Source organism: Gymnogyps californianus, chromosome 12 (genome assembly GCF_018139145.2).
Source record: "Gymnogyps californianus isolate 813 chromosome 12, ASM1813914v2, whole genome shotgun sequence".
NCBI classification, from domain to species: Eukaryota; Metazoa; Chordata; class Aves; order Accipitriformes; family Cathartidae; genus Gymnogyps; species Gymnogyps californianus.
This window is the reverse complement of record NC_059482.1, coordinates 23,708,499-23,778,172: the sequence shown is the minus strand read 5'-3', so window position 1 is coordinate 23,778,172 and position 69,674 is coordinate 23,708,499. Positions and strand designations below refer to the sequence as shown.

Below are 69,674 nucleotides of genomic sequence, written 5' to 3'. Positions count from 1 at the left end.
AAAGCACAGAGATCTCTGTCTTTATAATTATCAACAGCATTTACGGGACTGCGTTAATAAAGTGTAAAGCTCTTCCGGTCAGCCCTGCAGCAGTTGGGCAGTTGGACTAGATGACCGTTGTAGGTCTCTTCCAGCTGAACTATTCTGTTCTAATTCATGCAGCCTTTTGCTGGCTGCCAACAGCAGGAGACTCTCAGGGACACAGGAGGCTGAGCATCGTGCAGTCGTGTGCCCTGGCCAGGCAAAGGCCAGCAGCACGCAGAAACTTGCTGTGGGATGTGTCAGGGAAGGGCCAAGGGCAGGCCAAGGGAGGGAACGAGGTGGGCCAGGGAGGAAGAAGCTGGAGGGACTTTTGTTTCTGAAAAAGTACAATTTCTGGGGCAAGAACGGAGCTCTCAAGCTCTCTGCGTGGGTTTGGTCTGCTTTTCTCCTCATTCTAAGAAAGAAAACAGCACCTCCTCCGAGCCGGCAGCATTGCCACGGGGAGCTCCTGTTCTGTGCCGTTGGCGGGGGGGAGCACAGGTGACAAGCTGAGGCTGGACACCTCGTGGGAAGGCAGCTGCAATGAGGGGCAGCTCAGTCAGCATCGAGGGGCTTCGCTGTCTGCTTCTAGCTGCCCCTGAAATAACTTGGCTGTGGCTGGAAGCAAGGAAGTGCCTGCAAGGCAGCATGGTGGAGCAATCCTCCAAACCCTCTGCAGGAACTCAACACGCTGAGGTGCCTCTCTAAAGTGCCTGTGGGCTAATGCAGGCAGCATGGGGAGTAAACGTGAGGAATGAGAGATCTGCGCGCACTTGCAGGGCTACGATAGCGTTGGGATCACGGAGGCATTGTGGGATGGCTCCCATGACTGGAGTCTTGCAATGGAGGGACACGGGCTCTTTAGGAAGGACAGGAAGGACAGATGAGGAAGGGGAGTTGCCCTTCATGTGAGAGAGCAGCTGGAGTGCGTGGAGCTCTGCCTGGGGACGGAAGAGGAGTCGACAGAGAGCTTCTTAGAGAGAGGACAGGCAAAGGTGACACGTACAGTGGGTGCCTGCTAAAGGCCACCTGACCAGGAAGAACAAGTGGATCAGGCCTTCTACAGGCAGACAGGAGCAGCCTCATGATCGCAGGCCCTGGTCCTCCTGGGGAACTTCAGCCCCCCTCAGACCTGCTGAAGGGACAACACAGCTGGACATAAGCAATCCAGGCAGTTCCTGCAGTGCAGTGATGAGAACTTGCTCCTCCAAGTGACAGAGGGGCCAACGAGGAAAAGGGCTCTGCTGGACCTCATCCTCACCAGTCAGGAGGGGCTCACTGGGAATGTGAAGATCGAAGGCAGCCTTGGCTGCAGCCACCATGAGATGGTGGAGTTGAGGAATGTGAGGGCAGGGAGGAGGGTGACAAGCAAGCTCACGACCCAGGACTTCCGGAGAGCAGACTCTGGCCTCGTTAAAGGTCTGCTTGGAAGAGTCCCCTGGGATAAGGCCCTGGCGGGAAGGGGGGGCCCAAGAAAGCTGCTTCATATTCAAGGATCACATCTTCCAAGCTCAAGAGAGGTCCATCCCAGCGAACAGCAGGTTAGGCCAAAATGCCAGGAGGCCTGCGTGGATGAAGAAGGAGCTCCTGGCCAAACTCAAACAAAAAAGGAAGCACAGGAGGGCGGAAGCAAGGACGGGTAACCTGGGAGGAATACAGACACATTGTCTGAGCATCTAGGGAGGAAGTTAGGAGAGCTAAAGCCCAAATGGAACTGAATCTGGCCAGGGATGTCAAAGACAACAAGAAGGCCTTCTCTAAGTACACAGGAGACAAAAGGCAGACTAGGGAAAATGTGGGCCCATTGCTCAATGAGATGGGGGGCTGGTTACCCAGGACATGGAAAAAGCTGATGTACTGAATGCCTTCTTTGCCTCAGTCTTTAATAGCAAGACCGGACTTCAGGTATCCCAGGTCCCAGAGAACAGGCTGGGGAAGTCTGGAGGAAGGAAGACATACCCTTGATGGAGAAGGATCAGCTCAGGGAATACTTAAGCAAACTGGACATACATAAGTCCATGGGCCCTGGTGGGACATACCCACGAGTGCTGAGGGAACTGGCTGATGTCGTTGAGAGGCCACTCTCGATAATCTTTGATTAATCATGGCGACTGCGAGAAGTGTCCAAAGACAGGAAAGGTCACCCCCATCTTCAGGAAAGGCAAGAAGGAGGACCCAGGGAACTACAGGCCAGGCAGCCTCACCTTGATCTCTGGGAAGGTGAGGAAGCAGCTGATCCTGGAAACCATTTCCAGGCACATGAGGGATGAGAAAATCAAGAGTAGTCAGCACGGCTTCACCAAGGCAAAGTCATGCTTGACCATCCTGATAAACTTCTACGATGAAATGACTGAGGGAAGAGCAGCGGATATTGTCTATCTGGACTTCAGTAGGGCCTTTGACACTGTGTCCCATAAGATCCTCCTCCTAGACAAGCTGGTGTACAGGCTGGATAAGCAGACAGTGAGGTGGTTTGAAAACTGGCTAAAAGGCTGGGCCCAGAGGGTGGTGATCAGTGGTATGAAGTCCAGTTGGAGGCCAGTAACCAGTGGTGTACCCCTCAGGTCAATACTGGGTCCAGTCCTGTTTAACATCTTCATTAATGATCTGGGTGTCCTCCCTTGGCGCTGGGGGCTTGGATTAGTCTCCTGGGGCTGAGAGGGACCGGAGACAGATCCTGCATCCTCCTTGCAGACCCTGGATGCCATGGACAGCATGCTGCAGGTCTTGGTGCTGAGCTCTCCCAACTCCTGCCCACTGGAACTGCAGAATATCCTCAAGATCTGGCACTGGCAAAGCGTGGGGTTGGCAGGGGCTGTTCCTCACCCTGGAGGGAAAGGACTATCCATGCCTGAGTAGATGGCTCCCACCCCAGTGCCACACACAGAGAGCACTCTGCAAGCAGGGTGTCCACCTCCCCTGGGGGAGCCGGGGGCTGCCCACCACGCTCTTCTGGAGCCCAGTGTCCCCTGGCTGTAGTCAAAGTCCCTTCGCCTCCACAGGCTCCTCCCGTCTCATGGAAAAGCCTTGCCCGTGGCACTTCTGGGCCATCTCTGCCCCCAGAGCTTTCCTCCCACCAAAGCAGTGGGAGGAATTTGACCCTTCTCCTTAGGCACCACAGCAGTGGCAGCTGGCACTGCCGTCTCACGGCCTCCCAGTCCCCCATGCTTTCTTCCCCAGACCCGACCAGGGGAGAGACCCACTGGGACCTGCCCATCTTGCACAGGGAGCCCATCCCAGAAGCTCTGTTCTCCTGGCTTCCCAGGGGGCCATATCCCCACCCCCCACTGCAGACCCCCAGAGAGGCTCCTGCCCAAAAGGCTGGCCTCCATGGAGAGGGGACACAGGGCTGTGTTCTGCAGGAGGGCACTGAAAGCAGCAAGGGACCCTGGGGGCAGGAACCCCACTACAGGCTTGGCTCCAGCCTCAAGAAAGCCTTGATGAACAGTGCGAGTCCAGCCGGGAGCTTAGCAGTGCTGCTTCTGTTGGAGTGGGTGTCAGCTCCCGGGGCAGACTGGCAGCTTTTCTCCTTGCAGATGCTGCTGCCCTTCACCAAGTCCCAGAGAGCAGCTGCATGTGAGAGGGCCGTGGGGAGGATTAGGACACTGAGTGATTTGCTGGCCAGCTGCTCCTCAGAGGAGGTGAGGGGCCTGGCCCCCTCCAGCCCGGCTGTCTCCCTTTCCCTGCACACCGGAGCAGCCTGCAGCTCAGGGGTGCCTGCGAGGCAAGCCTGGGCGCTGGCTGGGGCACTCAGCAAGGCTCCGCCTTGAAGCGAGGGTCTCCATCCCTCCTTTTCCCATGGGTTTCTCTCCCCAGGCCACTCTCCACCAGAAGCCAGCACTGTGCAGGACAGGACTGCCAAAGGACCATGGGGGGAGCCCAGGCCTGGCAGCTCTCCCTGCCTGAGGCTGCTGCCCAGATAGCTGCTTTGGGAGCCGGGGCCGGCAGGGCCCTCCAAAGCTCTGCCTCACCGTGGATCCATCCCTGGGCAGACTCTTGGGTTCAGGGCTTTGCTCCCAGCTGCCTCCCCTCAGCCCTTCTGCTGTCCTCCACCCTCACCCAGGACTGGCACCCCACTGAAGGAGACGGCGACAGCCTTTTTGGCTCTGTGGAGATCCATATGCCTATCTTGGGAGAGCTGGTGGGATGGCTCATTCTCTGCTGCACGTGCAAGGACTGGGACATCAGATGGGGGGCTTTGGATGCTCTTCATTACCCCTTCAGATTCATCCTCCAGCAAAGCTGTAAGAGGAGCTGTGGTGGGCTGCATCCCTCCACACACAGACATGTCCTGATGCATCTGCTTGTTTTCCTGAGTATTGCGATGGACTGTTCTTGTGCTTGGTGGAAGCCATCCATGAAAGTCCACCAGCTTCCCTGACCTCCTTTGCCCTTCACAGATGCTTCCCCTAGGATTCCACCAACTTTTTGCTGCATGCTTACCTCAAGTCCGGGATCTGTTCTCTTCTGCTCTCTCCTCCCCCCCCTCAGGATCATGAACCCCACTGTTTCATGGTCCCCACAGCCAAAGCTACCATTGACTACCACATCCCCAAACCAATTTTCCCTACAAGGGAACAGCAGATACAGCTGTGCATCCCCCCAGGCTGGTCCCTCCAGTGCCTGTAGCAAGACACTATCCCTGACGCCCTCCAGAAATATCCTTGACTGCTTGCATCCTGCCATCTTGCAAGCAGATGTCATGGAGGTTAAAGTCCTCCATGAGAATCAGAGCTTGTGACACCATTTGGGAAACTTGTTGACAAAGATGCTGTGTCGTACTGACTCTTCTGTGTTTCCCCTCCTGTTTAGGCAGGACACTGCCAGAGGATAATCCAGAACATTCACAGCTCCAAAGAGAAGCTGAGAACACCTTCTGGCTTGCTTTCTTTACCCAATACCAGCAACATTACCATGGTAATGAGCTCCTCCCTTGCTGGGACGCTTGTCCATGGCATCAGCAGAGACTTGTGTGAGCAAAGGGATCCAGAATCAGGGATGGCATGGTCTCTGTCTCCCTGGTGAGAGGGTTGCTGCTGTCCCTGAGCAGGTGCTATCTGAGGGCTGCACTCCAGTGTCCCAGCAGCAGCTCCAGCTCTCCTGGGCACAAGCAAACCCTGGTTCTCTGTAGGGCCAGCATGCTGTGCCCATGACCCCAACCCTCCTCCCTCACCCTGAGGGCCCTCTGTTCCCATCCTCCACCATGCAGTGACTGCAGCCCCTGCTTCCAGCTTCACGTGGGCACTGCTGCCAGCACTGCCAGGCATCTCTTCCTGGAGCTGCTCTCACCGCTCAACTAAGCAGCAGCCTCAGGGCACTCACTGTGACATGTCTTCCCTCCCTGCCTTCTTCCTGTAGGCATTTGGAAAATACCTCCATCCTTCTGAGAGGACAGACATCATCCTCGTGGCCATCAAGGCCATGAGAGACTCCAGAATCTATGACAAGGAGACAGCCAGCATCATCTTGGATGTAACCATGAAAGACCCTGCTTCCTGGCTGACAGACGTAAGCAGCCTGTGGCTGGACTGCCCGGCCCTTGAGCCCTTTCAGGCATTGCTCCCTCCTTCCTCCATCCCTCCCTCCCAAACCCAGGTGTCTTGGACACCTGAAGCCCTTTCAAGCCAGCAGAGAGGGCTGGGAAGGGCAGCAGTTTCAGTGACAGCTGGGGAAATGGCTGCACTCCAGTGGCAGAACCATCCTCACCTGTGTCCCTCCACGTGCCAAAGATCGTGAGGTGCATCCACAAAAACCTGGAGCGCACCTGCACAATGTCAACTTGGCACAGCCTGGAATCACTCCTTCTCCTGGTGACCGACCAGTGCCCCAAGGAAGTGGTCATGAGCCTACTGAACTTCTCTCCGCCATGTGACAGGTACCACCCCCAACAGCCTTGAGGGCTTGTTCCCTGTGGGGAGAGGGGCCCAGAGACTCTCTGGCTGCCAGACCCATGGAAAATGGCAGGACATCCCTGAGGAGCAGGGCCTTCCATCCCACCATGCTTTCCAGCACCAGTGGGTTGGCCAGGCCTGCAGCAGCCAACGCTGGCCAAGCCAGCCCACGGCCCCGCCACGGCGCTCCTCCCTGCCCCACAGGGAACACCACCTCAGCCCCCTCCTGCTTGCCCAGGCAGGGTCCCCAGGTACCCCAAGTGAGGGCTTGGGCAGGGCCAGGGCTGCAGGACAGCCTGGGTCCTGCGGGGCTGGCCCGGGTGTGGAGCAGTGGCCGAGGCAGCCCTGCCGGCAGAGTGCTCTGGGCCTGCAGCATTGTTGTCCTGGGCGTACGGGAGGTGATGCTCTCCCAGCCCCACATAGTGGAGAAGGTCCTGAGTGAGCTGCTCAGTGTGCTCCAGGACCGGCGGCTTGAACAGGCTCTTCAGCTCCACCATGGAAGACACCTGCATCGTTCAAATGGGCACTGGTGGCCATGTGGCCCTCCACAGGCAGGGCTGCACCAGGATGTGCGTCCATGCCCCAGTGCCCTTGTCCTGAGCTGCCAGTGGAAACCAGGTGCCGCACAGTGTGGGGAGCCCTGCAGGTCTGCCTATCTCTCGCTGCCGTCCGTTTCAGCTGCTGGTCTGCACTGACATTCCAGTAGAGGACTGTGGTGCCCTCTACCACTGCCAGAGGTACCTCAGGCATCCAAGCCTGGTGGTGCTGTCGCTGGTGCTCAGGGGCCTCATGACGCTGTCTCAGACACCTGATGTGGTGAGCAGGGCGTATTCAAGTGGTTGGCAGCCAGGAGCTGGAGCAGTGGGTAGCGCAGTGGCTTGGCCTTGGCTAGGAGTCAGGAGGTGGGGTGGTGGCTCCCAATGCCCTCCCTGCCGTGGAAGGACCTGGTGGCTGCCTGGGGAGCTCTCCAGGCATAGTGGGTTACCAACCCATCTGCCCCTTCAGGCCGGTTTGAAAAGGAGGTGGCTGAGCAGGGGACACGGAGGCTTTGCTCTCCTGCCCTACCCCGGCTCTCCTGCATCCCCTGGCCACTGTCTGCCAGGAGGCTGCTGCAGCAACTCCTGTGCCACCTGCTAGGAAGCTGGACGGGAGGCCAGTGCTCAGTGAACGGAGCATTTTTGCCAGGGTGGTCTTTCACCACTTCACAAAAAGGAAATTCTGTGCTTCATACAGGGAAGAAAAATTCAGGTCCTGCTGCCAGGCATCACAGAGACCCTGCAGTATGCCAACACTGACATCAAGATGAAGGCCCTGGTTATCTTCAGAAATGTGATGGGTCATATGAAGAGGGAGGAGGCCAGCCCCATCACTCTGCAGCTGGCAGAGAAGCTCCTACCACTCTCCGACAGTGTAAGGCTGCTGTGGGAGCCTGAGCCCTGACAATGGGCACTCTGCAAGGAAAGCTGCCCTTCAGCCTGCCCTGCAGGCAACACTTGGGCAGTGCTGCTCCCCTGGGCTCTTATGGGATGGCTTCTGGGCTCTGCAGCCCAGCATGGCTTCTCCCTGGCATGTTGATGCCTCTGGGCAACCTGAGGCCCCTGGGATCTGAGAGCTCCCCCAGCTGAGCTGCGAGGCAGGACCATATGTTCTCCCTAGGCGCCGTGGCGGGGTGCTGAGGCTGAGCCAGTGGTGTGTGCCCCGGAGGCATTGCCAAGGGTCAGCCTGGTCTCCTTTTCAGCCCTTCCCTGGGGACCTCTGCAGTGGTGTGGCTGGTGCAGCTGGTGTGATCGGTGTGGTTGGTGTGGCTGATATGGCCGATGTGGCTGGTGCGGCTGGTGGTAAATGCTGGGGGCTGGGAGAACACTCAGAGGCACAGGAACCACAGGATGGAAACCTCTTGCGTGGCCTTTCAGGGGCCCGGGGCCATCCAGCCATGGCTGCAGATCTGGCCCACAGCTCCTGTGTGCAGAATCTGACCCTGGATCATCTCCTCTCACACTGGCGACACTAACACCCTCGCTCACTGCAGGCAGGGAGCAGCTGTTGCTCAAGTTCTCCTGTCCTCCTCCCTACTAGGAGTCCATCCAGGTGCAAGAGCTCTCCACCCGCCTCTTCAAAGATGTGATGCAGATGGTGGTGTGGAAAGTAAAGCAGCAGATGAAGCAGCAGGTGCAGAGGGGACTGCTCCTACTGTTTTCCATATAAGCGACCAGACCCACAACGTGGCCAAGGTACAGATTTCAAAGCTGACCAGTGACACGGGGAAGGGCGTGCTGACCCCACAGGGGTGGCCTGGGCATCAGGGCAAGGGCTGCTGGCAGTCAGAGTATAGGAATATGTGCCACCTTGGGGTCCCAGCACCCTGAGTCACTGAGGACAGGGCAGAACTCCTCTCCTTCCCTGCACTGGTCTCACCACTGCCTTCCTCCTCCCCCCATGACTCCTGCACTGCAGAGGTGGATGGGAAGCTGGGGTCCCCTCCCAGCCCTGCTCCCCCTGTTCAGCCCTCCTCCAGCACAGCCCAGAGGAAGGGTCCCTGCAGACCCAGCGCGACCAGGGGTGGAGGATCTGGCACGGACATTGTCCAGACCTGCCCTACCTGGTCCCGCCAGCGTCACCACTCTGCTGCCTGGCAGCGTGAGATACACGAGATACCTGAGGTGGTGGCCGCCCCATGTCCCTGCCCTGGGCACTGAACCCAGTTCAGACTCTGTCCTCCACCACCTCCTCCTATACCAGGCTGGGAAAGGCTCGCAGCCTGACCAAGAGGAGGGGGATGCCAGGTCTCCTTCCATGGGCTGTGGTGCCATCTCCCAGCCTCTGCTGCTCTGCAGGTCTCTGGAGAAGCCCTCCTCCCTGCTGCAGAGCTCCTCAAGTGGAAACAGCTCAAGCACCTGACTCAGACGGAGCAGGCATGGAGGACTGGAGAGTGCTTGGTGAGGACAACCCCCAAAGCCCGAGGGCCGGGCTGGACAAGGGCTGCCACACGTGCCTGGGGTGTGGGACATGCAGCTGTGCCTTGCCTGCCCTGCTCCAGCCCAGAGCCCACAACCTGGAGCTGCATCGTGGTTCCCTGCCCTCAGGCATGGAGCCCCCAAGGGCTCTTCTCCAGGCCCCTCTCCCCTCCCCACCCCAGGGTGCTGAAGGAGACACTGGCCCATCCTGGTCCTGGCAGCAGGATGGAGGGGGTCTCAGCACCCCCAGGGCCCCCTCAGCCTGCGGCTCCCTCTGAACCTTTGTCCCCACAGGGCTACTGGCTGGGAGATGGGAATGGCCTGGGGTGATGGGAGGAGGGATTGGTCCAGCCAGCTGGGGAGGGTCTGTGACAGCCCGATGCCCGTGTGCTCTCTCCAGCTGGTGCAGGACAGGAGCAGAGTTGAAGAACACGTGTGTCAGAGCCTGCCATACCTGGAGGATACTCAGACCACCTTGTGAGAGGTGGCCGTCAGGTTCATCAGTGAGCCACAGTCCCCAGGGTCCCTCTTCTGGCCACCTGGCCCCAGTTTCCACTGCTGCACTGGCAGCAAGGGGCAGCCCTGGGGCTGCCAGAGCCCCGACAGGGCAGCCAGGGGCTCTGTGCCTCCCTCTCCCACCCCTGTCCACACAGTTGGGCTTGGTGGCAGCCTTGCTCAGTCCCACTGCCCTCAGGTACTGTCCTTCCCTGGGGTCACCCTGCTGAGGGGGAGGAGGGCGTGCAGCCAAGCTGGCAGGGCCAGGGGCCATGCTGCTGGGAGCATGCTGGGGAGCAAGAGGTCTGACAGCAGGTCTGTGCCTAGGGCTGGCAGGGCGGCACCTGAGGAACCGAAGCCCGGAGAAGCTGAGGGAGATCTGCAAGGGTGAATAGGGGCAGTGCTGCGTGTGCTGGGGCTGGTGGGGCAGGGGACAGAGGTTGGGCAGGCTGCTGCCTTGCCTTGCCCTGCTCCAGGGAAACTCTTCAGGGGCAGAGGAGCACGTGTCGTGGTTTAACCCCAGCCGGCAGCTAAGCACCACAGAGGCGCTCGCTCACTGCCCCCCCACCCCTGGGATGGGGGAGAGAATCAGGAAAAAAAAAAAACCTTGTGAGTTGAGATAAAGACAGTTTAATAGGACAGAAAGGAATGAAAAACAATGATAATGATAATAATAATATGACAATAGCAATACTAAAAGAATTAAACTATACAAAGCAAGTGGTGCACAATGCAATTGCTCACCACTCGTTGACCGATGCCCAGTTAGTTCCCGAGCCGCGATCCCCCCTCCCAGTTAACTCCCCCCAGTTTATATACTGGGCATGATGTCATATGGTATGGAATATCCCTTTGGCTGGTTTGGGTCAGCTGTCCTGGCAGTGTCCCCTCCCAGCTTCTTGTGCCCCTCCAGCCTTCTTGCTGGCTGGGCACGAGAAGCTGAAAAATCCTTGACTTAGTATGAACACTACTTAGCAACAACTAAAAACATCAGGGTGTTGTCAACATTATTCTCATACTAAATCCAAAACACAGCACTATACCAGCTACTAGGAAGAAAATTAACTCTGTCCTAGCCAAAACCAGGACAGCACGTCAGGGGCATTTGGGGTATTCCTGAGCAGCAGCTTGCAGCCGATCTGTTTGTCCCACCTGCTCCCTCCTGACCAGGGAAAGAGACGGGTGGGGCTGGCATGGTCTGGAGGGGATGTCTGGGGCAGTCTCTGCAAGCAGAGAGTTTTCCCATCTGCTCGGTTTCTTTCTGTCACAGCCCTAGAGCCCTTGGTGGAAGATGGCAAACCCTCAATCTGTTCACTGGCAGCTCAGACCCTGCTGATACTGAGCTCTCCAAAGGCACAGCCAACATCAGGATGGACCCTACGGGCGCTGTGCTGCTGGCCCTGCAAAGCTGGGGAGAGCTAAAGCTCTCCTCAGGAAAATGGCTGCATTTGATTAAAGCTGCAACAACCAGTCCAATGCCATGGTGCCCTTCAGACGGGGAGTGTCCTGAGCGTGCTGAGCAGGCAGCATCATTCCTGGCCTTTGCTGCTGCCTGCAGGACAGCTCACCCTCAGCACACCCTGGCCCCAATACTGTTGTAGAAGTTTACCCCTCAGTTAGGCTTTCCCCCAAAAGAAGCCATGTTTGTTCACCCGCTGTGGAAGGCTTTTCTTTAGGGAGGCAGAGGGCAAAAGGGAAAAGGCAGACCCTGAAGGAATCAGGATTGCATGAGAGCTGCCTGTCACACTTAACTTGCCTGCAGCCCATGGCAGCACAGCACCTCCAGACCCACTGTGTCCCTCCACCGAAGCCCCAGCAGCCCTGCTGGACCGCAGAACCTGGAGGAGAGGAGGAGAGAAGCTTTAGCCCAGCCTGCCCCTTCCTGAGACACCCCTGGGCATGACAAGGCACCCGTGCTCTGCCAAGCTGGCAGGTCGTCGTTCGTCCTGGTGTTCAGAGGTGGCCACCTCTGGCATGGTCGAGGCATGCATATCCGTGCCTGTGAGCCAGGGAACAAGTTTCCATGCAGGAGAGGGAAGAGCTGTGCCCCCGGGGCACCCTGCCACACCTCCTCTGGGCTGCTGGGGCCGGGCTTCTGGCCCTTTGGGAAGCAGGGCTGCTCTGGCCTGCTCCCACCACAGCAGCAGTAGCTGTCCCCTGCCCCTGACACGTCCCTCTTGCCAGTGCCATGGCACTGGCCAGACCCCAAATCCCATTGTTGGCACAACAGCTGCCAGGGCCGCACAGAGCACTGTGGCCACAGGACAGGGCCAGGCTGTGCCCGGTGCCATCAGCCAGGCAGTGGGGCCAGCGTGCGCCAGGCTCCCCATGGGCTGGGAGGAGGGAGGACGTAAAACTCCAGCAGGAGAGAGCTCCTCGCCGTTCCTGGCCAGCAGCTCCCCGCTGTGGGGCCAAGTCCAGGCCATCCCCATGGGTCCCCAGGAAATCTCTCATTCTGCCAGGGCTGGGGTGGAGGTCCCCTCCCTGCTGCCAGCCTGCCTGGCGGAGGGCCCTGCCCTGCCCGCGGCTCTCCTGCTGCAGGCAGCCGAGTTCTGCTGCATGCACGGCACCCTGAGGTGCAGGGACACGGGCCGAAGGACAGCCCTGGGCAGGCTTGGGGCACAGCCCAGCCGCACGCCCCTCCAGCCGTCCCGCTCAGGCTCCCACAGCTCGGGCTTCATTTCTGGCCCCTGTGCCCCTTCTGTCTCCTGGGGGCCGAGACCTGGAGCTGTCCCGCAGGAGAGACACCCGAGCAGCCCTGGGGACGGTCTCTCCTGGTGGCCCAGGGCTGACAGCCCGGCCCTCCTTCGCCAGGAGACAGAGCTGGGGATGGGGCTGCCTGGCTGCTGGGGTGGGGACTACAGCTCCCAGCCTGCAGTGGGGCCCTCGCCCCTCGCTCATGGCTGGGTGCAGGGGTTTGGCCCCTTCCTGAGCAGGTTTTCCCTGCGGTGCTCAGCTGTGGCAGCGGTGGGTCCCTCACGGCGCGCCTGGACCCAGCTGGACCTGGCTGGGGCGCTCAGGGTCATGGGCGCTGGAGCTGGTTGAATGGGACACCGCAGCCATGGGCCCTGCCACGTGCTTCATCACAACCGACAGGGAATTGCATTTTCAAAAAATTACACTTTGCCTGTCTTCTTCTCCTCATTTTTTTATTTTCTTTCCTCATTTCCTAATAAGGAAGAAAAGACAAATTAGAAATAAGCACCAACAAAAGCTTAAGAACGCTGTTTATTTCTTCATAAAAAAAAGAATACAGAATCAGTAGATTCATGCAAATGTTGGTAATATTTAGCAAAGACGTGTGCTGCCATCATCACATCTTTTTATCCACTCCGGCATCCTTCTGCATCCAAAGCAGAGAGCAGGACAGAGAGGCTGTATGACCCTGTATCAACAGGGGTTTCAGCAGTCAGAAAGAGGAGGCAGTTCCTGAAAAGCTCCACAACTCACAGCTGGAAAAGTTATTTTCTGCACTCTGAATGATTGCTTGTCAGAGCTTGTCTCTTCATACAGCAGAGCTTGCTCCTTACTGACTTGCACAGTGCAGTCAGAAGAGGAGAGATTTTTTTTGGAAGTTAAAGGAAGAAGTAGAAAGCAAAGAAATCCAATCACTTTTCATTTAAGCATGAACATTCAAGTTACGAAAGCTCACAAGCCCTGAGGTACCATAAATAAATCCCCTCTCAAGCTAACACGTATCATCACACTAGATGAAAGAAGGGCACAATTTTTGTGCGTGGCCTCCTTGAACCCCAGTACTCCTCACTGCCGCACACTCCGAGCAGCGTGTCTGCTCACACTTCCCTCAGGTGTGGAGGGAGAGACTGAGATGGCCAGTGCCCGACAGAAGAGGCTTCCCGCTGCTGGGACAGACCAAGCCTTAGCTGTTCTCAGGTGCAAGCATCTCCAAGGCAAAAGGGTTCCAGGAGCTTGAATCCGAAGACTGAATATCAAACAGATCTAAACCGACTCCATGCTGGCAATGCCTGACTCGGACCATGGATGCCTCTGGAAGATTTCTGTTCAGTTCTGGCAACTCAGAAATCCTCTTCTACAGGAAAAGATCAGAGAATTGGACTAATTAGCGTAAACCCAGCATAGTTCTACCCTCTCCAGTTCATGCAGAGGAACCTCTTTTACCCCCTGCAGCTAGGCCCATTTTCAACCATTTCTCCAGCTGTAGCCCAGGATAACTCCTTCCCTCCTCCTGGGAGGGACTGGCAAACCCTTACTGTGCTGTAATAGTATGAATGTAAAATTATAATACTGGCTTTTGAAAGAATTTCTGTTTTATCTATGATTAGCTTTATGTCAACCTACCAACTTCAGGTTTCAAATTATCACTGCTAGAAACAAAGGTCCTTTTCATTAACATGTTCATAATACATCAAAGCATGCAAAAAACCCCCAACCAACCAACCAAAAAAAGAACCAAAAGCCATTATAAAAACTGTTAAGACAACATTAATAACCAACAGTACTAGCAGGTTGTCAGTGGGCTATTTTAAAATTCAACAAGCCTTTTCAACTAAAAATTAGGAAGATAATCTCGTCTACAATTTAGTTCACCAAAAGCAAGAAGAGAAGTCAACAGAAGTCTGCACCAGGTGTGGAAACACAACAGTCATAGTCCATTATAGGTTGAATTATCACAGCCTGTATCTCTTGCCAATAAATTGTTTTAATTGGCATTGTTTAACAGAGTACTTTGCAATTATACATGTTGCAAGAGAATGTCCTACTTCAGTATAAAAAAAATTGAAACTAAACATAGTTGGAGACCACAGTAATCCACAGTCAGTGGGGAAGCTGGCGCTGTGAGCCTTTCCATCACTTTCTCCACACTCATCACCCATTGCCACTCTGCCAGAAAACATCTAGCCCAGGTATCTGGAATGACACAAATTTCTTAAGTTGGGATTTCTGTTTATCTGGAATACAGTATCACTTAACTATCCTGTACCTGGAGTACAATCTCTATCTACAGTGACAGAGAGAGAAATCAGAAATAAGAGAATGAACTGAAAGAAGGCTAAAGCTAATAAATAGCATAATCCTCTTCAGCAAGAAAAAGGAGCTACATGACCTGCTGGACCTTTCACTTACCATTTGAATCTCCCTCTTCAGAGCTTTCTGTTATTTGGAAATCAGAAATTTCATTTTGCTTTCTTAGCTCTAACTATTCAGGAAGGTTAGCACTCTCCTTTTCAGAAGCAGATGTAGCCACATCAAAGAAAAGTCTCTCTCTCATGTCCTATCTCAGATTTATTTTCATTGCCATTTTTCTGACGTTCTTGAAGTACGTTTTCACTTTCTTCTGTAGAAGAATCCTGTGTGAACTTAACTTCATTGTGATCCATGTAAGAAAGACACATGTTTTCCCAGAAGCTCTTCTCCCCCACTCCCTACTTCATCTCGGTCTTCTTCTGGAACTTTATTCTCTTTATTGAATTGAAAACTCCACCTCCTCTTTGTTATACTACCTGAAGACCGTTTGTTCTTTCTGCGTTTTCTTTTTGACACATCTACAAAGACAACAGAAAAAGTAATCCAAACCATACCAAACCAGTTCTTCCTTCCAAATCCAGCATCCTCATCTTTCTCGACTCACAAGGGAAACGATCAAAGGAACTGAAGTACCATTGTCTGTCTCCCTGTATAAGTCTAGAGAAAGGGTTGCAAGCTAATGGGGTCCATTTGCTATTAGATTTTTACAAGCCAGCTATATAAATTCATTCACCAACCACCTTCAGGAGTTCATGAGCAGAAAATTCTTACTTTGGATAGGAAGCTGTGTGGTGCATTGACCTTGGCTGGATGCCAGGTGCCCACCAAAGCTGCTCTATCACTCCCCCTCCTCAGCTGGACAGGGGAGAGAAAATATAACGAAAGGTTCATGAGTCGAGATAAGGACAGGGAGATCACTCAGCAATTACCGTCACGGACAAAACAGACTCGACTTGGGGAAATTAATTTTAATTTATTGCCAATCAAAGGTCAGAGTAGCATAATAAGAAATAAAAACAATCTTAAAACACCTTCCCCTCACCCCTCCCTTCTTCCTGGGCTCAACTTTGCTCCCAATTTCTCTACCTCCTCACCCCGAGCGGCACAGGGGGATGGGGAACGGGGGTTGCCATCAGTTCATTACGCATTGTCTCTGCTGTTCCTTCCTCCTCACGTGCTCCAGTGTGGGATCCCACCCACAGGAGACATTCCTCCACAAACTTCTCCAATGTGGGTCCTTCCCACCGGCTGCAGTTCTTCATGAACTGCTCCAGCATGGGTCCTTTCCACAGGGTGCAGTCCTTCAGGAATGGACTGCTCCAGCGTGGGTCCCCCGCGGGATCACAAGTCCTGCCAGAAAACCTGCTCCAGCCTGGGCTCCCCTCTGTGGGGTCACAGGTCCTGCCAGGGGCCTGCTCCAGTGCGGGCTCTCCATGGGGTCACAGCCTCCTTCGGGCATCCCCCTGCTCCGGCATGGGGTCCTCCACGGGCTGCAGGTGGAGATCTGCTCCACCGTTAACCTCCGTGGGCTGCAGGGGGACAGCCTGCCTCACCATGGTCTTCGCCACGGGCTGCAGGGGAATCTCTGCTCCGGCGCCTGGAGCACCTCCTCCCCCTCCTTCTTCACCGACCGTGGTGTCTGCACAGTTGTTCCTCTCACATATTCTCACTCCTCTCTCCAGCTGCTCTTGCACAGCTGTTTTTTTCCTCTTCTTAACTATGCTGTCACAGAGGCGCTACCACCATCGCTGATGGGCTCAGCCTTGGCCAGCAGCGGGTCCATCTTGAGCTGGCTGGCATTGGCTCCGTTGGACATAGGGGAAGCTTCTGGCATCTTCTCACAGAAGCCACCCCGGTAGCCCCTCCAATACCAAAACCTTGCCATGCAAACCCAATACAGAAGCATTAGCACAAAGCAAGGTTATTAGGTCAAGTTGCTTACTGTCTTATTACATGAACTAATATAGATGAACAGTAGAAAAGCGTTTTGAGACAAGCTCTTTTTCAAAACTTTTATAAAGCTGTAAACTTCAAAAGATAACTACATGTTGGGAAGAGCTGAAGAGACCATTTTAAGGGAATAGTTGAAGGAGAAAAAATTGTCTGTATTCTTTCTATTCACGGAATATCACACAAAGCATGTGGGTGAAGTCAGTGGCAAAATCCCCGCTTATGCCAGTGAGACCGGGAAACTTTGCACCATATAATGCATTTTAACTGCAAGAAACCCAAGTCCCTTTGTTCCTTCATGTCGTTCTCACAGGAGGAGTACAGTGAAGAAATAATGATCTTTCCTTCACATATGCATTACTGTTGCTCTCCTGTTTTTCCCCTTTATTTTGCAAGTCTAATCTCTTCAATTACAAATCACAGTAAGAAGGAGCATGCATTTTGGCATGAGAGGGAAGGGGAAGAAGGGAGGGAAATGGAGGAAGAGGAGGAAAGGGAGTAAATACTGTTTCATATAACTAAAAACTAGCTGAGTGGTCAAAAACTGCCATACACAACATTTTCAACTTCAAGAGTTAGCAGCTTAGGGGCTATTAAATGTCAGTCAGGTCATCAAGGCCAGTGTTTTACAGTATAAACCAACCACTGTACTTCAACTTTAATTCATAACCATATGGAATGAATGACCTCTGGATTGATCTCACATTGTAAAGTAAATAAAAAAATGTAACACCTCTGGCATAAAGAGTCAGGCATCACAGAACCTCTTATGTCCCAAGAACAGAGAAGATATCAGTGACCTCAGCAACTTCACCAAGAAAGTGTGAATAAAATGCAGTTTGTCATTAGAGAGGGGTGTACTGGCATCTACAGGCAACACTGACATTTACATTTTTTTATTGCATTTTTGAATCTGTTTTCTTGTACCCAGAGAGTTCTGCTTTGGCATCACATAGCAATAAGATGTACTTTGATGAGCTACAGCCTTGTGGTAAAGAACAGATACCAAAGAACTTTGGCATTTTTGGTCAAAAATACTGAGGCAAGTCTTAAAATCTTTAGCATTAAAACACATACTTATTTTCTTAGGAGGTTCTTGAATTTCTTCACAAAGTTGCTCTAAATCCTCATCCATTTCTTCTGTCACTATGGCGTAAGCAGTACCTCTCAGAATATAAGCTTAGTGTCCAATGAGATGATCTGAATTTTACAGTCAGAACTGAGTATTTTCTACCAGCCAATGAAATCTTTCTTTCTGATCACATAAAAAAGTGTTGCTCTTGTCATAGGTAGGTTCTGAAAGGTTAGCTGAGTGAATATTTTTAGCTTAACAACATAGAAGTTAATTATAAAGGCAAAAGCAGTAGTTATGGCTTAATGCTTCTATCATAATTTCATGTCCAAGTAGTTTAAGGCTACAACATTTGCAGTCTGGCCATATATGCTCTCTATGGATGTTTAAAATTATCTAATCCAAAGTCTACTGTCCACAGACAACATTTATCAATCTATACATTTTAGAAGTTTTCTAAATGAAGGATAAAGACACATCCTCACCTCCAGGATATTTCCCTGCGCTTGTACTCCAAGGCATTGCTGCAGAATAGATGAGTATCTTTCAGAAAATCTCCTGCAGTTGCATATTGGTGCAAGTCAATTTTAGAGAGAACTGCTGAAAGAACCATTGGCTGTTTGATAACTGTCTTAATCAGGTGCCTACAAACTAAGTATGCGTTCAGAGATTTTATTAGACTTACACAGTATCTGCCAAAATTAATTATTTTAATACATTCAAATAAGTGACTTCTTAAAATCCCCAAATATTTGTGACATGCCAGAAGAAATTAACCAGCTAGCATCTTGAAAACAGAAGGACTTTTTAAGCTGGCATTGAAGAGACTGAGTAGAAGGGGGAAAAAAACAGCAGGGCAGTCAGACGCATGTGTTGGGCGGAGCAAGGAACAGACACCCAGGGTGGGATTACTTTCACTTTGCTTCAGAAAACCACAATAAAGAGATCTGAGTAAGTCACCCAACGGTCTCCTTGCTGTTGGCAGCGAGAAAAAGGCTGCGTGAATTGTAGCTTTGAAGTCTCTCTTCTGGGCCTCTACTTCAGAACGAGGTAACTGGACCCAGAGAGGCCTATTTCTTTACTCTGACCATAAGGGGAGCCTAAGGACTCCTTTAGACGAAGACATCTCAAAGACGTTGTTTAGATTATTGTTCAGATTATTCACACCTCAAGAACCTAGAAGGAAAGGGAAGGACAAGTCAGTGGACGCCAAGGGGAATGCAATGGGCCCACATTGTCCCTAGTCTGCCTTTTGTCTCCTGTGTACTTAGAGAAGCCCTTCTTGTTGTCTTTGACATCCCTGGCCAGATTCAGTTCCATTTGGGCTTTAGCTCTCCTAACTTCCTCCCTAGATGCTCAGACAATGCGTCTGTATTCCTCCCAGGTTACCCGTCCTTGCTTCCGCCCTCCTGTGCTTCCTTTTTTGTTTGAGTTTGGCCAGGAGCTCCTTCTTCATCCACGCAGGCCTCCTGGCATTTTGGCCTAACCTGCTGTTCGCTGGGACGGACCTCTCTTGAGCTTGGAAGATGTGATCCTTGAATATGAAGCAGCTTTCTTGGGCCCCCCCTTCCTGCCAGGGCCTTATCCCAGGGGACTCTTCCAAGCAGACCTTTAACGAGGCCAAAGTCTGCTCTCCGGAAGTCCTGGGTCGTGAGCTTGCTTGTCACCGTCCTCCCTGCCCTCACATTCCTCAACTCCACCATCTCATGGTGGCTGCAGCCAAGGCTGCCTTCGATCTTCACATTCCCAGTGAGCCCCTCCTGACTGGTGAGGATGAGGTCCAGCAGAGCCCCTTTCCTCGTTGGCCCCTCTGTCACTTGGAGGAGCAAGTTCTCATTGCTGCACTGCAGGAACTGCCTGGATTGCTTATGTCCAGCTGTGTTGTCCCTTCAGCAGGTCTGAGGGGGGCTGAAGTTCCCCAGGAGGACCAGGGCCTGCGATCATGAGGCTGCTCCTGTCTGCCTGTAGAAGGCCTGATCCACTTGTTCTTCCTGGTCAGGTGGCCTTTAGCAGGCACCCACTATACGTGTCACCTTTGCCTGTCCTCTCTCTAAGCAGCTCTCTGTCGACTCCTCTTCCGTCCCCAGGCAGAGCTCCACGCACTCCAGCTGCTCTCTCACATGAAGGGCAACTCCCCTTCCTCGTCTGTCCTTCCTAAAGAGCCCGTGTCCCTCCATTGCAAGACTCCAGTCATGGGAGCCATCCCACAATGCCTCCGTGATCCCAACGATGTCGTAGCCCTGCAAGTGCGCGCAGATCTCTCATTCCTCACGTTTACTCCCCATGCTGCCTGCATTAGCCCACAGGCACTTTAGAGAGGCACCTCAGCGTGTTGAGTTCCTGGAGAGGGTTTGGAGGATTGCTCCACCATGCTGCCTTGCAGGCACTTCCTTGCTTCCAGCCACAGCCAAGTTATTTCAGGGGCAGCTAGAAGCAGACAGCGAAGCCCCTCGATGCTGACTGAGCTGCCCCTCATTGCAGCTGCCTTCCCATGAGGTGTCCAGCCTCAGCTTGTCACCTCTGCTCCCCCCCACCAACGGCACAGAACAGGAGCTCCCCGTGGCAATGCTGCCGGCTCGGAGGAGGTGCTGTTTTCTTTCTTAGAATGAGGAGAAAAGCAGACCAAACCCACGCAGAGAGCTTGAGAGAGCTCCGTTCTTGCCCCAGAAATTGTACTTTTTCAGAAACAAAAGTCCCTCCAGCTTCTTCCTCCCTGGCCCACCTCGTTCCCTCCCTTGGCCTGCCTTTGGCCTTTCCCTGACACATCCCACAGCAAGTTTCTGCGTGCTGCTGGCCTTTGCCTGGCCAGGGCACACGACTGCACGATGCTCAGCCTCCTGTGTCCCTGAGAGTCTCCTGCTGTTGGCAGCAAGCAAAAGGCTGCATGAATTAGAACAGAATAGTTCAGCTGGAAGAGACCTACAACGGTCATCTAGTCTAACTGCCCAACTGCTGCAGGGCTGACCGGAAGAGCTTTACACTTTATTAACGCAGCCCCGTAAATGCTGTTGCTAATTATAAAGACAGAGATCTCTATGCTTTTCAGTGCTCTAACATGCCTACATTGTTAAGTGATGTAAGAAGCACAGCCACCGCCTCCAACCGCTCCAGCCCAGGTCCTCTCCAGCCCGACTGCTGGAGCCCGGAGCAGTGCCTGGGGACACGGGCTCCCTGCCCAGGCTGAGGCACGTGGCTGCTGCTTTCCTGTTTGCAGGTTCAGCCGGTAACGAAGCTGGACACGTATCCCAGACGCATATGCACGCACACGGGGCACTGCAATGGCTGGTCACACAGACGGCCACAGACAAGGTGCTGCCTTCAACAGCACTTACATACTGGACTCCCACCCATTTTTAAAAAGGGTAATAAGGAGGACCCTGGGAACTACCGACCAGTCAGCCTCACCTCTGTGCCCAGTAAGATCAGGGAACAGATCCTCCTGGAAGACATGTTGAAACATATGGAAGACAGGGAGGTGATTAGAGACAGCCAACATGGCTTCACCAAGGGCAGATTGTACCTGACTAATGTAGTGGCCTTCTGCAATGGAGTGACTGCATCAGTGGACAAGGGAAGAGCTACTGATGGCATCTCCCTGAACTTCTGTAAGGCCTTTGGTACGGTCCCCTACAACATTCTTATCTTGAACTTGGAGAGGTATGGGTTTGAAGGGTGTACTGTTAGATGGATAAGGAACAGGCTGGATTGCCATGTCCAAAGAGTTACAGTCAATGGCTCAGCGTCCAAGTGGAAACCAGGAGCGAGCGGTGTCCCTTAAGGGTCCGTACAGGGACCAATAGTGCTCAATATCTTCATCGATGACACAGACAGTGGGATTGAGTGCACCCTCAGCAAGTTTGCAGGTTCACACCAAGCTGAGTGGTGCAGTTGATTCACTTGAGGGAACGGATGCCATCCAGAGGGACCTTGACAGGCTGGAGGAGTGGGCTCCTGAGGATCTCATGAAGTTCCAGAAGGCCAAGTGCAAGGTCCTGCCCCTGGGTTGAGGCAATCCCCAGTATCTGTACAGACTAGGGGGAATGGTCGGAGAGCAGCCCTGCAGAGAATGACTTGGGGATACTGGTGGGTGACAAATTGGACATGAGCCGGCAGTGTGCGCTCACAGCCCAGGAAGCCACGCATATCCTGGGCTGCATCAAAAGAAGCGTGGCCAGCAGGTCGAGGGAGGTGATTCTGCCCCTCTGCTCCGCTCTGGTGAGATCCCACCTGGAGCACTGCGTGCAGCTGTGGGGTCCCCAACACGAGAAAGACATGGACCTGTCTTTCCAGAGCAGGGTCCAGAGGAGGGCCACGGAAATGCTCAGAGGGCTGGAACACCTCTCCTGTGGAGAAAGGCTGAGAGAGTTGGGATTGTTCAGCCTGGAGAAGAGAAGGCTCTGGGGAGACCTTATTGCGACCTTTCAATATGTAAAGGAGGCTTATAAGAAAGATGGAGGAAGACTATTTACGAAGGCCTGTAGTGACAGGACAGGGGGCAATGGTTTTAAACTGAAAGAAGATAGGTTTAGATTAGACATAAGAAAGAGTTTTTTGAGTATGGTGGTGGTGAGACACTAGAACAGGTTGCCCAGAGAAGTTGTGGATGCCCCGTCACTGGAAATGTTCAGAGTCAGGTTGGACAGGGCTTTGAGCAACCTGAGGTAGTGAAAGATGTTCCTGTACAGGGCGGGAGGCGTGAACTAGATGATCTTTAAAGGTCCCTTCCAAACCAAACCATTTATGATAAAACATAAACATAGACAGCCAAGTCCCCTTCCTCCTCGTTGGCTGGTAGAGACAGGAGGTCACTAGTACAGGCACACACACTCACCAGCTGCCCCTCATTGCAGCTGCCTTCTGGTGAGGTGTCCAGCCTCAGCTTGTCACCTCTGCTTCCCCCCGCCAATGGCACAGAACAGGAGCTCCCTGTGGCAACGCAGCCTCCTGTGTCCCAGAGCCCCAGCGTCCTGGTCAGCAAAGCTGCCACCCATGCAGTCAGTCCACAGCCTTGGGCGGCTCCTGTGGGAGGAAAGGGAGAGTCTACAAGAAGGAGCAATGAGAATGAAGGAAAAGGCAAGAGATGGAACAATTAACGCTTGACTTGCAAGTGTGGATCTTTGCAGAACTCCTGCTAGAACCAGCACGTTATAAATGAATGATGGAGAAGGTGTCTATAGATGATACATATTCTGCGTCATACTTGTTCCTGAAAAAGGTGATTCAGAACAATTCAAACCTACCATGAGCAGTCAGTTAAGAGACCATCCCAAGGGAATGTAAGATGAGGTACAGCCTGTGTGGTTGATGTGACCTCCATCAGCAATCCCTACAGCATGTCTCTGGGGACCCTGGCAGAGCTGCTGCTTCTGCTGATGGCTGGATCCTGTGCCCATCACAGCAAGCCCAGCTGCGGGACTGCCCCAGCAGCAGGACAGGGAGGGCAGGGGGAGGCAGGCGACGGGTGCCTGGGGCAGCCCTGGCCCACGCGGGTGGGTTCAAAGGTGGTACCAGGGGAACAGGACCCTCGAGGAGCCAGGGGAAAGCAGAAGATAGGGGTGCCCCGTGCTTGCAGCACCCATGGGGGAGCTGGGTGGGGACATGGGGTGGCCCTGTGGTGGAGGAGCAGCAAGGGAAGGGGCCAGGGATGGGGGAAAATTCAAGGTTCCCCTTCCCCAAGGAGAGGGATAGGGAAGGCGGGGGGTCAGGGCTGGCTGGGACTGATGGCAAGGCATGGAGGCCCCTAACTCCCCCCATCCCCAAGCATGTGGGAGCTGGGACCAGGTCCTTGGGAAGCCGATGGGTTGAGCAAGGAGATGTGTGTTATCAGGGTCCCTGGGACAGCTGGGAAAAGGGGGACCCTTCCAGCACAGATGGTCATGTATGTACCCATGGCTGGGGGTTGTCAGAAGTCTGTCTGCATGGCAGCTTGGCAGAGGGGCTGGGAACAGAGCCCGGCCCCAGCCAGGGCCGTGCAGCAGGAGTTCCCTTCCCTCAGCCTCGGGGATGCTGCAGTCCTGCCCTGGGATCACCCAGCCTCATACTGGGAGGAAGAAAAGGGAGGATGTGTCCTGTCCCACCTGAGCCCCCTCCCTTTTCATGCCGGGTGGTACCCAGCAGCTCAGGTGTCAGCACTGTTGCTGAGGGTGGCAGGAGGCTCAGGGTGTCTCCCGTAGATCTAGCCCCCTCTGCCATGCACCCTCAGAGGCCTCCAATCTGCCAGCATCTAAGCACAAAGGTGCTAATTAACAGAAAACCCTCATAAATAACATCCTACCCCCTCCCAGCCAGAGCCCCCCCCACCTCAAAGGGGGGCTTCACTGTCCCTCCAGCATCCCAAGCGTGGCTGTGGCCTCCCCGTATCCTGCAGCAGCAGGTCCTTGCTCCTCTGTGGTCTTCGGGTCCTCACATGGCTGCTCCCTCGCAGCAGCTCAGCTATCCCAGCTGCAGCTGCCTTGACACCACAACGATAGTCTCCAGTCCTAGAGGCAGGCAGGAGACACCCCATCCCAGCCCCACCAGGACTATTCCAGTCTCCTCCCACCCAGATGAGGCTTACTCAGGCTGGGGGTGGGGAGGCGAGGGACAGCAGAGAGGGGGGCCCAAATGGACGTCCCTGCCAGAGAAGATCCAAAGACCAGAGGAGGGAGAGCCTAATGCTGGAAAGAGAGAGAAGGGGCAGGAGGGAGGCCCCCAAAACCAAAGCAGAAGGAGAGAGGGGCCAGCAAGAGAGCAGCCTCAAGGCTGGAGCAGGACAGAGGAAGAACCAAAGGCAGGGCAACCAGCAGACCCCTCCAGCCAAACCAGCCAAGAAAGGCTCTCAGGCTGCCTGCCCACATCTCAGCTCAGTCTTGGGGGTTTGCATTCCCTCCCCACGTGGCCAGGCTCTTCTCCACCCACCCCAGGCAACTGTGTGTGTGGACTACACAGTCACTCTCCCTCCATGCCCTGGCTCTGGGACCCTCTTCAGGGAGTGGGACCAGTCTGGAGCACCCCAGTACAAGGCAGACACTGACACACTGGAGCAGGGATGAGGGCTAGGATGCAGGGAGAGGATCCTTCCCAGGGAGGGCTTCATGCATTTGGAAGGGGCTGTGGCCTGGGACACTCAGACCTTGATGGGGAGACAAACAGGGAGCCTGCAGTCCTGGAAGAGGACAGGGAGGCTGGATCTCCCGAGGACCCTGCTCATCCCCAGAGTTGTGCAGCCATGGGTCTTTCCTTCCCCAGTGCACACCCTTTGGATCCAACCTTGTTGGGCCACAACTGGCAGCTTTCCAGTCTCCATCCACGCCCAACATATGGGGCACTCTGCCTATGGCTGCCTCAAAGCCAAAGCATCCCACAGCTCCCCTCCACATGCACCCTGAGGTCCTGGGCTCTCCTCCATGGGCACCCTGGTCCCCCTCTCCCAGCGGTGCAGCCCCTGGTAGGGTTGGTGGCCAAGGTGTCCCCCTTGTCCTCCCTGCCCACCACATCTCTGCAGGCAGGCCCATGATGGGCTCAGACCTGTTTCCCTGCAGCACATTGAAAAGAGCACAGCAGGTTCTTAACATCTTTATTAGTTTGTTGGGTTTTTTCCAACACAGTAAATCCTCTCTACAGCAACAGGTTAGTTAAATCCGGTTTACATATTGCCGTCTCGTGAGTGCTGCAGCCTTGATGCTGCCGTGACAAAACCAGGTTGCACTCAGACAGGAAAATGCATTAAATTCCGCTGTGACCGGGAAAAAAGGAAAACCAACAAAAATCAAAAGAACAAACCACCAGGGAAAACCAAACCAACCAACAAAATCAAGGTGAGGAACCGAAGGCAAGCATGGCTACACCACCTCCAGGGGAACCACACGGCACCGCTTGGACGAGAATGCAAGGGGGAATGAACCCAAAAAGGTCAGGGACCAGACAAACCCTTACATATATTATGTATAGGTATTTTTATATATATCATCTGGAAGGACACGCTGAGAAAACGAGAGATCGCAGCGGTATCTACAGTAAAAAGGAGCTACGTAGCTTTCAGAGTCACACTGAGAAGGAAGCACACAGCAGAACAAAGTGGGGGACAAATGGGGACACTGGTGTTTCGGGGTTGCCATTCAATATGGGAGGGGCTGGGCACGGGTCTCAGGGCCAAAAGCCCTCATACACCCGCTGGGAGCCCCAGGACCCCTGTGCCCCTCACTGGGGAGCGGGGACGGGGTCTGGGGGGCGAGTGCTTTTGCGGGGCTGGGTGGGACCTGCTCCCAGCGGGCTGGTTCTGCTCACCCAGATGGTGGCACCCAGTGGGTCCCCTACAGGTCCCTGCTCGGGTCCCCCACGGACCACCCGCAAAGACCTGAGCACCCATCGCCAGAGCTGGGGGCTCCCTTACCCTGGGTGCAGGAGGAGCTGGGCTCTGCTGCCCGTGGGGTGGGCCAGGGATGGCAGCAGAGGCTGGGTGGCCAACAGTGGGGTTACGCGATGACGCGGCTCTCCATGCCGAGCGCGTGAGGCTGGATCCACCCGGAGCCGGTGCCCGGATGGGGCCCCGCGGCACGGGGGGAGCCAAGCCCTTGAGAGACGCCCCGCTCAGTGCGCAGGCGAGATGCTGGGTGTGTGGGGGTGTGTGGATTTGGGGGGCCATGGTAGGTCTGGCCAGCTCTGTGGGCAAAGCCAGCCTGTGGGCAAAGCCAGACACTGGGGTGCTCCCCACGTCCCATGGGTCACCCGACACTGCCAGCACCTTGCAGTGATGCGCCCTGCAGGGCAGAGAGTGCTGAGGGCTCCCCAGCATTGCGGGGGACGAGTGTCTCATCTTATTGCTAATGGCTCCACTGCGGTGACAGCCACAGGCTGTGGCAAAACTGGAGGGGGGTTTGCCATGCGACATCCCCAAAGCCGGTGGCCTCCGAGCCCTGGCGGCCTCAGCCCAAGAGCTGGGAGTGGAACTGCCGGTGTGGCAGGGACCAAGCAAGCCAGGGCACGCAGCTCCCCTTGCCCCCGGTGTGTTTTTGGTGGCAGGTGGCGATTGTCCTTCTTGCAACAAGGGACCAAGGAAGTGCCACCATGGGCGAGGGCGTGGGCAGAGGCAGAGGGACCCCCATGCCACCCTCCTGCCCCGATGGCTTCTGGAGCAGGGCTGAGCCCTCTCCCCCTGCCCCGGGGCAGCCCTCAGGATACATGACCAGGGCAGGGAGACAGTTTGGGGTGCGATTTCTCACAATGCTCAGCCAGTTCCGGGGCAGCAGGTCCTGGGTGTGCTGGGGGATCCCATGCTAGCTTTCCCCAGGGAGGGCCAGCAGGGAGAAATGGGAGCTGCATCCACAGGAAGGGCCCAGTGACCTCCCAGTGAGCGCCGCTCCCTGTCCCTGTCTTCCTTCTGGCTTGGCCAGCCGTCAGTTGACCTTGGGAGACCAACCTACCTCCTGTGTCCTCTCCACATCCTGCTGTCCTGCCCCCATCCTGCTATCCTGCCCACATCCTGCTGTCCTGCCCCATCCCACCATCCTGTCCCCATCTTACCACCCTGCCCCGGCTCCCCCATCCTGGCCCCGTTCCCCTGCCACCGACCCTCCCAAGCCAGGGCCAAGCTGATGCTAGGGAGGGTGAGGACTGATGCAGAACCATGTGTGACTGCTGGATGAAGCCAGGAGCCAGAGCCAGGAGGCAGTGAAGCGAAGCCCCTCTCCTTCTCTGGTACCAGACAAGGGGATGAGGCCAACGGCAAAGAAGACAAATTGACCCCGAAGGAGCGAGGACCCTGGTGGAGGACGTCCACGGGGCGGGTGGGTGCTGGCAGGATGCTGACGGATGGGAGATGGCTCTGGAGGAGACGTCGTCGGCGGGCGTGGACCTCAGCATGATACCTCCATGGTGTGGTTGATCTGCCCCATGGCCTCGGTGCTCTCCGAGTGGGTGCAGGCACGTGGGCGGGTGCCATCCACTGAGCTGGCGCTGGTGAGGGAGGCCGTGCGGGAGCGTGCCAGGCGGGTCATGCTCGCAGATGGCACTGCACGGGCACAGAGAGACGGCCGGGGTGCTCAGCTCCCTCCGAAAGCCAGCAGGACCTGAGCTGACATTGCCTCACGCAAGCAAAGCCGCAGGTCCCGCTCCCCGATGCGAATGACCCCGGGCACAAGCTTGCAGCATGCAGTGCTGTGACAACGTGAGCAGCTTCCAGGCTGGCAAGGGACAGCGGGGCAGGGACGGGGCGCCCTGGGGCAGGCTGCACACCGGGCACATCTCCCGGGCATGCGACCACTGGGCATGAGGCAGTGGGGACCCCTGGTCACCACGCTCTGGGGACGGAGTGAGCTGGGATGGGAGCTCTCCTGGCTCCCCAGGGTGTGGAGGGAAGGTGACACACTCCTCCTGCCAGGATGCCCGGTGGGCACAGCTCCTGGCCGGCTGGAGGGGGGCACAGTGGGCACACTGACGAGACTGTGCCTGCATGGGGAGGACTTCTCCGAATGCCCTTTCTCAGCCCCCGGCCCTCGCTCAGGGTGCCATCTCAGGCAAAGCGGAGCGAGGCAGAGGGCATCTGGCCGGGAAGGGCCAGCCCCACACCCAGGCTGCTCCCAAAGGTGCCCAGGCAGCTCGAGGGCACAGGTCAGGCGGGCACCATGCAGCAGCGGGCACGGGCCGAGCAGCACTGAGCGGTACCTGTGCCTCCACTCAGCCTCCGATCCTTCAGGTGGGCGACTGGCAGGGGTGGAGCGGGAGAAGGGCAGGGAGGGCAGAGAGAGAGCGTCAGCCGTGCTGGCCGCTCAGTGGGGCCAGGAGCCCCCGCCCAGCCCCACGTGTGCACGCACACGGACCTGCACGTGTGCACACAGACCTGCAAACACACACACGTGTGTACACGGACCTTCGCACATGTGCACAATCAGGTATGCACACGGACCTGCACACACACACATACACACATGTGCTCATGGACCTATACACGCATGTATGCAGACAGACTTGTGCACATGGAGTCTGCACGTCTGTGTGCACACACAGAGCCCCTGCTTCTGCGTGCCCACACACACATAAGTGTGCATGCATGCACAGAGACCCTGTCCACACACGTATGTACACAGAGCCCTTGTACACACGTCTGTGTGCACACACAGAGCCCCTGCTTCTGCGTGCCCACACACACATAAGTGTGCATGCATGCACAGAGACCCTGTCCACACACGTATGTACACAGAGCCCTTGTACACACGTCTGTGTGCACACACAGCCTGTACACCCCACGCCCCTATGAACGCATGGATAGCCATCTTGTATACGTGCACGTACAACGCCACAGACGCACGTGCAGCTCTCCATCAGGATGGGCACGCGCGGGTGCCAGGCTCCTCTCCTGCAGCAGGGTCAGCACACGCACACACAGGCACACACGCATGTGCACACGCAGACACGCGCCAGCCCCGTGCCCAGCCCTGGCACTCACTGTAGCCCATGCCTTGCAGGAAGTACTTGAAGGCTTCGGTCAGCTTGCCGGGCTGCGGGGAGAGAGCGGGCTGAGTTGAGGCAGCACTGGGGCCGAGATCCCTGCTCAGTCCCGAGCTGCCTCTAGCAGCCCCTGCACAAGACCCCTATGCCCACCTCAGCCCATCCCCTGCTAGCCACAGACAGCACCAGTGCATGTCTCGGGGCCCAGTATACCCAGTTAACTGGGGAAATTGTGGGGGCTCACCTGTGTGACCTGGGGCAGCCCACCGGAGTCAGCCATCTGCAGAGAGAAGGTCCTGCTTAGTTTGGGAGGGTGCCTTTGCCGCCCGCCCTGTCCCGTGGTACCCGCTCGCAGGATGGCACTGCTGGGGCCACCCTGCTCTCCCCACTCACCCCGAGCCCCATGGCCAGGATGGACCTGGAACGGGGAGACAGGGACACCCTGCAACCCTGGGGCAGAGGGCAATGGGGCACTTCATGGGCAGCAGGGACCGCCTGGCTGCCCCCTGCCACCCGCCTACCTTCAGGAAGGTGGTGTTGGTGGGATCCAGCTTGGAGTTACACTCCACCTGCAGGCAAGAGGGATGACATTAGCACCCTGGCGTGCCCTGAGCCTGGCAGAAGTTGCCCGTGGGTACCGCCACTGGCCCACGGCACTCCAGCTGGCACATCCCACCCCAGCCAGGTGGAGACAGGGCGCTAGGTGAGCCCTGCGCTCACAGAACCACCATCCCTTGCCATGGGACCGAGGGGACCTTCCTCCTGCCAGGCAGTGTCTGGGCAAGGGTGGGGGCTGGAAAGGGAGGGGAGGGGGGCTGGTGAGGCATCCTGTGTGTCACACACGTGTACAAGCACACAAATGTACTCATGTGCATATGCATAGAGATACGTGTGCTGGAGGACAGGGGGTGTGCACGCAGTTACACCTTATGTGCAAATGTGGCTACCTGCACTGTACCTGCGGCTGATTGTGCAAGTGTGGACAATCGTGTGGATGTGTGCAAGCACACGCATGTGCTAGCAGCTGTTTGGGTGCATGCGGCCAAGCAGGGAGTGTGCCTGTGTGCTGACACATCCGAGTGTGCACGTTGTGAGCACGTCTGGGCGTATGAGGAAGGGGAGGTTTTCCAGGTGTGGCAGCCATGCACGGATGCACATGCACACGTGCCCACACGAGCAAGTAGGTTTGCACATGAGCACGCTCCCGCACGCAGGAGCTCACACATGTCTGAGCAGGCTGTGAACGTGAGCGTGCCCACGTGTGGGCACTGTCTGTGTGCCACCCTGCAGGCACTACCCCATCACTCACCACCCCCTCTTCAGCAGGCGCGTTGTCTCCGACCACCAGCATCACGGGGCAGCTGGAAGTGAGAGGAGAAAGGGGCACAGTCAGGGCTTGGCCTGGGTGGACTCCACTGCCCAGGGACGCCCCGTGCCATGCCAGCGTGACTCTTACCGCAGCGTCTTGGCGTTGGGCACAGTCCCAGGCCGGTTGATGTCCAGGTCCCTGCGGCTGATGGAGGAGAAAGAGGATGAGTGTAAGCCCATGGGCAGGTGCTGCCACCGATGTCATAGCACAAGAGCTGGGGCGCTGCCAGCTCTGGGAAGCAGCACCCAGCCCCGCTGTCCCGGCACCCTGTGGATGGAGGACCCCATGGCTATCTCTGCCATGACCTGAGCAGAGCCTGCGCCACGGGATGCAGCACCCAGTGGAGTAGCAAGGCTCCCAACCCCCTGCATGCGTGGGACAGCATCTCTGCCCTCTTGCCCAGGCCTGTGCCAGCACCCAGCGCAGGAGGAGACCAGGGGATGTGCACCCACGGCGGTGGGTTCTGGGACATGGGAAGGCTCTGGCACAAGTGCCACCACTCCTGCATCCCCGGCCAGGACCGGCGGCCAGCTTTGCACCGCTGCCTGCCTGTGCCGGAGGGTGATGGCAGCACCCAACAGGGGTCAGGGTTCCCATGGTGGCCTCGGGATCACTCACCAGCGCTGCAGCCCCTCGCCTGGCGCAGACGGGGGGCAGCCCGCTGGCAGGGCCGCCCGGGGTGCTCACCTGTTGTACATGTTGAGGAAGAGCTGGAGGTTGAACTGGTTCACCACACTGCCGATCTGCTGCCGGTAACTCTGCACCAGCTCCGTGTTGTTCACCAGCTCTTCCTGTGCCAGCGGGGGGACGGAGATCAGGGCAGGTACCGTGGAGACACCCCGCTCCCCCAGACCTGCCCATGCCGTGCTGGCCAGCGGGGAAGAGGGGGAGGATGCTGGGCAATGCAGCTGGGCACGGCGGTGCTGCAGGCAGCACACTCAGGCAGGACGAGGGCACGAGTCACACACTCGTCAAGGCTAAGCCCTGGATCAGGCAGGAGGGATACAGGCAGGGCTTGACTAACCCCATCCCTGGGCATGGGGCAGGTCCGGCAGCACTGCGGCACCCGGCAGACAGGACAGGGCACAGCCCGGGTGACGGGGCTGGGATGCTGGGTAGGGGGCTGGTGGCAGGGGGCCGGCAGGATGCGCAGCCCTTACCTGGCTGAACAGGTGGGACAGGACAGTGTCCGGCAGCGTGCTGGTGAGGCCAGAGAGCTGTGGAGGGAGCACAGAATGTTACGGCACTGCCGTGGCTGGCTCCTGCCCCAGGGAGCCGCCAGGGCCGGGAGGGGGGGTCAGGGCCCTGCCCACCTTGGCAGCTGCCCAGTCAATCCAGCCTTTGCCGTTGGGGTCGATGTTCATGAGGACCAGTCCCTCAACCAGGTCGGGGAAGATGAGCTGCAGTGAGCAAGAGGGGCGGATGCTCAGCGGGAAGGGGAGATGCGCCCAGGGCAGCCCCCCACCAGCACCGCTGCCCACCGCACAGGCATTGCACAAGGCTGACATGGCCCTGTCCTCGGAGGGATGGGAGACCTGTGGCAAGACTGCCGGGCCACCATGGCCATGGCACTGCCTTCCCAGCCCCCCCATCCCTCCAAGAGCCTTTGCAGCGGCACAGCCTGCCCAGGGGTGTCAGCTCCTGCTCTTCCCCATGCCCTGGGCTGACAGCAGGTACGGGCAACTCAGAGCCAGCCCATCCCAGCCCCAGGCTCACCGCAAACTTGGCCAGCACGTAGGCTCCTGCCCCAACACCGATCCCGATCACGTATTTGAACCTGGAAAGCGGAGAGGTGCATATGGGAGGACAGTGGGCTCCAGCACGGGTTCCCTGGGGCACCCCTCCACCCGCAGCATGGGGCACAAGAAGACAGGCAGAGTGCCAGCTTAGAGGAACAACTCCCCCAGCCCCAAACCCTTGCCTCCTGCCCATCTCCCTGCCCAGCACCCTCAGCCAGCAGCCGTGGAGGAGAGGCTGACTCACCCAAAATGCTGCACCACGCTGGGTAACATGGCAGCCAGCTGGTCCATGGATGGGTACTGGTACCTGCGGCACAAGGAGGCACAGGACAGCAGTTATGGGACCTGCGCAGAACGGGAAGGCTGGGACAGGGCAGCTGGGCTGCCCGAAGTGGGCAGGGAAATGCCACCACCCCATTGCCCACCCTGGGCCAGGCGGCTGCCACGGGCTTTGACACGGTTCAGAGAGTCCCACAGGCAGGGCTGCCCAGGCAGCAACAACCCAGCAGGCAGGGAGGTGACATCCTGGCGGGCATAGTGAGCCCCCGAAGCTGGCACGTACCCCTGAGGGAACTGCGAGGCTCCTGCCTGCTGGCCCGGCGCATCCACGTGGCACACCACAAAGTGCTTCGTGATCTCCTGCATGTCCTCGTAGTTGAAGAAGGTGTTGAAGCAAAGCTTGTCTGTCAAAGGGCAGGCAAGGATCAGAGACCAAACGCCCTGGCACAGGGGCCTGGTGGGCCAGGGGAGCATGGAGAGAGGTCGCCTGCCCTCCCACTGCCCTTCAACTGGGAGGTGACATGCCACCAAAGCCCTCCCATCCCCTTCCCTCCAAGCTCCTCATCCCCACAACAGAGACCACAGCCACTGTTAGCAAGGGCTGCATCCCTACTGGTGTTGGGAGGCATGGGGATGGACGGACACAGCCAGGTTGGGGTGAGCTTCGTCTGCTTGGAGGGATGGGACTGGGGGATGCAAAGCCCGGAGCTGCGGGATCACCCGGCAGGCAGCGGGATTAGCAGCCCGGGGTATTATCAGCCCTTTCCAAAATCCCCAGAAAGGGCTCAAGCAAACATCGGATTTGAGAAACAGCTGCAAATCTCCCTGCTTGGAAACAGTCAAAGAAACAGCCCCAGCGCTGCTGTGGACAGGCCACCACTGTTGCAGCGGGATATAGCTATCGCTAGGGCTTGGAGGGGTCCTGCCCCATGGCATTGGTGCCAGGATGTCCCTCCCAAAATATGGGGGTGAGGTAGGTTATTAGGTCCATCACAACCAACATGATGCATCCCTGGACACGAGAGTGCTGCTGTGATGGTGAGGCAGCTCACGTAGCGTGCTGGTGACTCAGCCTCAGCTGCCAGTGGAGGGGGAGATGCTTCTCCCTGCTCACGGGGCACCGGGCATCCCAGCTCAGCCGGGGGGCACAGCCTGGGGCAGGGGTCTGGGCTGCAGGTCCAAGGCTGCAGGCTAACAGAGAGCACAGCATCTCCACATCCAGAGCCGCGGCTCAGGGTCCCTCCTTCCCTGCCCGTCGGGGTCCCTCCTTCCCTGCTATTCCATGTCTCCTTCAGCCCCTGCTACGCCCTGCCGCCAGCCGGGTCCGTGCTCTGCATACCAACGGGCCGGCGGTGGCGGCGGGGACTGAGCCGGCACTTGCCACGTCCCGTCCCTGCCTGGCGTGGGCGGGCGGACAGCCAGCACCAGGGTGGCCAAGCACTCCTGGCTGTGCCTGGCCTGGGCTTTGGGTTTGGCTGAGCATCCAAACCCTCCTGGTGCTTTCAGATGCCTGGGGAGACCCAGTGCAGCCTGGGAGGAGCCAGGGGCTTTGGCCGACGTCCTGGCACCCCGTGCAACCCGAGGCTCGCTCCCGCCTGCCCCTGCACCCCATGGCCCAGGGACCAGCACTCACGGTTGAGGCCCACATCATGGTACGTCAGGATGGCCGGGCGATTCCCCTTGGGCGAGCCCCGGATGACCACGTGCAGCAGCCCATAGGGGGTCTCAATGTCATGTTCCTGGGGGAAGAGGAGAGATGGGGTGACGCCTGCCTGCCCCAAGACATCCTCTCCTGCCCCACCATCCCACCCCTCACTGCTGCTTCCCCGGGCAGCTGGGTCCCATGGGAGCACGAGGGAAAGAGGAGCAGCCATCCTGGGAAAACCCCCAGCTCTGGGCATCCCGGTGGTGGCAGAAGACAGGACAAATCACATACAAATGCTCCCAGCCTCCACCGACTCCCGAAGGGAAGGGAAGGGAAGGGAAGGGAAGGGAAGGGAAGGGAAGGAAGGGAAGGGAAGGGAAGGGAGGACTTGGGATAGGATAATAGGATTTAGGATTGGACAGGTGTATCATGGGATGGGATCATGGGATGGGATCACAGAATGGGATCAAGGGATAGAGGTTTGGGATGGGATGGGATGGGATGATCCAAGAGGGCTTGGGAGAGGAGGATCGTGGGACGGGACAGGTGAACCACAGAATGGGACAGGAGATCTTCGAGAGCCTGAGACTGAGGGATTTTTGGCAACAGGGTGGGGGATCACAGCATGGCCCAGTTGGCCTGGATTCGCTGTGCCTGGGACAAACAGGCGGAGGTCAGACCCCAGACACCACCCCGGGAAACGCCGCAGCCTGATCCCAAAATGACAGCTAAAGTAACTTTAAAATCCCTTGGTCTGAAATGGCTGTGCCCCCATACAGAGACCAGGACTACCCCGTGCCTCAGTTTCCCTGGCTGGGAGGGCTCCAGCCTTGCCTTCATGGCCATTGTCCCCAGCCAGCAAGGGAAACTGAGGCTGCAAGCCCAGGTGCTGTCCAAGGCATCGCCTGGGGACAAGGGACCAGGAGTCCGCTCCAGATGCCCATGCCTGCCAGCCAGCCCACTGGCAGTGACCTCGAAGCTGGGATCTGGCAGATGCAGGAGCATCACGCGCTGAGCAGGGCCAGGCAGGGGAAGCTGGCAGGGTGCCCAACCGGCACCGTCCTTGCTGCAGATACTGGCAGCCCCATGGATGGACTGGTGGGAGGGGAGCAGGTACGTGGACGGTCCCGCGGGTTACATGCCACCAAGGACTCTGAAGGACACGGGCCTCAGGTGGGAGGAACCGCCTGAGGACAGGGTCTCCTCACTGCAGTGCCTCCCCTCACCGAGATCCGCTGTCCCCGGGGGGACGCAGCACCCGAGGGCAGCTCAAGGGCTCTATGGAGACGACGCTCGGCTCCCCAAGGGCACCCTGTCCCCAGCCCTCATCCACAGCTGTCCCTCCGCTCCCAGGCAGTGAGCAGGGGACATCCCCCCGCAACAACAGATGGGGAAACTGAGGCAGAGGAAGGGCCTGGCCCAAGGTCACAGAGCAGGAGGCATCCATGTGGTCTGATCCTGGGCACAGAGCTGCCTCGTTGCCATCATCATGCCCACGGTCCCCATCACAGCCCCGACAGCTCAGCGTGCAATCCCACCCCAAAATCACATGCCCAACGTGGCGGCTCCTTCCCCAGCACTGCTACCCTCCCCCGCCCCGCCAAGCCAGGCACATCCCTGCCCGTGGTGCAGCCTCTGCAGCATCGCTGGGTACCACAGCCCTGCCCTTTGCCGCAGGGATGCTCGCTGGGGGGAGAGGCTAGGGATGCAGGGGATGCAAGCAGTGGGGAGGGGGGGGTCACTGACAACCCGTGGCCCCAGCGAGGAGGGGTGCGGGGGTCGCAGCACCCATAGGTGCCTGAGAGACCCCAGCCCTGTCCAGGTTACCCACTCACTGCTGCAGTGCTCCCACCTTGCTCGCCCCCCTCCACACCAGCCTGTTGCCATCAGATGTTGCCATCACCGCAGAGGCCGGAAAGCATCCGAGGGATTGCTTCAAAACAGCAAGTGACCCTCTCCCTCTACAACTCTGGGGGTGGGGAAGGGGCAGTGTGCCCCCCCGCCCCCATCCACAGTCAGCCCCAGTGCAGCCTGCAGCCGCTGCAGCTACACTCGCTCACCCTCGGCCTCGGCGCAGCATCTCTGCTGGGCTCGGGGAGGACATGCTCAAGGACAATGCGTCCCTGAAACCTGCGGCACATCAGGGATGCGGCAGTGGGGCTGGGGGAAGGAAGGGCTCCCCAGCAGCAGGTCCCTCCCTCACCAATGCCTGCCTGGCCCACGCCAAGCCCTGCCGGGTGCAAAGGTCCAGCCTGGGAGAGCAGGGGAGGTACTGGGGCAAAACTCCCTGGAAGGGAGGGCAACGAGCACGGGAACGGTGGTACCTACCCCATCCCAGCACTCAGGCATGGTGAGGAACCGGGTGGACGAGGATGCGCGGGCAGGGTGGGCCGAGCACGGGGTCCCGGCGTGGGGCACAGTGGTGCAGCGGGCTGGGGCGAAGCAGAGCTCTGCGCTGGCTCAGCCCCTCGCCTCGATTTATAGCGGAGCCCCAGCCCTGCGCTAAGCCCTCCCTCTCCCTTCCCCCTTGACGCGACGCGCAGCCCCAGCAGGTTTGGCCTCCATTGCAGGCGAGCACTGCGATGGAGCCAGCACTCAGCCATTGGCTGCCGCGGGAATTATTCATGCTCCAATTGGCCCCAAATACCCTTGTTTATGAAGAAAAAACGCCTGGCACCGTGCGGTACCTGCTTCATCTTCCCTCCTTCAGCAGACCGAGACAGGCAGGGGTGCCTGGACAGGGCTGCACTCACACGCCTTGCAACACACACAGCATCGTCATGGCAGAGCCCAGCAATGCTCACCCGCACCCGTCACGCACACACATGTGGCCCTGGCCCCACACAAACATGCAGAATCATGCTCGAGCCTGCAGCCGCCCAAACCAAGGCCCTGCAGCAACACACACGCACCAGGAAGCATGCACACACCTGCAAATGGCTTGGGTACACGCTAAACACACAGGAGAAGGACACAGCAGGCATGCTCCGCATATGCACGTGACCATGCACATACATGCACAGGAACACATACCAACCAACACAAACACACAGAGGCCAGGCAAAACCATGCCCCCCCACATGTCTGTGCATGTCAACTTTGGAAAAATAAAAACAATGACCCACACTGAAGCACATGCGCCCCACAAAATCCTTGCGCATACCCCCATGGGGCTGGCCCCTGTGTGTCTGCGTTGGTACACGTTCCTGTGCATGTATGTGCACGGTCACGTGCATATAAGGAGCACACCTGCTGCATCCTTCTCCCGTGTGCTTAGCGTGTATGCCATGGCCATCACTCATGCCCATGGATGCACAACAACCTGCACACACGCAGAACCTTGTGCACATGTGCGTGGAGGGGCACATGCGTGTAGACACATGAACGCTGCCCAGATACCTGTTACCTCACCCAGCAGCACGGTCATCCTGCCTCCTGCAGGATGCTGGCATGCAGGGGATGTGCAGGATTTAGCCCCAACCTGGACATCACTGGTGGTATGTCAATAAGGCAGGACGAAAGACAACCCAGCAGCACTGAGGGGTCACATCCTATCGCTGGGCCGATGCATGCTGTGTGCATATGCACACACGTGTGTATTTCCATATGCACACGTGTGCAGGCAGATGGTTTCTGCCCGGATTCCAACGAGGCTTTGCGAGAGGGCGAGTCCGTCTGCCTGCAGCTCACACCCATGGATGACCTCATGCCGCCGTGGCCCCAAAGCCCCCCAGCAGGCTCTGGGTGCCATCCCCCTGCACCCTGCCTGCCCCTGCCCAGCCCAGCACCACTGCCTGGCTTGGCACAACCGGCACCCGAGCCGCTCCAGCATGAAGCTGGGCAATCATGGATGGAGAAGGAGTCCCACGGTCCCTCCAGCGCCTGCCCAAAGGGGCTGGAGAGCCAAGTGCAGGTGCCAGACTAGGGCAGCATCCAGCGGGGATCCTCCAGCCTCCCTGCCCACCACAGGGATGCTCCATGCCAGCTGGAGCCTGCCATCACCTCTGCATCATCCCCACCCCGGCAGCTCGCCACAGCTTGCTTCCACCATGCCCTGGCACGCACCGCAGCCATGGGCAGAGGGGGTCCAGCTGCCATCACCAGCACATGCTCGGGCTTCCCCGCATGGCAAAGCCCTCTGTCCTTGGCTTCACCCAGCAGGCTTGTTCCTGTGGAGTCTCTGATGTCTAATAACAGGGCTGAGCCACTTTTCCCTGGGGAGAACCCTTTCCCTGACCTGGACAAATGATCACCACCAGAGTTGGTGGGGAGCCACTGAAAGCAGCATCCTGCAAACAAGTCAGGGCTGGGCAGCCAGGGGGTCTGGACGTGGGAGAAAGGACAGACAGACAGACAGACAGGCAGAGGGACGGCATCCACTTTGCCTCCACCAAAGAGTTTCCTCTGCACTGCTTTGTCCTGGAGGGAGCTCAGACCCAAGCCTAGCGAGATGCACCTCTGCTAACGAAGGACTGCGTGTGAGGGGGAAGCCCAGCTCCCAGGTGGTTCCTGGCACAGGTACAAAGCCGTTCGCGGGTCCGGGTGCCATTTTTGCTTTCCTCAGCCCTGCTGCCTGTGGAGCCAAAGAGCAGGAGCAGCCACAGCCTCCAGGAAAAAGCAAGAGATGCAGAGGGGCGTGAGCAGGTGAAAAAAGACAGAAGGTGGCAAAATAGAGGGGAAAAGGGGTGGAAAAGCCAAGGTGAAGTAAGGCACGAATACAAAAGGGCAGCAGGGAGATGGGAGGGCTGAGCAAGGCTGACTCCGCTTGAATGGCATCAAATGGCATCTCCACCCCGTTGCCTACTAGCCCATCTGCCCGGCGGGTGGCCCAGACCTTCAGCAGGGCCAGGGCTCGCAGGTCCCAGGGCAGAGGCACCTGCCTCCCTGCACTCCTGCACCTTGGCTTATGCCAGCAGCCCCAAGGGCTTTACTTCGGCTGGCAGCGGCAGTGGGGGATCCCCGCTCCCCCCCCACTGCCCCAGCCAGGCCAGAGCATCTCGGCAAGGGAGGAGTGACTGGCTCTGGGGAAGAGCAGAGGGACAGTGAAGAGTTAAGCTGGGGGCTGGATTGAATTACCCCAAGGAAGTGAGCCTAGAAAATGGGGTAAGATCTCCCCGAGGAAGGGCAGGCAGCCCCCAGCCTTTGCAGGGAACCAACCTGCGAAGTGCCAGGGTGGGGGAAAGGAGGGGTTGCCCCAGCACAGCCTGGGAAGCTTATCCCATCCCCACCCTGAGGCTCTTGGAGGGGAACCAAGAGGGTGCAGGGCCTGGCTGGCTTGGGAAAAGCTGCCTTGATCCCTGCCCAGTTCATTTTTTTAGGTACCGAGGGCATGCAGGCACATCGCTGTGGCATTTGCTATCCAGACCCTCTCCACCTGGGCACCACCGGGGACATGGTTCAGCATCACCGTGGGCCAATCCCTGAAATACTGGGATGCAAAGATTGTTCTAGGAGAGTCATTGCTCTTTAACATCCCCTGCATGCCAACCAAGCCCTGAGCAAGAGCCATACTGGCACCCATGGTGCTACCGGCAGCTCCAGACAGCCTGGCACTGCCGCCTCCCTCTCTCTCCTTGCCTCCCTCTCCGTCCTCGCTCTCACTTCAGTGACACCAGGAGGTTTGGTTTCCCCTCCAGTGGTCAACAGGGATCCTGGGCAAGTAGAGCAAGGAGCAGCCCAGAGCCACCCACCCTCCCGGTGGTCCTAGCCGCTGGCAAAGCAGCAACATACAACCTGAAGTCAGTCACTGCTGTCCCTTGGGAGGGGGGATGCTTTAGGAGAGGGACAGGCAGCGAGCTGGGGTCCAGCAGCCCCACTACCCTCCCTCCCCATCTACTGGCACCCCGGTCTCTGCAGGGGGAGCCTGGTGCGGGATGAGCTTGGGCAGAGGTGTGAGAGTGATGAAGGCCAACATGGGAGCCAGGCACAAGCTGAGCCGCCGCGAGCCCCGAGGCCATGTTGTGGGGCTCCTCCGGAGAGGCGAAATGGAGGTACAAGGCAGGCAGGGGCCAGCCAGGGGAGCAGAGGGGCCCTGCGCTCCGAGAGAGGTGGGTGGTATGGGGGGCAATGCCCCAGCCCTCCAAAAAAGAAAGAAGCTTTCAAACATCCTTATGTAAGCAGGGAGCTGGCATTGCCCGGGAAACCATTGCCATGGCAATGGTAGAGGAGCTGGAAAAGCAGCTCGGCCCTCCTGAGAAGAAATTGCCTGTTTTAAAGAGGTTTTGTCCCAGGCCTGTTGCCAAGTGCCCGCCAGCCACATCCAAGCGCCAGCACAGAGCATGCCTGGCAGTGACCCCCCACCCCCTCCTGCTGAGGACCACGATGGACGTGCAGCCCTGTGCACAGACACCGACCAGGCACTGTGTCCCCGTGGAAAGGGGGGACAGCAACACCCCTGGCTGCGCTCAGCGCCCCGCAGCCTTCCCCAGCCGCAGGCTGCTGTCCCATGCGGGACCCAGGGGTCGGGGGCACCCCCCGTGGCTGGTCCTACCTTCCAGTCCGTGTCCACAGTGGAGAGGAAGACATCCGAGTTCTCCTGAGGAGAGAAGGAGCCCTTAGGGACAGAGATGTCCCCCCGCTGCCCCTCACTCCCACGGCGCCCTCCTCCCACCCAAGTCACGAAGCCCCCTGACACCACAAGCACCCACTCCCCAGGGCAGTGCTGCCTGCAGGGGGACATGATGCCCACACGTGTGCACACACACATGCACATCTACAATACCCACACACACGTGCATGCACTATGTGCACGTGTGCACAAACACAAGTCTGTATAGGCATGTATGTGCAACATCTTCACACACATACATCATCGCATCAAACCAGAACCCGTGGCTCACCCATGCATGTGCATCGATACCAGCTCACAACTGCACGCACACATGCACTGAATACCAACACACGTGTGCACACACGTGCACCCAATACCAGCACATGTCTGCACACACACCGGCACTGAATAGCAACACACCTGTGCACACATGTGTACCGAATACCAGCACACACCCCCGCCCCAAGCTCCCACTTCAGCACCCGCGTCCACATCCTGGCACCCCGCATGCGGGAGCCGGAGCCAGTGTGGTCACCGGACTCACCAGCTCAGCGTCCTGGCTCCGCAGCAGCGGCTTCTCCTCGGTGAAGCGCAGCTCATGCAGCCCCGCCATGGTCATCTCCTGCAGCAGCAGCCCTGCCCAGGGCGAGGGAGATGTCAGCGTCCATGAGGACCTGCCTTGGTCCCCTTCGCCCCAGCCCCGCGGAGCCTCCCGGGTCTCCCTCCCCATGGGGACGGGACCCAGATCAGCTTCACTCCACCCATCTACCATGGGTACTTGGTGCTTCGGTTTGTCTGGGGGCCGCAGCGAGCCCCTCCGCTGAGAGCTGGAAGCAGGCACAGGGCAGGCAGTGCCTGGAGGAGCTCGGCTCCCAGCTCCCACCCAGGTCCAGTTCTCCCAGTTAAGGACAGACCTGTCTCCAGGGCATGGTCTTAGGCAAACTGGGAGACCAACCTGGTCTGTCCATGCTGGTCGCCCCTGTAAGCACTCAATCCAGGGCAAGAACATCCCAGTTCCCACCCCCGCTTCCAGCATCGGTTGGAGAAAGAAAATCCAACGTTTTGGCTGGTTTTAGGCTGCAGACAGATACAGGTGGGACGGAGGGAATCTCCCTGCACAGCCAGAACGAGGGGTGATGTTCCTCAGCCATGCTGGGAGGCAGAGGGATGCTCCGAGCAGCTGGGGAGCAGAGAGACAGCCTGAAGTTTGTATTGCAATGATGGGAGAAAACCAAATGTGAAGCCTTTACTCCCAAACTCTTCTTGCCTGCAAAGCACGTGCTGGTCAGCCGGCAGCTCAGCCCCAGGGCTTGCAAGGACAGACTTCACCGTGGAGCTGCCACTCAGCAGAGGCGTGAGACTGGATGCTGCTGACCAGGGCACCAGGACTTCATACCCCCTAATGCCGGCATCTCCAAAAACACCTCCAGGCACAAGCCCAGCTTAGAAAGTGGAGGGGAGCAAGGGGATGCCTGCACCCCCAGCAGCTGGCTGCTCACGGAAGGTGACAGACATGGGGGACACAGGGGACAATCCAGGCTCCCCTGTGTATAGGGGCGGGCAACTGCCAGGTCCCACTGCAAGGGGATTATCTGTGCTCAGGCAGGATCTCGACCTCAGGCGTTTGCCTTCGCAGGCTCCGTTTCCACCCCTTCCCCAAGACCAAGCCTTCGGACGAGTTGCTGCTCCGAACGGGCCAGCACCAGTCCCACACCCCCTCCACTGGCTACCCACCCTTTGCAATCTCCCCAGCGATACCGGGGATGATACGGGGCCACACTAGCACTGCAGCAGACACGGACCCCAGTCCATCCACAAGCCTCAGCCAAGCCTGCTCCACACTTTGTCCACCTTCAAACCTGGGTCAGCCTGGGTTGGCCATGTGGAAAGGCCAAGCAACGCCACGAACATTGCAAGGCCACCAGGAATACGGGAGCTGGTCATAAACTCCCCTCTAAAGCCAGCTTTTGCTCATCTGACAGGGTTTTCCATTCAAAAACCAAGCGGGCTGTGCCACCTGGCTGCTTTCTGCAGACACCGCACTTCGCTTTGCTCCTTGGGAGCCATCCAACAAACCAGAACTGTTTGGGGGGAGAAACACCACCGCGAAGCCTCCCGGGAGTCCCAGGGCACCCAGCGCCGGGGGTCTCCATGTCACCCCTGCACGGAGGGTCGCGCCGGGGTCTCCATGTCACCCCCTGCACGGAGGGTCGCGCCGAGGGTCTCCATGTCACCCCTGCACGGAGGTCGCGCTGGGGTCTCCATGTCACCCCCTGCACGGAGGGTCCCGCCAGGCCGGGGGCCGCGCAAAACCCCAGTCAGGAGAGGTGACGACAGCCCCATGGAGAGGCACGCGTCTGGGGCGTGCTGCTCCAGGCTGGGCTGCTGCTGGGGAAATGGCTTTGCGCAAGGGGACAGCCCTCGCCTGCAGCCCACCAGCACAGCCGAGACGATGGAGCCTGAAGAGCCACCGACCGAGCAAGCCCGCGATCCCCTGGGGCATGATCCCAGGGTTAAAAAATAGGAGGAAAATCAGCCTCACCGGTAGCTGGAAGACAGCAGGAGCGTCCCACGCTGACCGCACCAATCCACCGTGTGGCCGCAGCCCCAGGGCGGCTGGGAACAGCACTTAGCATATGGTGAATGGCTTTATTAATTAAAGCCTCCAGCTAATATGGGAGGGAGGGTGGCCGAGCAATGAGGAAAGGCCCCGTGACCTTGCTCGTGTGGCGGGGGGAAAGCTGGCTCATGAGGGATGTGGCAGAGCCCTGTGCCAACCGGCATCCTCAGTGCGGGATGGACGGTCACCTAAAGTGGTGCTGAGCGTGGGAACAGAGGAGGGATTGGTACATCGGGGAGTCCCATGGGTGCAACAGCCTGCGAGCAGGATCACAGCCATGCTGCCATCTTCCTGTGGGTGCTCTGCCTCCCACGCCACCCCACAGGTACCCTCATCCCTGCTCCTGCCAGCGCAGCAGCGGGACTGTGGGCAGCATCACTCAGCCCAGCTGGGCCACCATCACTGTGGAGGGCTGGTGAGGAAGCCACGGCTCCATGTCTCCTAGTCAAAACAACTTGGCTCCCATCGCACTCTGGGGCAACGTAGCCAGCAACGAGCCCTTTTCCCTCCAGCTCGCCCCAATGCTCCCCAACAGCACCCATCCCCAGGGTGCCACCCCAAGCGCACCCATCTCTGCTCCCACTCTGCCTTCCCAGTGCGGTGCCACCATTTCCTGGGCACAGCTGGGACACGCCTCCTCCCTAATCCCAAATCAGACCCAAACCCAGCACAACATTAGTGCTCTGTTGGGGACTAGTTCTCTGCCCCGCCGCGGCCCGGGCACCGCACATATAGACAGGGACGGAAACAGCCACGTTGGCTTACCTTCCCCAGGGATCTGCAGCCCAGTGTTGGCTTATTGGAGGAGAACCAGCTCATGGCAAGGAAATACACTATTATTAATTATTATTATTATTATTATTATTATTATCACCATCATCATGACGAGGCTGTGGGAAGGGTTTAACACTGGGCAGCGTATCTGGTCAGACGGCAGGGGTCCCTCGGACGATGCACCAGCCTCACGGGAGTCTCCCCGTTGACCACCTGCGTCGTGCCCTGGCACAGACGTGGCACCCACGGGATGTTGGCACGGATTCTCTGGGCTGAGTAGTGCGCGCGACAGACGGGAAGGCAAATCCGGAGCAGCGAGGGCTGGCCCCTGCCAGGCGGCAGAGCCAAGGCGACCTCCGGCGAGGCGGGGAGAGGGAGGAAGGGAACCTGCAGCCCAGCCCGAGACATGGAAGCGTGCCCAGAGCATTGCCCCCCGAGCAGGACCGCTGAGGAGCCGCGATGGGGTGGAAGAAAACCCCAGTGTGACACAGCCTGGGCCACCTCCTGCCCCACCAGTGCAGGATGAACACCCACAGCTTACTCTGCCCCCATGGGGGGGGCACAGGTCTGCACCCCAGCAGCCCCCACAAACCAGCCTAACGGTGTGGTCCAACTGGGGAGTGCAGGAGCAGGCGGGCCACAGCGTGAGACCCACCAGGCCGGGGGATCCGGTGCCACCGATGCAGGGGCTGAGCATCCCGGGCTCGGGGGGCAGCGGCAGCGGGGGGCTCTGCAGGGGCGCAGGCTGTCTCACAGTGGCTGTTGCTAAGAGCAACCTCCTCCCCGGCCCCATCCTCGGGGCACCCGGGCAGCGGGAAGACTCCCAGGGGAGGCTGGCAGAGGAGCAGGCACTGCAGGGATGCTCCAGGAGTCCCACAGGCACCCCCCCCTACCCCGGCTGTCTGCTTGGCCGGACCTCCGTGCCAGGAGGCTGCCTTCCCCCCCAGCACCACCAGCCTGGGCTTCCCCCGCTGCAGCCCTGGCACCGCCCCAGGCATCACCTCCCGTACCCCAGAAAGCATCCTTCCCCCAAGCAGCCCATACCTGGGGGAGAAGAGACAGGCGGGGGGGGGCGGGGGCCGGCAGCCCCGTCTCCTAGGCAGGGGCCGAAGGCTCTTCCCCCCCCCCCCGCCCCCGACCCCATCACCCCAGCGCCCGACTCTTCCCAGCGCCCCCCCCCCCTCCCTCGCCCCCCCAGCACGCCCGGGCCGGGGGAACGGGGGCGGCCTGGCCGGGCCGTACCTGTCAGCAGCTCGATCTTGTGCCGGAGCACCTTCATGCCGGGGCGGCGGGTCCCGGCGCCGCCGGCGGGCGGGGCGGGGCGGAGGGAGGGGGCGGCGGCGGGCCCCGGCGCGGGAGCGAGCGGAGCCGGTGCCGGTGCCGGTGCCGGTGCCGGTGCCGGTGCCGGTGCCGGTGCGAGGCGCGCAGGGCGGCGCAGGGGCGAGGCTGGGCACGGCCCCCGCCGGGCCGGTTCCTCCCCTCGCCGGGGCCGGAGGGGAGGGAACGGGGCCGGGAGTGGGGCCGGCGCCGGGGGGCGCCAGGAGGACAATGGGCCCGGGCCGGGGCTGGCGGAGGAGGGGGTTACAGGGGAGATGGCGCGCTGCCGGGGGGGTTACACGGGAGATGGAGCGCTGCGGGGGGGTTACAGGGGAGATGGAGCGCTGCGGGGGGGTGTTACACGGGAGATGGAGCGCTGCCGGGGGGGTTACAGGGGGATGGAGCGCTGCGGGGGGGTTACAGGGAGATGGAGCGCTGCCGGGGGGGTTACAGGGGATGGAGCGCTGTGGTGGGGGGTTACACGGGAGATGGAGCGCTGCCGGGGGGGTTACAGGGGGATGGAGCGCTGCCGGGGGGGTTACAGGGGAGATGGAGCGCTGCCGGGGGGGTTACACGGGAGATGGAGCGCTGCCGGGGGGGGTTACAGGGGGATGGAGCGCTGTGGTGGGGGGTTACACGGGAGATGGAGCGCTGCCGGGGGGGCGGGGGGGGCGGGGGGGGGGGGTTACAGGGGAGATGGAGCGCTGCCGGGGGGGTTACAGGGGAGATGGAGCGCTGCGGGGGGGTTACAGGGGAGATGGAGCGCTGCGGGGGGGTTACAGGGGGATGGAGCGCTGCAGGGGGGGTTACACGGGAGGTGGAGCGCTGCCGGGGGGGTGGCACACATCACCCTGTAGGGAACCACGGAGGTCCCAGAGCTGGACCATGATAGCCAGTGGGTCCACAGGGTCCCTGTCGTCATGGGGTCCCAGGAGCAGGGGACAGTGGGAGCCTTGGGGATCCCAAGGGGTCTGGGGGTCCCTGAGAGCAGAGGATGGTGATGATCAAGGTGCCCAGGGAGGATCCCAGGACAAGAGGGGACCTGTGCAACAGGGATAGCTGGAACAGAGCCATTATGGCCAAGGGGCCTAGGAGTCCCGGGAAGTGGGGCCATGAAGGCCAAAGGGCCTGGGAGTATCCACGAACAAGAATAAGGATGACAAGGGACCTGGGGGTCCTCTAGACCACAGGGGTGCAGGTTGCCCTGAGCACAGGATGGTCATGGTCAAAGGGCCCAGGTGGTCCCAGGTTAAGGGGGACCTGTGCAATGAGGGTCCTCACAGCAGGGCCATAATGGTCTGGGGGTGCCAGGGAGTGAGGATGGTGATAGCCATGGTGTCTGAAGGATCACCCAGGAGTGGAGGCCATGGCTGGGCTGATGATGACCCCCCGCATATTGATGCCGGGGGTACAGGGTGACAGCTGTTTGGGGTAGAGCAGGAGGTTGTGGGGTGGCTGTTTGGGTCAGGCAAAACCAGGGGCTGTGAACACTGTCATGGGGGTGAGGGTGGTTGCAGAGGGCCAGTCCCACAGTGGGGAAGATGCAGGACCCTCATCTTCTGCAATGAGGCATGGATGCTGGTGGTGCCTCCCTCTGCCCTGGCTGTGATCCTGCATCGTCAGGGGCCACCAGCTCTGCAGGGTAGCCAGTCTATGGAGGTTTGCCCACCACCCTTGTAATGGTGCCCAGGTTTCTAAAGGAGCCAGAGGCTCCCAAGGTGGCAGGGTGTGAAGCAGGGCTTTGTTCTGAATTGGGACAGCTGGTCCAGTGAGGACAGAGGGCCCCAGCCCGCCCCCACAGCAAGGGCTGATTCCCACTTGCTCCAAGCTGGGCAAGCCCGTCCTGCCACTGTTCCTTCCTCTGTACTTCTTTGGTATCACTTTAATTCATTTTTTTCCACAGTTAGGGGTGTAACAGTCTCCACTCCCAGGTTGCCTGAGGCAACTGCACAGGACATGCCATTCAAAACTGGCCCTTACTGAAACATCTCCATGGGGAAACTGCTGAGGACCCCATCACCTCCCCTCCATGGGCTTGGTTCTGCATCGAACCCAGCCCCACGTGATGCTCACCTGGGAGGCCTGAGGCTGCTCCCCAGGGCCAGGGCTGTGGCCTGGTCTGGTGTCCAGGCTGTCACTCACTCCTCTTCCCTTCTGGGCATTTCTGCCAGGAGAGTCCAGGCAAAACATTTCATATCTCCATCGCAAAGATGGCGTGCATGAGTCAGGGCCTGATGCTGCTTCATCCTGCGTTTCAGTGCTATTTACTTGTCAGCGTGGGAAAGCCAAGGTTTCTTGTGGGACGTGTGAGGCTGAGGTTCTCCTACACCAAGAGGGGTCCATGCAAGATGCTGCAAGAGGGTCAGGATTTGGGTGCTGGGATCTTGGAGACAACCTCTGCCCTGGAGGTCCCGGGGACCAGCCGGTAGCAGACCTAGGCTGGCCCTGGAAAAGGATTTCTTGGCAGTCCCTGTAACCACCAGCCATGGGCCTTGGGAGCAGTGCTGGCATCTCGAGGGGCATGAACCAGGGTCTTGTTAGCATCACCCTCATCCAGACATCCAGGTTCGCCCCCAACCCCAAATTCCCAGGATGGCAGCGGGTGCTCACAGGCTGCTCTCAGCACCTGGGTTGAACCAGGCATCCCAGACCTCAGCCTCATCGTCCCTTGGCCGGCCGCGGTGGCCAACGTACCCCTGTGCTTCATGACAGCTTTCGCTGCTGGGCCATGGGGTGCCGTGAGAGCGGCCACAGGCAGCTCATCCTACAAACGCCTGCTGAGGGGCTGGAGGAATGTCTGCTGATACAGACATTCATCTCCATCCCTAGTACATCTGTTTTAACAGCTTGTCCTGGGCTTTTTGGATGGCAACCAGTTTTCAGCTGATTTCAGCCTCTCCCGCTGAGTCACCAGGAGCTCTGCATCCAGGCTGTGTTCGCCTTCTCACCTCGAAGGGAGAAAACACCCAGGATGTCAGGGAGCACAGGGACCCTTTAATCCCTCAACTAGGAGCCAGCCCAGCACCCAGCACTTCAGTGGGGTCAGATCTTCCCTGCCTTCAGGGCTGCCTTTCACCCTCTTCCGCGGGTCCAGCAGGCAAGGGGTTTCCTCTGAACTGGTCAGGGATGAGATAGGGTCAGATTCAGATCTTCCTGACATTGTGCAAATTTAAACCTCCTCCTCCTCCAGTTGCCAGGGATTTCTGCAGGAATAAATGATTTTTCACACTGGGGATTTATCTTCTCCACATGAAGTCCAACTTTATCAAGTAACAGCTTTTAGATGGCTACCTTGCCAAAGGAGCAGGGCTATGTGGTTGAAATAATTGCACAATTAATTAGGCTTGGGAAGAGCACAGGCTCTCCGTGCTCTAAGCTGGAGGGACTGGGGTGTCAGCCCATGTGGGGGTTCAGAAATCACCTGCTCATGGAGCCTTCCACACCCTGAATTGCATGATTAAAGGGAAGCGAGGGAGTTTTACAGCACAGATTTTTCCACATTATTTTTCATTGCGCTTTTAATGCAGGTCAACGTGGCATTTTCCACATGGCTTTCCCTGTGCTTTTAGCTCAGCCGTGCGACACTAAGCCAGTCAAACAGAGGTTTGGTTCCAGAGTGTCATCAGGGAGGTCGCAGCCCCAGACAGAGACTCCCCAGGACCTTGCCAGGGGTTTGGGGATGCTGCTTGCAGTCTTGTCTCATCTCCCAGCATTTAGTCACGCACCCCCGATGCTCATTTCCAGGTGCTGCTGTGGCACCAGCACTTCCTGAGGACTGGAGGAGCCCTCTGCCCAGAGAGGGATCTGATGATGTTGAAGCTGACAATGACGGGATGTCCCGTCCCTTGCGCCAAAGAGAGGGGATCGTGTTGGGGATATGTCAAGCACAGGGGATGTTCCCCGCACCCAGGGCCCGCCCAGAGAGGGGTATCCACCAAGTGCTGCCACAGCTGAACCCCTTAGTCTCTCCCAAGTGGGCTTTGCTATGGTCTCCTGGGGCTGAGGCCAGATTCCCACCTTCTTTGTGCTGCCACACATATCAGAGCAGTTGGGTGGTGATGGACACGGGCTCAGGCTGGCCATCAGGCCAACATCCTGAACCTCAGTCCACCGAAGCAAGCGGGGCTGAGGGGACAAACCGAGCTCCAAATACACCTCGCAGTGAGCCGTCCCTCCGTGCCGCTCAGGGCTGGGGTCCCCACCTGTGCTGGCAGCCAGCCATCAGCCTCCCCAGCAGCACGGGGACTCCTGGCCGGGCTCCTGCAAAGCCCGAGCAGCCTGGGAGCCACCTCGTCTGTGCCACGGTGTGCCGGGCATCCGCCCCCGCGGGACAGGAGCCGGAAGTGGGAGGAAGAAGTTGGGTGCTGCGGGGTGAGTCAGGTCATAAGTGGTGTAGGAAAGGCTGCCAGAAGCACGGTGCCGCTCGCCAGACCTGAGCCTCTGCCCTGCTGCAGCGGGCTGGCAGGCTGGAGCGGAGTGTGCCGTCCCAGGGCCATTCACCTCCTCGTCCCCAGCCAGCCTCCGTCCTCCCCCATGGTGAGCGGAGGGGGCTGAGCCAGGCAGCAGGCAGCAGGAGATGCTATTTTAAGCCCCCTGGCTGGGAGCTGGACCCCTCCACCCCGGCTGCCCAGTGTGTTTCCCAAGGACACACCCTGGCCAGCATCATTTTGTAGCCCCCTCCTTCCCCCGTGCACGGGTTTACTCCTCTACTGGCAGCGCAGAGTAATTTTCCACGGCACTGCCAATGCCAGCAGCGGTGCGGGGAGCACGGGAGAGGCTGTCATCACTGATGCAAAAGTGACAGCTCCTTTCTGTCCCCCAGCCGGAGCCACTCTGAGTCACAGCTCCGTAGCCAGAGCGCAGCAGACAGCCAGGGACCTGCGGTCCCAGGCCCTGGGACGGATCCAGCTGACCCCATGTAGTGACAGGGGCTGCAGATCCTCCCTGAAGCCCAGGGTTACGTGCAGGGGTGGGAATGGGGTTTTACGCTGTCTGCCTGTACCAAGCACCACTGCAAGCCAGAAACATCCACGTGAAGGTTTCACAGATCTCCTTGTCTCCTGGGATAGAATTAATTTTCTTCCTAGTAGCTGGTATAGTGCTGTGTTTTGGATTTAGTATGAAAATAATGTTGATAACACACTGATGTTTTAGTTGCTAAGTAGTGTTTATACTAAGTCAAGGATTTTTCAGCTTCTCATGCCCAGCCAGCAAGAAGGCTGGAGGGGCACAAGAAGCTGGGAGGGGACACTGCCAGGACAGCTGACCCAACTGGCCAAAGGGATATTCCATACCATATGATGTCATGCCCAGTGTATAAACTGGGGGAAGTTGGCTGGGAGGGGCGGATCGCTGCTCGGGAACTAACTGGGCATCGGTCGGCGAGTGGTGAGCAATTGCATTGTGCATCACTTGTTTTGTATATTCTAATTCTTTTAGTATTATTATTGTCATTTTATTATTATTATATTATTATTATCATCATCATTATTATTATTTTCTTCCTTTCTGCCCTATTAAACTGTCTTTACCTCAACCCACAAGTTTTAATTTTTTTCGATTCTCTCCCCATCCCACTGGGTGGGGGGGAGCGAGCGAGCGGCTGCGTGGTGTTTGGTTGCCGGCTGGGATTAAACCACGACACCACATAGGAGGTCTTCTTGTGGGATTTGTTGGTAGGGAAACTGAGGCACGGAGCAGCTGGGCCTGGGCAGGCGCTGCCAGGCTCACAAGCCTTATCCACAGGCAGCCTTACGGCAGCTCCGCTGTCAGTGTGGTGTGGCAGAGAGCGGGGCAGGTGGATGGGGAAAAGGGAGCTGAGATGGGGATGCTGCTAGGGCTCCAGAGCAAAACTCCAGTGAAAGCTGAGCTCCCAGCAGGGCCCCCCTCCCTCGCCAAGAGTAACCTCCCTTGAACAAGACCAGCTTGAGAGCGATGGGCTGCCCTTCCAGCCAGGATCCCCGGCACTGGAGCTGCCTCAGCAGTCACACCCGCAAGTGGAGAGGCAGAGGGGCCAGAACTGCTGAACCCAGCGACGCCACTGCTGGCCAAGGGGAGGTGGCAGGACACGAGGCCCTGGGACCTTTCATTTCCCCCGTCTCTGGAAGAAACTTGGAGAGATTTCATGAAAAAGAGGGTAAAGGCCATAAAACAAAAATGCTCCAGCACGGCCCTGTTCCTCCCCAAAGCTCCTGTTGCAAGAACCATGGTGCTATCTCAACCTGGCAGAGGTGACCTGGGACCCCCAACCCCACTGCAGGTACGTCAGCACCCTTTGGCCATCCTTCCCACAGCAGCACCCAGTGCTGGCAGTGCCGCAAGGACTCGTCCGGTGGAGGACAGCTGGTGATGGACGGAGCACGCAGCCACCACCAGCAAAGAGCGACTGTAGAGATGACCAGCAAGGGAAGCAGAGGTCTGAATCCAAGCTCCGAGGCAGGAGAGGGTTTGACGCACAGCCAACAGCTCCAGCGTGCATCCTGTGCTGCAGACAGGGCTAATTTGGGGGCAGGAGGAGAAGCAGCCTGGGGCAGATTTGCTGCCCGCCGGTGTTGGCTGGGCAGGGGATCAGCACGGTCGATGTGCCTGTATCGAAGGGTTTCACGGGGATTACGTACCACCCCGAGGCGCATGCAGTCCAGTGACGATGCGCAGAGGAGTCAGGGCTAAATTTAGCCTTGGTTGTGCGCAAGTGTGATGTTTTTATTGCTGCCCTTAAATAAAGACATTGTTTGGAGCATGTGGCTGCTGGCCCTGCCTTGCTCAGCCCTGGTCCTTTGATGGGCTGTTTCAGTCAAGCTGTTCAAAAGGGGGAGAAACAAGGAGAATTAGCAGTTGGTGAGACATATCCCATGGGCCTATTTCCAAAAATGCCCAGGAGCCATCTCTCAGAAACCAGCAGTGCACACAAAGCAGTGAGAGGGTGACCTCAGTGGCTGTGGGGACGTGCTTGTGCTGAGGCAGAGGTGTCTGCCAGGCAGAGCTGCTCCACGGGCATGGGACCGCGTGCTGTGGAGCCATGGCCGTAGCAAGGGGGCTACCAGGCTGGCTTGGGCTCGAGGAAGTGGTGCTGGAGCACCAGCTGTTGGTGATGGGCCCCATCCTGCATCCCATTGCCTGCTCACCCAAGGACAGGCATGATGTACCCCAGCCTTGCATCCGCAGGGCAGCAAAAGGCCCACAGCTTGCTGGCTCCAAAATAATCAGGGCCAGAATGACAGCAGGGCAATCAGAGCTCGGACACCTCAAAAGAGACCCTTCAAACCCTGCCCAGAGCCCCCAGATTGGTCCCAGGATGGGTCAGTCCTCCCAGAACCGCTGGGGTTCATGCAGAACAAGGGGAGGCTGCGACATGGCACTGCCCATGCACGAGCTCATGGCTTGGGCTGGAGGCAGCAACAGGCAGGAGCCAGCCACGCCGCTCTCCAGCCTAATACCACACATTTCGCTGAAGCTGACTGGGAAGATGCAATCCTGCAGGGAGCTCGGCATCCTCTTCCCTGCAACGCAGCCCACGAGCCCAGGATGGGGAGCATCGCCTCCGTGACCTGGCACAGGGCAGAGATGCGCTGTGCCCTGTCTGCTCCCCCAGCGCAGCATAAAGCATGTGCTGGGGCTGGCGAGCTGCCAGCCCGCCCGGGCTGCCTCCTGCCCTCGCAATGCGGGGCTACCAGTAATTTTCCATCCTGGCTGCGGGCTCTGCCCTAATGAGATGTTCTCCTACGTCCCTCTAATAGGGCTGGGCCCCGTTCAAGTTTCTCTGTTCATTCAGGCCCCGAGTCCCCCCCTTTCGCTGCTTGAGCCGCCCACCAGTTCTGCAGGACGGCTGCTCCTCCGAGCCCTGCTCCTCCCTGCGCTCACAGCCCCTCTGCTTCAGGGAAACGGGAGGATTTTCCTGTCTAAAAGCCAGAAAAAAAAAAAAAAAGCCCAGCAACCCGCCAAGAAAAATTCCCATGGCTCAGCTGCGCTCTTGGGCCAGGAATAAGGCAGCTCCAGGGACTGGAGCCGTCAGCCGTTTCCAAAGCTGCCTCTGCACGGGCACCTCTGCCTGGAATTGAAGGTCTGGGTCCATCAGCTGCGTTGATCGGCCAAGCACAGCAGAGCAAAGTTGATTTACAGAGGAAGGTATCTGGCCCTGGAGCTCAGTGTGCCCGCAGTGTGCATGCGGCACCGTGCTGCCTCGAACTCCCTTCTCCTTGCGATAAAGCTGCTTGAGTCTGATCTCAGCTTAGGCATTGCACTTTGTGGGTCTGGAGAGCCAGAGGGAGATATCCCCGCTCCTAAGTGAGCAGAAGGTGGAGAGGCAGGCCCGCCTCCTCCTCCTCCCGCACCAGCCCAGCAGGGCTGACGGGACCAGGCGTCGCTCGGGCGCCTGCCGTCACTGCTCCACAACCGGGCAGAGGATGCAGGGGTCCCTCGGGAGCCGGCGTTCACTCACGCTCCTGCCTCCACGCAGAGGGGACAGTGCATGGCTTTCCAGAGCAGGGGGGATCAGATGCATCCAGCAACGAGTGTGGATACAAACATCCCCTTGACTGCCCCAGGAAGAGCTTGTCCCAGGAGGGGCAGAGAGGAGGCTGAAGGCATGGGTGCCGAGGGGATCCCTCTGCTGCTCTGTGCTCTGGGGAGCCCACTGAGGCCAGGGAGGAGCTGAGCATCCAAGAGTCTGCATCTCAAAGTCTCAAACCACTTCCAGGAGCACCAGAACCTTGATCAAAATACATGGAAACCAGAGAGGGGTTCACCCATCTCCCTTGGGTTTTGCAGGCACCAAAGCGGGTGCAACCTCCACCCCCACTGCAGTGTGCCCCCCCCCCCCAACACCCCTGGAGCTGCACCAGGGACAAACAGAGAAAGGCACTCAAAGCAAAGGTGCAAAATGAAGGATGCTTAATGTGGCATCAAGATGTCTTAGCACCAGCAAACGTTGCTTTGGACAAGAGGTGACTCAAAATACATAGAGAGGCACCGGGAGAGACAGACAGCTGCAGGAACGGGCCTGGCACATGAAGAGTTCTCCCACCACCAGAAGACACCTCTTCTGGAGGTGCTGTTTCCCAGGTCCTCGCCTGCAGAGCCCACCTGCAGCCCCTCTGTGACTTGCTGGGCTGCCAAGGCCTTGGGGCCCACAGGCCAACCTCCTGCCCGTCTCTCCTGAGCAGCCCCCTCCATCCCTCCCTGCCTCCTCCCAGCCACAGGAGCAGGCAGCAGTAGTGCCCGGCCCCGCCGCGTCGCTTCTGTGACAGCCCCTTTTCAGAGCCAAGCCAGGCTTTAAATAAATACCTGTCAGCAGAGCAGAGCTGAGCTGTTCAGAGCGGCTGCATGTGTGCAGATGCGTTTAGCAAGTTGATAGGCGTGAGACAGAGCAGAGACAGCAGGGTCTCTCTCCTCGGAGGCCAGAGACTGGCACATTCTCAAAGGCAGCATTAATCAGCATTTTCAATTACACAGCACCCATCGCGATGGAGCAAAGTTGCCCACTCTTACCTTCCCCTGGAGAGCGGGATAATGGCATTTCCAAGGGCTGGCTTCTCTGGCTGCGAGCTGCCACAACGGTTGAAGGGGAGGGTGATGGAGTGGGAAGACTCAATTGTTCTCAGAGTTTCCACAGTTCCCCAATCGCCACCAACTGTGTTTTGGGGACACAGCGGCCAGGCGTGTGTGGGCTGCACCTCTCCGCTGGCTGGTTATGTGCAGCTCGGCCAGGAGGTGGGGAGGGGGTCCCACGCCTGCCTGGGTACCAGGGAGCCTCACGAGCACATACCAAGGTCGCCTCGTGGTGAGGCAGGACGTGCCAGCAGCTGAGGGCACCTGGGTCTCGAAACACAGACCACTTTCCCAGGGGCGTGGAGGCCCTCGGGCTGGCAGGGCAGATTTTTTAAAGCAGATTATATTTGGCTTCTAACATTGGAAAGATAAGAAGCAAGCTCAGGTGAGCCCAGCAACCCTCCTGCTGAGACAGCAAGACGCTGCTGATCCCTGCACAAGGCTGGATCTGGGTTCTCCCCTCTGTGCTCACACTGCAGGGAGCCCTGGTGGGACGGGCACCCACCACCTCTCCCTGCAAGGTGACAGATGCTCATCACCTGCAGTGGACACGTCAGCAGGCTGCCCACGAATATAAGCTGCTCTAGCTCAAACCTAAGCCTGGCCTGATACAGATGTCCCGGGGGGGGCTCTCAGGGAGTCTCGCAGATGGCCGCAGCAGCCCTGGGTGGCTTCGGCGCTCCATTGCTTGTGCAGGCAGAGATTGATCCAGGCGAGCCGAGCCCGCTCCGTTTGTGCTGCCCAAACTCCCAGGACCTCGTCAGCACATCCGAGAGGGAGCCAGGCTGGGGCCTTGCCCAGGCTCCTGGGTGGGTGGCAGAGCCAAGGAGGGGCTGTCACACGGCGGGGACAGCAAAGCCTTGGGCAAAACCAGCCGCCGAGTGAATTCCCTGTGCTTGGGTGGAGGAGGCTGGCAGGAGTGGAGCCAGCTCTGCCCTGAGGGCTGGGGCTCCCTAGGCTTACAGTCATGAAAAGAGAGGAGCCTGGAGCACAGGGAACACATCTGGGGTTTTCCAGGCATCAGCTGCCCTGCCGGGGTGCCTAGGTCAGGAGGGAGATGCAGTGGGGCACAGCAGCACACGTAGGAAGGGCTCCAGCACAGCCAGTCCTCGCCTGGGCAGGAGAAGGCATCTGGAGGGGCCCGAGCAGCCACCTGCAGCCCCTCCTCCTTGCTCGTCCCGAAAGCCTTCACAGAAGCAGCCAAATACCCAGCTCCCCTTGCCTGCACCCCACCAGCTCTGCCCCGACCTTCTCCTTGGTCTGCAGCTGGTCAATACCTCTAGCTCTGGGGGAATCCATCGGTCCTAACGATTTCATCCCACTTCTCGCTAATGCACTCTCTTGTTGCGCTGCATTTGGGCCATGGACCTGGCAGATGCTGGGAGAGAGGCAGAGGGCTGGCCAAAGGCACCATCACATGCTGTCCCAGGACAGCAGGTTAACTCTTAGCATCACTCTTTTGCAACAAAACCCTCTCCACCACAGAGGCAGGCCTTCAGCCCTTCCTCCCACAGCTCATGGCTCACTGGAGGACCATAAACCTTCCTCTCGCAGCTCTCCAGCTCCTTGGAAAGGCGCATTCAGTATGTTTGAGTGCCTCAGCCAGGATTTCGGAGCTTTTAACCAAAACCCACCAACGTGTCCTCGCAATCCCTCATTGCCTCTTCACTCAGCAACTGCTCCTCCCCGCAGAGCCTCCATCAAACTCCCTGTGCCTGTCTGGAGATGCAGGGGACTCGAGGACACCCTGACCCACCAATGACGGGAAGCAGAAGCCAACATTTCTGGAGTCCTTTTCTCAAGGCACCCAACTTTTAGCCAGGATGAAAGTGCAGGCACTTGGGTGACGGTGGGGAGTTGAACATGCCCCCCTGCCCTGCACACAGCCGCCAGCCAGCCTGCCTGCCTGCCTGCCTGCCTGCAGGTCCAGCCCCTCCGGGTGGCCACCCTGCTGCCCCTCCAGCCCCTACCGTGCCTGCCCAAGCTGGAGGCACCAATTTCAGCAGCTTCCCGTTAAGAGCAGGCTGGACCCCAGCTGGCACCAGGAGCACTGCTGGGGTGCACGTGTGGGAGCACCAACCCAGCCATGCAGCACACACCTCCCTGCCCGCTCATCCTCTCCTGCCCTTTTTAGCCCTGTCCCTTATAGGAGAAGCGTAAGACAAAACTAAGACGAAGTCACCAAACTGGTTTGGGGAGGGCTGGATACCAGGTGCTGTCTTGGCCTGTGCATCCTCCCAGCCTGGGGGCTTTAAATCCAATCTTTGTGTCAAACAGCCCTGGAAAGAGTGGTTTTCACCAGTGGGTGCCAAATACCTGTTCAAACCCACTTCTCTTCCAGCCTCCACGTCCTCCTGCAGCAGGGTGTTGCACGTCCCTGGGGTACAATCATCCTTGACGTTGTTGCTGCTGGCTGTGTGACTGTACCGCTGGTTTGCAGCTGGTCCTGGCGGAGCTTCTGGAGCCCCAATCCCACGTCCCGGGGTGGTCCAAACAAGGGGCTCTGGCCCAGCCTGGCACTGACCTTTGCTGTGAATCCAGTCACACGCACCCCATCAATAACTAAATGCAAGATAACAAAATGAGCTGTCGCAGCCAGTTAACATGCTGGGCTTAATCGGCTTGTGGGCTTTCAGGGTGGAGGTGACGGGCCTGCTCCAGGCCAGAGGGACTGGGGAGAGGCAGGGTGAGGGGTCTGGTGGGTTGCAGCCACCTCTGTCTGCTGGCTCCCTCGGCCGAGAGCCAGGAGCAGGAGGCCGATGTGGGTGCTTTCCCGGCAGCGCACAGATGTGGCATCTCACTGGTGCATGGACACCCCAGCCCCAGCCAGAGCCAGCAGAGAGGGATGGGCAGCCGTGGGGTAACCGGTGCAGAGACACCCCACGCAGGGTTTTAGCCCCAAGGCAGACCCGCTTGTGAGGAGAGCAGCCAGCTACAACTGCCAAACCCAAAAGGGTTCCACTTAAAGCCGGGAGGGATCTCACTGTCTGTCGTTGAGTGCCTCTCAATTAATTAGCATCCTGCTGATTCTACAATTGAGGCAATTGCTAAGGAGATTAAATCAGTCTCTGCCACGAAGCAGATGCTGTTCCCAAGGCCTGATTCGCAGTGATTTTCCTTTCCCTGTGCCCATGCTGCCCTGCTGACTCAGCTGAAGCCCCAGGGTGCTGGGCGCAGCCTGGCCAGCCAGGACTCAGGGGGGCTTTGGGGGGTGAGGATGGGATCGCTTTGCAGAGATGCTGAGGAGTTAAATGCCACTGCACGCCCAGGGTTGCACAGGGAGGGCCTCACTTGGAGGATGCTGATGTAAATTCAGAGCAGTGCTCCTCAGTGGAGCAGCGGGGCCACACCGAGGCCTGGCCATCCAGGGAGGCGATGATCTGTTCACCCCATTCTGCCTGCGTCAGCACGGGACAGGCTCACAGCCAGGCAGCTAGAGCTGCATTTGTGCACCTGAGAGCCCAAACTGAAAGGAAAAATCACAGCTCAGCCTCCAGGCAGGGCTTGGTAAATCCACCACGACTGCAATAAACCCTGCTGATTTGGTGCAAACTCGGAGTAACCCTGTGTCCTGGTTCCGGCTGGGACAGAGTTAACTTTCTTTTTAGTAGCTGGTACAGTGCTGTGTTTTGGATTTAGTGTGAGAATGATGTTGATAACACTCCGATGGTTTTAGTTGTTGCTAAGTAGCGCTTATCTTAAGCCAAGGACTTTTCAGTCTCCCGTGCTCTGCCAGCAAGCAGGTGTGCAAGAAGCTGGGAGGGAGCATGGCCGGGGCAGCTGACCCGAACTGGCCAAAGGGGTATTCCATACCATGGAACGTCATGCCCAGTATATAAACAGGGGGGAGTTGGCCGGGAGGTGCAGATCGCGGTTCAGGAACTAACTGGGCATCGGTCAGTGGGTGGTGAGCAATTGCATTGTGCATCACTGGTTTCCCCCCCCCCTTCCTTTTTTTTTTGTTGCATTCCTTTTCATTACTATTATTATTATATTTCATTATTACTATTGTTAGTATTATATTTTACTTTAGTTATTAAACTGTTCTTATCTCAACCCACGAGTTTTACTTTTTTTCCTTTGCTTTCCTCCTCCTCACCCCACTGGGAGGGGGAGGGGGAAACAGCTGCGTGGTGCTGAGTTGCTGACTGGGGTTAAACCATGACACCCTGCTGGTTTCACTGGAACCAGCCCAGATTCACAGGGGCAGTACAACAGAGTACGGCCCTGCCCAGGAAAACACAGGCTGCACCTGGCTCCGCTCTGCTCCACTCCACCAGCACTCCTCGGGTCCCCACCAGCTCAAGCGAGGGGGGACTCTTCTCCGAAACCCTTTGCAAAGGGTGTGACTCCAACGGTTGTTCTGCTAATGATGACCTGGGCCTGTGCATGGCTCCCCCCGCAAGCCCACGAGCCCTCCGGTCCCTGACCCCCAGCTGCAGAGCTGCCCCCCAGCAGTAAAAGGGGCTGTTCAGCCACCCACGGGCACAAAAAGCACTTAGGAAAGGGGCTGCAGGATCCAGCAGCTCCCACTCCCCCAGGTGGCAATTAAACACCCAAACGAACTGCAAATCTTGTGAGGCGAAGGCAAGAAATTCATCTTAAATCATTGCTGTGATGGGAGCCTCCCCGCCAAGATACACTCACCCTGCAGAGGACGGTCCCACAGCCACGTTTGAGGATTGTTTCGATGGTGCCTTGATTTCTGTATCGGCTTTACTGCCTCCTCCCAAGTGTGTCGCTGCCAAGCCCCCAGCTACAGGACTATGTTGTCGCGTGGTCATCTCCTCACTCCCCTTTTGCTCTAACGCCTGAGAAAAAAAGCCACACTGCATCCTAAGCATTTGGCAGCTTCTTGGTCTGAAGTCAGGGAAAAATTTGCCTTTTACGTCCAGCAAAAACCTTCTGTTTGTGAGGGCTTGTCATAATCCTCCTCCTGCTTCTGCTTTACCTAGGGAGAACCCAGAGCTCTCGAGGGACCAACAGGACAGCTAGAGACAGGCCCAGCCTTATAAGCCACACAAGGTTGGGCTTTTGCAACCTCCGTTTGCTTTTTGCCACATTTTTTGTATTGCAGCATCACAACAGAGATGGAACAGCACCATCACGACCCTCAGGAGGCATCTCCTTACCACTGCCCATTTCTAAGCACAGAGAAATCTGGAGGGGGGTAAGGCTGGACCTGTCTTTAGGGTTGCAGTTTCTCAGGCTCATCTGCAGGCAAACTGGGATTTCTTACGGTGAAGCTATTTTTCTCCGATCTTACAGGATCCCAGCATAAACAGAAGACGGCTTCCAAGCTTTAAAGCAATCTTAACCTTTGGGGCCCCCCCTCCATTTCGTAGGCTAATTGAAAGTAAAATGCTTTTAATGTGTAGTTGTCAACGAGAACCTGAGCCTGAAACAGGGGCAAGAGCAGTTCACAATGCATTTGAGTGCCATGACTCAAGCACAGCTCTGATATCACAACATCAGGCGTTAGACACACTTAGGAGAGAATACCAGTATGATATGGGTTTGGTCCTGGGGTGCTGCTGTGCTCCTACACCTTCCAGCTGGAGCTGGGGAGCAGCAGGCCCCATGATTTGTGTGTCCAAGAGAGCTAAGCTGATGAGCAGAGGAACCTCACCTTCCCCCAGGGAATGCCAGCTGCTTTCTCCGTGACTCCAGTGATGCCACATCCTGACACAGCAGGATGCAGCGCTGCAGCGGCAGCCCTGCCCAGGAACGTGCAGCGAGGCAGCCACATCCCTCACCTGCTCCATCAGCATGACGTGCTGTTCCCCTGGGAAGCCGTGCCTGAAACTCCGCACCTAGACCCAGGCACAGCCAGAAAGCACCCTGAGGCGGTACGCACCGCACTCTGCAAACTTCATCTGTGTCCCTACGTGCTCCTTGCACCCCAAGCCCTGCTCAGCCCGGGTGCTGCCCGTGCCTTGCCTGCGACCCAGCACCTACAGGAAAAGTGGCTTCTGTCCTAAAACACAAGGGAGTTCTGCCTTGCCACAGGGCTAGCTTGAAAACCTGAAGAAGGTACGTTTCCCCCAAGGTGTGGGGGAGCACTGCGAAGAGCTGCCGCTATACGGCTTCGACAAAGGCTAATGAAAGGCAAAAGACCACAGTGTGTCCTGCCAATCCAGATAGAAAGGATACTGAGGCTGCTGGCACTGCTTGGCAGCCTGCCATGAGAAATAACTCTTCAAAAATAGAAGCGTGCTAATCTCAGGAACCTGCTGGTATTGTCAATGACATTAATGAAGTGTTTCGAAAACCAGAACAAATGCCTTGGCTTTTTGGGGCTGTGCCGCCCCTTGTAATTTTCCACAACAGCCGAGGAGTGGTCCGGTGGCGGCAGTGCACTGCTCTTCATGCCGCTCTGCTCTCCTGCACGCAGCCCCACCAAGAGCAGTGGCATGGGGTCAGCTTTGCCGGCTCCCAGTAAGGCTGGCACCTGTGCAGGAAAGCCTGGCCAGCCCTCAGTGCCCAGGGAAGGAGGCTCCCAGGAGCAATTTCCTCTGTGAAGCAAATCCCATTAAGCATACTCAACGGAAATAGTGCCCGGGGGAGGTGGAAGCTCATTGTCTTCCTCTTTCCTTTTGTCTTTGTCCTGGTTTCGGCTGGGACAGAGTTAACTTTCTTTTTAGTAGCTGGTACAGTGCTGTGTTTTAGATTTAGTCTGAGAATAATGATGTTGATAACACTCTGAGCTTTTAGTTGTTGCTAAGTAGCGCTTATCTTAAGCCAAGGATTTTTCAGTTTCCCATGCTCTGCCAGCAAGCAGGTGTGCAAGGAGCTGGGAGGGAGCATAGCCCGGGCAGCTGACCCGAACTAGCCCAAGGGGTATTCCATACCATGGAACCTCATGCCCAGTATATAAACAGGGGGGAGTTGGCCAGGAGGCGTGGATCGCGGCTCGGGAACTAACTGGGCATCGGTCAGCGGGTGGTGAGCAATTGCATTGTGCATCACTGGTTTCCCCCCCCCCCCCCTTCCTTTTTTTTGTTATATTCCTTTTCATTACTATTATTATTACTATATTTCATTATTACTATTGTTAGTATTATATTTTACTTTAGTTATTAAACTGTTCTTATCTCAACCCACGAGTTTTACTTTTTTTTTCCCTTTTTTTCCTCCTCCTCACCCCACTGGGAGGGGGAGGGGGAAACGGCTGCGTGGTGCTGAGTTGCTGACTGGGGTTAAACCACGACAGTCTTCAAGCACTTGTCTCAAGCCCCCTCTGGGTTCTTTTGCACTCCCTGAGGTCCCTTTCCAGCTCCTGCCTCCTCCCCACAGATCTCCATCTCTCTTCACCCCAGTCTTTGGTCTCAGACAAACCACGCGATGATGCGCAGCCTGGAAGAGGTCCTGCGGTTTATTTCCTGAGATGTTATACTGTTTCCAACGATAAGTGGAGGCACTTCAGGACCCCTTCAATGAGGGAGTACCACACTGAATGCTGACCTGCTTCCTGAGAGCCTCCAGATACTCCCCCTCTCCGTGCCTGCTCTGCTTCCCCGTCGCCTCTTCCCACCTCTCGTCTCCTGCCCAAGCAGACCCAAAGGGACCGCTGCGGCTACCACCCCCTGCCTCACTCCGCGCGGCTGGCTGCCTTCCCAGGCACGCTGCTCCTGTGGCCAGATGCTTCCAGGGCTACCGTAGGTGGCAACTTCTCCAAGGCTGCTTTTCTTGCTCCTTGGCAGCTAGGAGGGCTCCCTCCATCAAGTGATGGGGAGAAGAGGGCAGATGCAACTTTACTTCTACTCCCTGTCTCTCGTTGTCCCAACAAATTCATGAGGACATACTGTAGAAATGGGAACAGCCACAGCTCCATCCACAGCAGCCAGGGCCCACAGGATGGCAAATTTGTCCCTGGCAGAAGGGCTTTGAATTTCTGGATGGTACGTGTTGAGCACTGGACTCAGGCTGGCAGACAGAGAACAGACGTGCGGACGACCTGCTGGTCTCTTGCCTTTCTGATCTCTGTGAATCACAGCCTTTAAACACACACACACTCAATCCTAACTCCACTCTCACTTTCCAACTGAGGAATAAGCAAGTAGCACTTTGTGAAGGAGAAGGCAGCAGAAGCCAGGGCACTAACTCCTGCAGCCCACCCCTCCCCAGCCCACCGCAGTGCCGCAGGACCCCTTGGGGCACTGACCGCTCCAGCACGAGGCAAGTCCCGCACCCGCTCACGTAGTACCCAGCACGCTGCGTGCTCAGCACATCTCCCATCGACTGAAGTGGCACAGCCAAGTGTCCGTCCATCTCCTCCTCTGCTACACTTTCTTGGCAGCTTTCTCACCATTTCCCTCCTTACGCAGCTATCAGTAATACTTCATTTTCATTGCCTCTGCCAACCGCGACATCCACTCTTCTCGTACGCTCAAATCTAGGAGAAGGCAGCGCAACCTAAACTCCACTTTGAGTCTCACTTGACTTGTGTTTTCGCCTGGCAGACAGAACAGAAAGTCACTTAGACACCTAGTTTGATCTCACAGGCCAAATAGGGTTCTTGCTACGTAACGTAAAGCAGTTACGGTAGGACCGGCACAAAAACAATGTCTTAAGCTCAGTGCCCCCTCTCCTGGCTGCTGACAGCAGTGCATGCACAGGCCCTACCAGGCCACGGCCTCGCTGTAGTCATCGTTTCAAACTCCCCTTGGAACTACTGGGAAAACCCAACCTGCACTTCAGCCAGCAGCAAAGAGGTTATTGCAGACTCTGGCAGAAAAGGAGCAAGACGGTGTCTCTAAAACAGCATAACACCAGCAGGGTATAAAGCTCCAACCTGACCATGTATCTAACGTAGGCCAAGACGACAATATTGTTTGAGCAGAGCACAATGTGAAGCTTCCAGCTTCATTGACCCTGATTCATTGCAGAAGTATCTTAGTGCTGAAGAGATTGGATTGATTTGTGCACGTTGGGTCAGAGGACACGATAAACTAAGATAAAAACTCAATACACTAGTAACATGTATGTTCAGCTCCAGCCCAGCCACAGTAGGCTGGCATCCTCTCCATAGCAATGTGCACATGACATTAATGGGTTCACACAATCCCCAGGGTCCTGCTGACACCACTGTCAGGTTTAGTTTCAGAACATAGGCCATCAGGCTGTTCCCACACGCAAAAGTCCCCTGGGCCTAGATGTAAGAAGCAGCTCTCACTCAGCAACACCGTGGTAGAAAATACAACTCGAGGCAAGTACTCAGATGGTCTTCACCCAGGAGACATGTTCAAGGGAAGCCCAAACTGGCACAGCTTCTTTCAAAAGCAGCATCTGCCTACCCCAGGCTTGAATCACATTGCCTCGCCAGCACAAAACACAGAAAAGCATGTTACACCCACTAGAGTTCAGCTCCCCAAGCCAGTCTTGCAAAGCAAAACCATCAGACGTAAGTTGGAAGTGTGCATGGCCTTCCCCCATTACTCACTCGTGTGACATGATGAAACCAGGGTAATCTCTCATCCTTCCACCAGTTTTTGCGCAAAGTCCCACCGACAGTTCTGCTCAGCATTTAGTGCTCAGGCTGCCGTCAACTCTAGTGAAAGCACTTCTGAGCAGATAAGATCAGGAAAACAGAGGAGAAACGTGGGCTTAGCACTGCATGCCCGGCCACTCTCTGCAGGGCCAAGTGGCTGTTCAGGTAGGAGAGAAGGGCGGAGAGCAGGAAAAGCACTTATCTTATTCTTACAAGTTATCAGATCTGTGGCAGTCTTGAAGAAGCTTAGCAGTAAGGGTTTAATGGGACTGAGCAAGGAAATCAGTGTGATTTCTGAAAAGGGGAATATTTTAGCTCTGACAAGCACTTATCAAGTAAGCATCTCAGCTCTGGCAGATGCAGCAGAGCTGGGAAAATCTGGCTGACATACTTGCTCTAGCAAAGACGCTGCCTGCAATCCAGAGGACAAAATACACTCTTAATAAGGGAGCATTACCTTCGTCTCTCAGAAAAGGAAACTGAGGCAAGGAACAGCTTTGAGTTGCCTCCTGCCAGGCAGACGCAGCGCTAGATGAATAGCTAGTTTTTTAAATAAAACCACAAACTCCTGAGCCATATGCTGTGCTACCAGACAATGTGTTTTATAAAAAGCACATCTGGGGACAGAAGCAGCTCTGTGTGAAGAAAGCATTCACGCTGTGCCTCTACTGAATTACATCACATCTCTGTTAAGCAACTGGTTCAATTAAAATTTTGAATGAAGCTCTTGTAATAGCTGGTCACCAAAAAATGGGTAGAAAATCACTGATCAAGATCAGAAAGGCTTGTGCTGCTAACTCAGTTAGGTGCCACTGTTTCTCTCATAAAAATAGTATGTGGTATGTCAGTTCTCAAAACATTCCTTGCTGCTGCTCCTCCTGGTTGCTGCCGGTCCGAATGACACCACCTATTGCTTCCAGGCTAGCAGAAGCAATCAACTGCTTCATTCTGCTCACCAAAAATAAATCAATGCCAGAGTACAAACTAAGACATTGTTTAGACCAAAGGAGACCAAGGAAGAAACATGAATGTTTTGTTGAAGGGTAATTTAGAGAGGTGAGAAAGCACGTGTGTGGCGGTGGCAGAGCTATTTGTATTTAACTGGGGGTCAACCCTCCACGGCTGCCTCACCCGCTTGAAAAAAATACATAGAAGAGATAAACAAGAGTTGCTGAGAGTTTTACGAGAAGTTAATGTAAAACTTAGGTGAGGAAAATTTTTCAGTTTCACTAACCATTCCAACAGGAATTCACTGCCATGAAGCTCGACTGACCCTGTCTTCTGCTGTGTCAGTGAATGCGCAGCTCCAACTTTGTTCATCATACATTGCAGCCAGGCACGGGAACAGGCTACCGAGGGAGGCTGCGAGTTCTCCTGCAGAGGCGGCTTCTAAAGGCCTGGCTGGACAAACATCATCCTGAGATGGGTTAGACGGGGCTAATCATAGAATATCTCAAGTTGGGAGGGACCCATACGGATTGAGTCCAACTCCTCGCTTTAGGGGAAGGACTGGGCCAGGTAAGCTCATACCTCTTTTCAAAAACTGGCCATTAAAACCCAAACAAATATTCTTATCTGAACGCATAACTAATCAGCATCTCAAATTTTGTCTATTTTTTATTTGATGGCAATGAAAACCATTGTGGCAATACTGTAAAATGTGGCTATGGACTGCTGTCTCATAAACATCAGTAGTCCTCCAGTTTAAAAGCTGAGGGACATGGGGAGAAATGACACTTAAAAGTCCTTTTCAGACCTCTTTTGTATAGTTCTGTAATGAGAATTTATTGTGCCCTTCTGAAAACACACAAGTTCAAACTCCTCTAACTTAAGGCTTGCTGCGGCGCAATCATAAGGGACAGTCTGTGTTCATAAAAAGTACAGAGCACTCTTTTGTTGTATTTCTGGACAGAAAAAAAGCATTCCAGCCAGCAAGGAAAAAACAAAAAAAAAGAAAAAAAAAATCAACTGAATATCGAATCTACTAACCAAATACTGTAATTTTAAAATTACAGGATCAGTTTTTTTAAGGGTCTTACTGGCGTTTATTCCTAAACACTCAGGGCTACTGAAAGTGACATTGCCTACTTACAAAAAGCCAGTGACATTGAGGACTACTTCAGGGATTTTTTTCCTCCCCACTCTGAAAGTAGCTGCACAAAATGTTGGCAAATGAGCAACCTTCTGCTTGGATTTTTCACCCAGCAGTAGAGAAGAAAAATGTTCTTATAAATGTAGGAAAATGAGTTTTGGATAGTCACCAAAGCCAGTCCAGAAATTGATGAACTAGTGATTTTTGGTTATAAACCAACTAGATCTCAAAGCCACCATCTCATTAAAATAATCCTTCCAATTCAAAAATGCTTCTCATCACAGATGGACTTAAACTTGCTTCCCTTGCAGCCGAAGCACTGAACATAGCTTTGACATGCTACATGAAGTCTATGCTACAGCGCTTGGAGCAGCAGGGTGCAAATACAGAGACAGCCCATTTCCACCTGCTACCTACCACTCCACAACAAAGTCGAGGTAACACGGAATCACCTCCATCCATCTTGTGTTTCATAAAAATGCAATTTATAAAATCCATAGCTTATTGATTGGTTGGCAGCGTCTCTCCCACGACTTGAGCAAACAGCTATTACCTACGTGGGATAAGTCAGACAGGAACTAATTCTACACTTGCATGACTGCACAAACGTAGCTCCCGACCGTGTTACCTGTAAGAGAAGAGGAATGATACAAGCAGGACTGCATTATCTATCATGGCCACAGTTTTGTAGAGACCTGCACTCTCCAATCTATGACTAATTTTTCTGCTGCGGGGCAATTAACAACAGACATTGTACATTACAAGCGTCCCCTTACAAAGTATTTATTCACATAAAAATCCAGAAACGGACAATAGACAAAAGCTTCATGAAAATGCATAGGCTATTATGTGCCATTAAGTCATTAAGTGCAGCAGCATTTGATCTTGCACGTACTTGAAATACTTTGTCAGGCACAGCTTCCAGTTAGTCTCCCGTGGCAGGACAGCTGGCTCTGCGCAGCTGAGGCAGAGACGCCGAGGTGCTTGCGAAGCCAGCGCGCTGTCCCCTCTCACCGCCTCCAGAGGCAGAGCTTTCGCTCCTCTGGCCAAGGAATGGCCACGCACCCTTTGTACTTGAGGTTTCCAGTTTGAAGGATCCAATATCCAGGTGCATCTGCAAGTTCAGTAACAACTCCTCCAAGGTTTGGATCTTGCTGTCACCTCCCAGTGATTCCCACAGAAGAGGAAGCGCTCAGTATCATTACAATCTGGCTCCTCCACTGAGGTACTCTGCAAGGTCCACCTTCTACAGATGCTTAGAAGCACCCATAAGATGTCTAATACCTGCTTCCAAAGGACAACCATCCTGATGACTGCGGGAACTACGTCCTACAGAGAGAACCATCTGTTTTCTGTCTCCAATCCAGACTTCAGATAATCTAGGTTTAAGGGCATCCCCATGGGATGATAACCACTGTGCTGCTGAGCAAGTTCCAACTCCAGTCACTCCTACTGGCAAGAATCACATTTACTAGGATCATTTTGCTAGAATCCTTTAGATGGATCAGAAGGAAGGAAACTCAGTTCATTTGCTCTGTACCTTCTACTAACCAAATTTAGTAATCAGAAGAATTTCTCATGGGAAAACAGATGGCTCAGAGGTTGATAATGGGGGAGAGTTTCCAGTAAAGTTGCTGCTTCCAATCCAGTCCGGACTGACTCTTTGTTGCCTTCCGTTACCTCCTCTGTAAAACAAGTGGAGAAGCTTAACACCCGTCACGGAGACGCATCCATCGCAAAAGCCACTCGCATCAAACGAGAACATTCTCCACCCGGTGCAGCATCAAGCTCACAAGGGCTGAAAGGGAGAGAGAGGATGAGGCAGCATGTGAGACCTGCCAGGTCACTTCGCTTGCTACATGTGTTAGAGGAGCTATTTTTCTCCGGGGCACTAAGACTGTGTACAAAAGTCAGCAAAGAAAAACATTCCTGCCTCACAAAGAGAGGCAGGAATGTATAAGAAATGGGAAATGTATAAGAAATGTATAAGAAATGGGAAAAATTCAATGCGGTTTGTACCACATTTTTTTCCACATCACTGGGGCTCTCCAAAGAATGGGGAACCTGGAAACAGCTGTTCGCAGGAGGCTGGAATGGGAAGGGCAAGATGAAATACCTAGAATTACAGTTTTTTCCAAACAGATCCGGTATTGTAAATATCAGCTTGGAAGACAAAGAATAATAAATATTAATTATCCTTTTAGAAAATCCTCTCATACCCTTTCAGCCACCTAGCAAACACTTTAACTGCAAATCCTCAGGAGTGGTATGAGTAGCTGTAAAGCTATCCAGTGATGTGATGCGATCTATTTTTTATACCCTTGCCGTCTGCCGTTAAAATTTGCACTAGTCTAATCCAAAGATGTTACAGAGAAGAATTCCCATTAATGGACAGGGAGCCTGTCCTTCCCCAAAGCTGATTCATCCTTCTCTTCTGTGACAGACGGACTGTAAATCTCTCTGTGTCCCCCACTGTAGCTGCATGTTCTTCAGGCTTTTAACCGTCCATATCTGTGAACTTTCTTTTCCCGTAATTCTGGACCAGACTGGAAGCTGTGATTTGAGAAGCCTGTCCCTTTTCCCAGCACTGGAAGTCATTCAGCCCTTTCTGGCCAGCTCGAAATAAGGCTCGCTCCAGTTCATCCAGCCGAGCCACCAGCGCCGATGTGTCTTCGTTGTAGGCATTCTGAGAGGAGTCCATGATACGACGAAAACGGCTAATAAACGTCTAAAGAAGATAAGCAGGATTACTGACAGGTAACACAGAGGCTTCTTCAGCTCAAATGCTAGAGGCCTGAGCTTTCAAGACTGAAAAGCCAAAAGTGTAGCCTCTAGTTCACAACTAGTCAAGGGTCTGCAAACAGCGTAGCGCCTAGTAACCTTGGATACAAAGACAAACCATTTCCTGCCTGAGCTGGGAGAGCAAGTGCCTGATAGACTGGATGGGAAGCAAGCACGGAATTAGATTTTGGCTGTTTCCTAATGACAGGCTTCAGCAGACCACAGAGTATAACACAATTACGATCTATTCCATCTCACTTCACAAGCCATCATTGCTTTAGAGAGGGTGGAACGAATCTCATGCCACAGCAGCTGCTGCGGGAACATACAAGCTGCAACTTGTGAACGAATGGCCTGGAAGTGAAGCCAAACCGCCACTGTAAAGCATTCAGTATGCTGAAAAAAAACTTAACCACAAAAAAAGTCAAAAAACCAAATCTACAACTAATAAATAACATTTTAAAAAGCTAAGCAACAAGACACATTTAAGGATTTTTACTTCCCTCCTTATCTTTGCTTTTGGGAATAAAAAAAAAAAAGGGTCAAAACTCTTTGAAAACTGTGCTTTTTATTTCAGAAGCTGATTTTAGAATCATCAGAACTGTAGTATTTTAGAGATTTACTTATAGAATAAATATCTTACAAATTAATAATTATC

General features: G+C 56.6%; 2 protein-coding genes across 6 annotated transcripts in view; both read right to left on the bottom strand.

The window, feature by feature from the left end:
* Positions 1-26,924: 26,924 nt before the first annotated feature.
* On the bottom strand, positions 26,925-45,077 carry NDRG4 (NDRG family member 4). 4 transcript variants are annotated; one of them, XM_050903726.1, is made up of 17 exons: positions 45,033-45,077; positions 40,941-41,032; positions 40,337-40,381; positions 33,835-33,940; positions 32,485-32,605; positions 32,167-32,229; positions 31,900-31,960; positions 31,497-31,583; positions 31,344-31,400; positions 30,871-30,974; positions 30,271-30,327; positions 30,124-30,175; positions 29,336-29,383; positions 29,059-29,094; positions 28,813-28,864; positions 28,032-28,070; positions 26,925-27,378 (listed from the first exon to the last, which is right to left on the bottom strand). In XM_050903726.1, exons 1-17 carry the CDS (start codon positions 45,067-45,069, stop codon positions 27,224-27,226), a joined length of 1,212 nt encoding a protein of 403 aa, XP_050759683.1. In that variant the 5' UTR covers positions 45,070-45,077; the 3' UTR covers positions 26,925-27,223. The 4 variants fall into 4 exon arrangements, with proteins under 4 accessions (XP_050759683.1, XP_050759682.1, XP_050759685.1 ...); XM_050903725.1 differs by lacking the exon at positions 28,032-28,070; XM_050903728.1 differs by lacking the exons at positions 40,337-40,381; positions 40,941-41,032; positions 45,033-45,077 and adding an exon at positions 36,175-36,208.
* Positions 45,078-67,002: 21,925 nt separating this feature from the next.
* Positions 67,003-69,674, bottom strand: part of GINS3 (GINS complex subunit 3) — a 5,676-nt gene continuing 3,004 nt past the window's right edge. For both annotated transcript variants that reach the window (XM_050904013.1, XM_050904014.1), the window contains one exon: positions 67,003-68,963. In XM_050904013.1, the coding sequence (XP_050759970.1) occupies positions 68,733-68,963 (231 nt within the window). In that variant the 3' untranslated portion in view covers positions 67,003-68,732. The remainder of the gene's footprint in view (positions 68,964-69,674) is intronic.

Bases quoted from the DNA above. Each gene is read 5' to 3' on its own strand.
- NDRG4 (XM_050903726.1), bottom strand. From the start codon at position 45,069: ATGAAGGTGCTCCGGCACAAGATCGAGCTGCTGACAG. The intron at 32,606-33,834 runs GTGAGTGCTGGT...GCCCTTTGACAG, and splicing joins CCATGATGTGGGCCTCAACC to ACAAGCTTTGCTTCAACACC. The intron at 29,384-30,123 runs GTGAGTGATGGG...TCTTGCCTGCAG, and splicing joins CGCCTGCTGAAGAGGGGGTG to GTGGAGTGTAACTCCAAGCT.